This window comes from Silene latifolia, unplaced genomic scaffold, assembly GCF_048544455.1.
Source record: "Silene latifolia isolate original U9 population unplaced genomic scaffold, ASM4854445v1 scaffold_260, whole genome shotgun sequence".
NCBI classification, from domain to species: Eukaryota; Viridiplantae; Streptophyta; class Magnoliopsida; order Caryophyllales; family Caryophyllaceae; genus Silene; species Silene latifolia.
This window is the reverse complement of record NW_027413204.1, coordinates 45,627-117,715: the sequence shown is the minus strand read 5'-3', so window position 1 is coordinate 117,715 and position 72,089 is coordinate 45,627. Positions and strand designations below refer to the sequence as shown.

The 72,089-nt window shown below is 35.7% G+C and overlaps 1 protein-coding gene across 4 annotated transcripts; it reads right to left on the bottom strand.

Moving 5' to 3' along the window:
- Positions 1-25,334: 25,334 nt before the first annotated feature.
- Positions 25,335-57,607, bottom strand: LOC141639039 (alpha-mannosidase I MNS4). Of its 4 annotated transcripts, XR_012542340.1 has the most exons (20): positions 57,396-57,591; positions 57,088-57,235; positions 56,411-56,530; positions 56,171-56,263; positions 54,868-54,954; positions 49,810-49,900; positions 47,067-47,122; positions 46,720-46,792; positions 45,110-45,219; positions 41,893-41,985; positions 41,185-41,235; positions 39,230-39,318; positions 39,015-39,096; positions 38,781-38,894; positions 36,738-36,817; positions 29,762-29,897; positions 29,130-29,200; positions 27,465-27,519; positions 27,267-27,375; positions 25,335-25,980 (listed from the first exon to the last, which is right to left on the bottom strand). XR_012542340.1 is itself a non-coding variant. In XM_074448222.1 (19 exons), exons 2-19 carry the CDS (start codon positions 57,211-57,213, stop codon positions 25,765-25,767), a joined length of 1,941 nt encoding a protein of 646 aa, XP_074304323.1. In that variant the 5' UTR covers positions 57,214-57,235; positions 57,396-57,591; the 3' UTR covers positions 25,335-25,764. The 4 variants fall into 4 exon arrangements, 3 of the variants coding, with proteins under 3 accessions (XP_074304323.1, XP_074304326.1, XP_074304324.1); XM_074448222.1 differs by having other exon boundaries at positions 27,267-27,519; XM_074448225.1 differs by having other exon boundaries at positions 27,267-27,519; positions 47,067-47,135; positions 57,396-57,547.
- Between the last annotated feature and the right edge of the window lie 14,482 nt (positions 57,608-72,089).

The window sequence follows — 72,089 nt, the reverse complement described above, 5'->3', positions numbered from 1 at the left end:
GAGGACATTGTGTGATTTGGTTTGGGGAAGGGTTTTGCGTCGCATTTGCATTGTTTTTATTGCATTTCAGTTACACGTTTATTGCATTTCTGCTTGCATTGTATTTATTTCCTATATATACAAAAATCAAAATTCATTAAAATTGAAAAAATTCCAAAAATTCAAAAAAATTCACGTTTATTCTAGCATGTAGGTCGAGTCGGAACGGTAGTAGTTCAATGATGACATTGCATTTTCATCTGTTTATGCCTGAGCCTTGCTTAATTGACATGTTATTAGTGGAATCACATATGCATGTCTACGAGTTTTCGTTAATTATTCGCTGAATCTTGACACTTGACTTAGATTTTTGGCAAACTACATTATATTCTGAGTTTTAGAGCCTTTTAACGGGTGTCATCTATGACCGGTTCATTTAGGAATATGAGTAGTTACTCCCTATGAGACATGTTATATCAATATGCATAAATATGAACTTAATCTGCTTAATACCTGTATGCATTCGGTTTGTGGTTTGTTGACACATGTGGAAGAGGTTCCCCTTTATTCATTTTACCCATAAGCCCCACAAAAGCCAAATTTGCCCTTTTTTGTCCCATAAGCTACATTCCATATTTAACCTACCCTTGCTGAGCTAGTATTGGTAGTCGTTCGGGAATATTTTATTGCATTTTGGTATTTATGTCTCGTGTTGAGAATATGTTGGTGAAATGTTGAAGGGAAAGGAAAGAAAAAAAAAAAGAGAAAACAGGAATTCGAAAAAAGGATCAGTCGATCGACCGTCCCACTTGGTCGATCGACTGCTTGCTGCAGTATCGAAAGAAAATTCGAAAAATCACATGGTTTTTATTATTATTAGATGGTGATTTTGTTCCCATGTTGCGATTAATATTATTTGGGGAATTAATATATTGTGGAATTGTGAGATTAGTGCTTGATATTTAGCACCGTTTCGATTGAAATCTTGAGTATGAAGTTGGAATATTTTATAGTTTGGATTTCAGTAGTTACTAGCTTGGCTTTAACTCCTTTATCCAAATTCATTTTAGCCCCTTCTTACCCATAGCCTCACATATCCAAATTTACCTCGGCATGTGTCATGGTCTTTAATGGTTGGAATGCATATGTACGGTTGTAGAGATCATTTTCATATTAGATTGCAGGCATGTTCTTATAGGTCGTAGTTAGGTAAGAGTCATTAAAAAATTACTTCTTTCTATATTTTACATATATTCACCTGTGCTTATTTGTGATTTGAGCGACCCGTGAGAGTCCAATTTGATAAGTCTCTACGGTCAACGGTTCAGCAGCTTTTAACGACTTCATAACTCGTTTGCATGATTCATATTGCTAGTTGATTGTAAATTGTTGCATTAAATTGGTCTAGGCTTTACAGTTTGCATTTCGCTCTAAGAATGAACGCGTTTCATTAGGTTTTAAGATTGAGTCTAGTTCTTGCTTGGGAACAAGCAAGGGTTTGGTTTGGGGAATTTTGATGCGTGTCCTAAATATGATGTTTTACACCCTATTTTATACGCATTTTAGAGCTCAATTATGTAGTATATGCTGCTATTTTCCCTATTTTCGTCTACTTTCGTGTTTTTGTGTAATATTGCAGAAATGGGAAGAATGCAGCGGAAAATGAGCCGAATCTGTCCCCAGTACTAGGCATAGGTCTTGACATGAAGATTTGACTCGGGAAATGAACTCAGTGTGCGTAGCAAGGCCTGAAAGATAGATTTGCGAGAGTTTCAGAAGCGGATTACCAGCTGACTTGGTCTAAAGACTTACCTACATGGTCTATAGACTGTCAGAATGCTGAACAGTTTACTGCAGGAAGAGCAGTCAGTCTATCGACTGAGGTCCATGGTCGATCGACCACTTATGCAACCTGACGAGAATTAAAAGATTTTAACCTAAGCCCGTTTGTAATTAGGTTTGGAGAAGGGTTTTACGTGACACTTCTATATAACGTAACTCCTTCCTACTGCTTTAGATATATGGATTTTGGGAGATACCTAGTTTGTTCTACAGTTTTCATTAGTTTTCAATAAAGTTCTTCTTTTGCATCCGGATTCATTTTCTTGCTTTCTCTATTTCTGGTAATTCTTGTTCTAAATTTTAGTTTACTTTTATTCCTTCTTATTAGATTAGAATTGATTACTTAGAATCCTTAAACCCTAATTCCTTGTTTTATGCGGTTTTATTGTTCATTTAATTTAGTTATGAATTCTGTTGTTTTCATCTTAGTTTCGTTATTGTTGTCAATTCCAGTATGAGTAGCTAAATCCTCCACGCTAAGATGTGAGGGGATCTGCAGTGTAGACGGCGTAGAATAGGTAGACCTAGAGTCGGGGTATGGTCGATCGACTGACCTTGTTGGTCGATCGAATGTACCCGTTGGTCGATCGACTGGCTTAACTGGTCGATCGACTGCATCGTGTTAGCTTAGCACCGTTTCAATGTTTTAATTGCGATATTAACAACGAGACCGAGTGGAGACTTGTTAAATACTTAGGAATCGACCGACCCAAAAGATCGAGAGATAGGGAAGGGAAATAAACTAATAATTGAAATGACTAAATTACGTTAAGATCGAAAGATATGTAATTTAGGCTTTAGGAATCACTATTCAGGGCGAGAGGTAGTATTAGTGAGACCTAGGGACCAGTAGCATAGACCGAAAGGCGCTTCTAGTTAAGTTGGACCGAGAGGACTTCTTATTTGCCCATCTACATGACTTTTATCAGACTTACTTAGGATTACCGCCGTCAGAACTGCAGTGAACCGATTGTCTTAGCCTTCTTTTAATTATTGATTACATTTCTTTCATTTATTTGCTTATTTATCTTATGTTATTAGTTTAGAATCAACCTACCAAACCACCCCCCCCCATAATTGTTACTTCAATAGATTAAAAATAGCAAATAGAATTGATCTTGTCTCTCTGTGGTTCGACCCTTACTATCACTAGCTATAGTTTTAGTTTGGTTTATAAATTTTAGTTTTGATACTCTACGACGGTATCAAATTTTGGCGCCGTTGCCGAGGAGACGGTGTAATTCTGTTTGCTTCATTTTTAGTTTATTTTTCTTGTCTCAAGGAAGTTTGGTTCCTTGAGGCCGTTGCTTACCTTTTCCTTCTAGTTTTGCTTGTGCACAATTAGAAGAAGATTTCGAGAGGAAACTTGAGTACTCTCGATTTTGCTACAATCATGCCAACAATATACGATTAGTCTCAGCCAAAGGTACAAGATATTCCTCAAGGATTTAGCCTCCCTGTTTACACAGGGGACTTTTGATATCTGCCCCTCTCACATCTCTTTAGTGGAGCGGAACCTGTTTGGGGGATTACCAGATGAAGATCCTGGGAAGCATATGGAGATCTTCACAGATTATTGCTGTTCTATATCTGTACCGGCCGGAGTGACCCAAGATGAAGTAAAGGAGACATTATTTCTATACTCCTTGAAAGATTCTGCGCGTGAATGGTACCGCTACCTTGATAAGGTAGCAGATGGAGTTACAAACTGGACATCTCTAGCATTGGCTTTCTACAAAAGATATTATCCGCCTGCGAAAACCAATGCTTTGAGAAGTCAAATTACAAATTTTCAGCAAGGACCCGATGAGGAACTACATGAAGCATGGGTCCGTTTCAAGAAATTAATTCGATCTGTTCCTCACCACGGTTTTCAGCAGTGGTACCTTTGCAACCAATATTATAATGCCTTGTACGATGACTACAGAGTCATCCTTGATGCGGCTGCAAATGGTAGGTTCCAAAACAATGTGGATTCTAATAAAGGTTGGAACACTATTGAGGAGATGGCAGTTCATAGAGCTAAATATGGGAGTCCGCGTGGGAATTCGCGAAAGCCAAGTGATGAATGAGTGTCGTTGCGGCACTTGAAGCTTCTATTAATGCCCGATTCGAAAAGCTCGAGCATTCTAAGGCTTCCGAGAAGAAAATTGAAATTCCTGTTCATAACACAAATGAAACTGCGGAATTGAGAACGGTAGTCCAAACTCTTTTAGCTCAAGTGTTGAAAATTGAAGAAGCACGAATTGAATCTGCAAGGAATTTTGAAAACCAATTGGCTATTTTAGCGGCTAATCAAGTTGCTAATTCTTCAAGCAAATTTGAAGTTCCTGTTGAGACTATTAATGCGATTCTCCTCCGCAGCGGTCTTTCATATGATGGACCCGTTACTGTAGAGGATGAGCCCGAGGAAGTTTTGGTTGAAAGAGGTGGAAAAGCTGCTGGAAAAGGAAAGAAGAATAAGAGTGAGAAAAAGACGAACAGCAGTATGCACGGTCGATCGACCGCCCTACCCAGTCGATCGACCACCCCTTATTCTTCAGTGACAGTTTCTGATCCTTCTGATTATTCTGGGAAAAAGGAGATCAGTCGATCGACCGAACCCACTGGTCGATCGACTGGTCATGCTGCTGATGTTGAACCATTTCGTCCTCCAATGCCAGATAACTTGAGGGATTTCTTGTTTCGGGGTAAGACGACCCCTCGGTTTTTTAGGGAAGCTCCCAATGCTGACGGGACAATTCCGGATCCTAAATATGACCCGGCGTCAGTCAATGGTTCATTTTTGACGCGGCCTGAGGCGGGTACAAGCTACAATAAAGATAAGGTAGTGGATTTCCAATCTAAGTCCAAGGATGCCGGTACGAGAGATGTTGAGGATAGGGCAAAGCTACTTTTGACAGCCCCTTATCCAGAGAGATTAGTGCCGACCAAGGATCAGGTATCATTCAATAAATTTAAAGATGTTATTCGCAGTTTGAATGTGCAAGTACCTTTTCTTGAGTTAGTTAATCAAGTGACCGCTTATATGAAATTTATGAAGCAATTGCTGACAAAAAAGCGGTCACTTGAACCTGTGCAGTCGGTAGCTCTCACTGAAGAGTCTACTTCTTATTTGACTCACACTGCTCCTCACAAGTTAGCTGACCCTGGTAGTTTTTCTGTTCCTTGCAAAATTGGTACCTTCTCAATTGAGAAGGCATTTTGTGATTTAGGAGCTAGTATCAGTGTTATACCTTTGAGTCTAGCTAGGAAGTTGGGTCTGACCAAATTTGCGGTCACAAATATGACAATACTCCGTATTTATGAGTCTTTGGGTACTCTATCGAGTAGGCCTTACTCTGTCGAGTAAGGGTGAGTTGCGTTTTAAAATAGTTTCTGACCAGTTGGGTACTCGATCGAGTAACTAGGATACTCGATCGAGTAAGGGGCACTCGATCGAGTACCTTAGCTACTCGATCGAGTAGCTCGGTTAATGGGTGATAATTCGACGGGTTTTGTTAATAACACGGATTAATATATAAATCTTTCCGTCACTTTCACAATACACTTTTTACAAACCTAATAACATTAAAAGGGAGATTCAAGTTACGTTCTTCGCATTCATCCGTGTTGTTGACAAATCCCGGAGCTTGAGAGGTCGGATTCCATCGTTCTTTATACCTTTGTGATCCTTGCGTCGAGGGTAAGATCTACATACCAATTTTATAGTATTTCGTCAAGTTTCGTTAAACCCTAATTTTGGGATTGGGGGTTTTGTGTTAGTTTTGTGATTGTTAGTAATTATGTGATTATATGTTAGGAGGAGGATTCGTAGAAAAGGATTTGTGAGACAATTTGCTAGATCGTCCGATGATTGTGTTGCTTTCCGTGGATTTCCTACTCGCATTAGTCCCATAATGGGATGATTGTTGATGTGTTAAGATTGATTGTTTGATATAGTAATTGTATTGTGACGGCTGTGATTGTGATTGTACATTGTTGATAGATTCAGACGGTTGTTGATGTTGTGATTGTGATTGGTTGTATATGGTTCTCGAGATGCGTTCTCGGCTGAGTGGAGTCACTTGCGGGAGTGGCTTCACGCCCTAGTTTCGCCCTTCGTGGAACCCGCCACGGAAGGGGATGTGCACATTAATGGACAGGGTTATCGCTCGGTATGATGAGCGGGGCTTAGGTGGAACGGCCGCGGTCCCCCATCGGCGGTGGGTCCAGTGGACGGTCGGTGATTGAGATTGTTGGGATTGGTGTGATGGTGTGTGTGTGTGTGATGGTTAAGCTGTCTGTTTATCTTATTGTTGTTATATTAAATTGTGTGATTAGTACTGATCCCGTTTAAATGTTTTAAAAACTGTGGTGATCCATTCGGGGGTGGTGAGCAGTTGCTTGGCAGGTATATCTTGGATATGCGTGGGATCTAGCTGGGGATGGAGTCATCACACATCAGAGTCTTAGTCTTCCGCTGTGTTTATTAGGACGGTTCCTTTCAGTTGGTTTATAGTTTGAGAACAGTTGTATTTTGCTTACAGTTGGTTTTATTATGTAATCACTTAAAATTATTCAATAAAGTATGTTTCTTCATTGTCTTATGATTATCATGCCTCGGGTAACCGAGATGGTAGTATCCTTATACCTGAGTGGTCCTGGTAAGGCACTTGGAGTATGGGGGTGTTACAAATGGTATCAGAGCGACGATCCTGAAACCTGTAACCAATGAATCTAATGAATCTAGGGAGTCAATTAAAATGAACCCGGGGTAAAGGTTGTAGGAGCTAATGCAAAGACTTGGGAGACGTCCTAAAGTCGCGAACTCGCCCTACAATTTTGAACCGGTCACCATGGGATATGTGTCGGGATCGTTATGTGCTTATTGTGTGTTGTGTGTATCTATGTAGTAGTATGTTGTATGAATTGATGGATGCATGCATGTGGAGGATGGGGGATCTGAATTGAAAGATGATGATGACGTGAATTGTATGTTGGTTGATTGTAAAGCATGACAGTATAAGGATTGATACATGTAATTTGGCATGATATAATTATGTAAGGAAAAGTGTTTTGTCTATATATATATAAAGCGATGTGTAAGTATACATGTTGTTGTTGTCGTGTTGAGTAAAAGTACAGAAGGTTGGGAGTGTGAATTGAACATGTGCTGAGTGAATATGTTGAGCGAATATGGTGGATAAATATGTGGTATGATGGATGAATTAGTGGAAAAAGATGAATCATCGTGGTAGTAACATGTGAATAGGGGACTTGATGTCATGTATTTGTGATTTTGTTTACGAAAAGTGATAGAATAAAAACATGTGGATAAGTCATAATTGGCATGTTAGATAAACTATGTGCATGATGAATGTTGTTGCTTGGCTTTTGAAAATAGTAACATATGATTGTGAATACTGGTTTTATGAGTCTTGGACTGGTTTTGTTTGCTTGGTTGTTGTTTAAGCTGTTTGGAAGTAAAAATCAAATAGTTATGTCGTCTGATTACAGCAAAGTTGTCTTTAAACTGTTATAACTTGAGATTCATAAATGATTTTGATGTGATTCCAATTGGAGGTGATAGCTTGTCCTTTTACGATTCTAACGATAGGTCACACGCCCAAAACGACCAAGAAATGAGTGAGTTATGACTGTTTTACGAAAACTGGACAAAGGCTGAGAATGGGGTACTCGATCGAGTATCCTTGGTACTCGATCGAGTAAGGGGGCACTCGATCAAGTACGTTAGTTACTCGATCGAGTAGCCCTGGTGATTTGTTTTACGTGCTTCTTATCTTGACCTACTCGATCGAGTAAGTCCCTTACTCGATCGAGTGGCCTGTACTCGATCTAGTGACCCCTGTTTTAGGTCATATGCTTATCTTTTGACATTCGTTGCATATTATGTTTAATTCAAAGTTGTTATTTTGCTTCTTTATGCATTGTTTTACATGTATGTTGGTCTTGATACGTAAGTTACCCCATCCTATGGAGTGGTGAGTGGCACCTTTTGGTGAGCATGAGTTTGGTGGGAGGAGATGAGCTATATGTGGTTGTGCTGAGTAGTGGAAAAAGACAAGAAAAATCGTTGTGGCTTAATTGAGACATAGAGCATGTTTTCTGAGATGAGATGAGTGATATGAGTGTGTGTTAAATAATGTAAGAGTAAGTGAATGTGGACAAGGGATGATGTGAGTCTAAGGAACGTGAGAATAAAAAGATTGAAAGTAAGGAGGTGGATAGTGGCAGCTTGAGATGTGTAAAGAATTATGGAGAGAGATAGTTAGGAGTCGTGTGGGTTAAGGATATATGTAGTGAAAGTTCGTTTTAAAGGGGTTGAGAAGAGTGGTATACAGTGAATTTTATGGAGACATGTCGCGAGGTAGATTTGTACACAGTGAGTAAGTTTGGGAGATTTGGTTTATCAAGAGGTGAAACTACATGTGATTTCTTTGGGCATTTAACAGTATGAAATGAATTTTGATTTCTAGAGAGGTACAAAGGAGATGCAATTGTTTGAACAGTGAAAGTTGATTTTATGGATAGATTAGTGGCAAGTGTGAGGGATACCATAATAAGAGAAAATCCATGGTAAGAAAGAGTGAGAAGATATCGATATAAAATAATGAGATGTGAGTCTTGGAGCAATGAGAAAGTAACCGGAACACTAAAGAGTTAGGAAGAAGTAATAAGGAGTTTTATGGTTAATTGATTTGCCGAGAGTAAAAGAAAAGAATGAGGGGAGTAAAACTAGGAAGATGTTGACCGGAGTTATGTGACATAAAATTGAGGAATTGTCGAGATGTATGATACTATCAAGAGTAAGTTAATGGTTATACAGAAGTTCAGGACAACATGATTAATCATGAGTTTCGAGGAATTAAAGGAGTATGAAGTTGGTGGAGTATTTGCACGATACGAGATTTTTGGTGGAGAGTTAGATTATGATACAATTAAGGATAGTATTGGGAAGAATGTTGAGGTAATTTTGTTAATGGATTGGATGTTCGTTATTTGGGATGTCAACCAACGATAGGAAACAAATCGTGATGTTTAGAGATGAGTGTAAGAGGTTTGATGCCCTGGACAAATGGTAGTGTTATGGTTTGTGACTAGTGGTTAAGGGTAATGGTATATTAGAAAGGTAACAATTCTAAAGAGGTTGATTTTGCGGAGACCAGTTGATAAGTCTGATTATGAAAGAGTATAAGATGTGGTTATATGAGGCGGTTGTTAGTAGTTGAGTATTAATGGTGTGGCTACATTTGGCAGAGGGTGATGGATATGCGAAAGGGAGAATATGTTATGAGGTGTATACGAGTTAAGCTCGGGCGACAGGTAACCTATGTTGAGTGGTAACTTACGTGATCAGGATTGACTAGTTGGTTGTGATTACGGGTCTATGATATGTGTAAATGTTTATGTGAGGTTCTGACCTCACAAGAAGTGGTATGGTGTGATAATTATAAAGTTGTTTTATGAATGTTCTGTAATATATAGGTTGGACACGGTAATTTAATTGAATAATATCCAAAAAGGTAATAACTTGATTAATTTGACATGGCTAGTTATAATTTTATGTGTATTAATCACACATGTGTATTCCGTGAAATGGTAGAGATGATGTTCATGAGATGCTTATCTGTTTATCCATATAATATGTTGCGTGGTGATTTAATAAAGTGGATTTGAGTAAGTTTTCTTGTCTGAGAAGTCATGCTCAGTCAGTGTTTATGGGAATCGTATGCAGTTGTGATGTCTCTCGGTGTGGTTGTGGTGCCTCGGGTGGTGATCCGGGCATGGTACATAATGTTGTGATGCGGGTATTTTCGCACTACGGTGTGGCTGTTGATGACGGTGTTGTGATGCCGTCACCGGTTGTGGTGGAGTAGGCGGGATGATTATGATTCGAGTTTCGAAAGTTCATACCAGTCATACATAGATTGTTGTTTTGTTTGATGTTGCTTCCTGTGAGTTTCAGTTTGTACAGATAGACAGTTTTTTTGTTTATTGATGTTTCTTACCGGTTAAGTTTTGGTATGAGGGTAGAGTATGATATGAAAGAGAGTCGTATATGTTTTCGTTGTTGTCATGGTATAGTAACATTCTGTTAATGGGACGCGGTGGTGAGAGGTTGTTACAATAATTATGATCTTGTTCTAGTTAAGGTTTCAGTAGACATGGTAATGGAAAGTGAGTCGTAGAACATGTGTGGTAATGACCCGAAAGATGCAGGTGGTTCATAATCCTTTGTTGAAGACAGTGAGTGTAGGGTGTTGGGAATTAGTGTCATGTTAAGTTTGTTATGAGTTTTGCGGTAATAAAGAAAAGAACTTGAGGATCTAGTGTGAGTGTACATAACGAGTGTAGATCGCGAGTTATGCTTTTGGGGAGATAGGTGCTTTACATAGAGAGGTATGTTGTCTTGCAGTAAGAATGGAGAGTTAGTATGGTGCTTTTTGCTATGAGTCTTATGGTATAGGCTAGGTGGTGTGCCGTATGAGTTGAGGTATGAGAAATGTTTAAGTAAGAGAGCCTTGGGTATATGCATGGCGATGTTTAGAGTATAGGTGGTTATCTTTGACATGCGGTGGTGATGGGAAAATGAAAAGATATATCTAGGATTTAGTATTAGTGAGTTACGAGGACGTAACATTTATCTTAAGAGGAGTAGGATGCGATAAAAGAGATTTTGATGGTTGTACATATGGTAGTATATTTGGAAGTAGAGTGTTGGTGTAGCATAAGGTATGGATTTGTATATGTTGTGGTTGATAGTGTTAAAAGGTCATGGACGTGCTTATAGTAGTTCGATGTTAGGAATGCGAGAATACTTCGATAGTGTTGACAGTTGGATGATGAGGTTATGAGTGTGAGTAAACTTCGAGGACGAAGTTCCTTTTAAGGGTGGTAGAATGTAACATTCCGTTTGATGCTTATGTAGTTGGTTATGTATGGAGTTAGTGTCGGGAGAGTTTATGATGTAGTTGATACGACATCGTGAGCGAGGTGTGGAGGTAGGAATAGTTGGTAGAGTTGGTGTTAAGAGTTCATGGTTTCATGTTCTGTAAGTTGGGGTTTTGTTTTGAGTTCTTAGTAGCTTTGTTGCGTCTTGACCGAGTTAGTATGTTTGTTTTTATGTATGGGTTGAACTTCGGGGACGAAGTTCTTTTTAAGGAGGGAAGACTGTAATACTCCGTATTTATGAGTCTTTGGGTACTCTATCGAGTAGGCCTTACTCTGTCGAGTAAGGGTGAGTTGCGTTTTAAAATAGTTTCTGACCTGTTGGGTACTCGATCGAGTAACTAGGATACTCGATCGAGTAAGGGGGCACTCGATCGAGTACCTTAGCTACTCGATCGAGTAGCTCGGTTAGCGGGTGATAATTCGACGGGTTTTGTTAATAACACGGATTAATATATAAATCTTTCCGTCACTTTCACAATACACTTTTTACAAACCTAATAACATTAAAAGTGAGATTCAAGTTACGTTCTTCGCATTCATCCGTGTTGTTGACAAATCCCGGAGCTTGAGAGGTCGGATTCCATCGTTCTTTATACCTTTGTGATCCTTGCGTCGAGGGTAAGATCTACATACCAATTTTATAGTATTTCGTCAAGTTTCGTTAAACCCTAATTTTGGGATTGGGGGTTTTGTGTTAGTTTTGTGATTGTTAGTAATTATGTGATTATATGTTAGGAGGAGGATTCGTAGAAAAGGATTTGTGAGACAGCTGCTAGATCGTCTGATGATTGTGTTGCTTTCCAGGTAGGATTTCCTACTCAGTATTAGTCCCATAATGGGATGATTGTTGATGTGTTAAGATTGATTGTTTGATATAGTAATTGTATTGTGACGGCTGTGATTGTGATTGTACATTGTTGATAGATTCAGACGGTTGTTGATGTTGTGATTGTGATTGGTTGTATATGGTTCTCGAGATGCGTTCTCGGCTGAGTGGAGTCACTTGCGGGAGTGGCTTCACGCCCTAGTTTCGCCCTTCGTGGAACCCGCCACGGAAGGGGATGTGCATTAATGGACGGGTTATCGCTCGGTATGATGAGCGGGGCTTAGGTGGGAACGGCTGCGCGTCCCCCACTGGCGGGGTCCAAAGTGGACGATCGGTGATTGAGATTGTTGGGATTGGTGTGATGGTGTGTGTGTGTGTGTGATGGTTAAGTCATCTGTTTATCTTATTGTTGTTATATTAAATTGTGTGATTAGTCTTGACCCGTTTAAATGTTTTAAAAACTGTGGTGATCCATTCGGGGTGGTGAGCGATTGCTTAAGCGGTATATCTTGGATATGCGTGGGATCTAGGCTGGGGATGGAGTCATCACACATCGAGTCTTAGTCTTCCGCCGTGTTTATTAGGACGGTTCCTTTCATTGGTTTATAGTTTGAGAACAGTTGTATTTTGCTTACAGTTGGTTTTATTATGTAATCACTTAAAATTATTCAATAAAGTATGTTTCTTCATTGTCTTATGATTATCATGCCTCGGGTAACCGAGATGGTAGTATCCTTATACCTGAGTGGTCCTGGTAAGGCACTTGGAGTATGGGGGTGTTACAATGCAGATGGCTGATCGTTCTGCGGTCCAGCCGGTAGGAGTCTTAGAGGATATTCCTGTGCAGATTGACCGATTCTTTTTCCCGGTTGACTTTATTGTTTTGTACATACCAGAGGATGTTCAGATCCCAATTATATTGGGTAGACCATTTTTGCACACTGCTGGTGCAATAATTGATGTAGGGAATAAGAATCTCTCCTTCAAGGTGGGGAAGCAGTCAATTGGTTTTGCCCATCTACATGACTTTTATCAGACTTACTTAGGATTACCGCCGTCAGAACTGCAGTGAACCGATTGTCTTAGCCTTCTTTTAATTATTGATTACATTTCTTTCATTTATTTGCTTATTTATCTTATGTTATTAGTTTAGAATCAACCTACCAACCCCCCTCCCCCAAAAAAAAAAATTGTTACTTCAATAGATTAAAAATAGCAAATAGAATTGATCTTGTCTCTCTGTGGTTCGACCCTTACTATCACTAGCTATAGTTTTAGTTTGGTTTATAAATTTTATTTTTGATACTCTTCGACGGTATCAACTCGCACCAACTAAATTCTCCACATACGAAGATAGAGTTCCTGTTAGCATAGAATCAAAAAGGATAAAATATTTTAGAGTTTGTGTTAGCATAAACTCAGTCTGGATAGAACATCGCCTTTGTACATCAGACTTTAATTTTTCAGCAATTACTTATACCATGTGCCCTGCGTGAAACAAATAGGAAACGATGGTAGTATTTAGTTAAAGCTCAATCATTTTAGGAGTCTCAAAAATTAACAGTGGAATTAATAACTTACAAACATTTATATATATTATGAATTCAACGTTCAAATTCTAAAAAATTGCTTTGATATATGGATTTGAATTGCACTCGTTCCGTTAGAATTCACGAGTGAATCATTCCCCCCATTCAATTTACCTAACGAACTCCACGTGAGCACTAAATTGTTGTACATTGTGAGACCGTCTCAAACAATAATTACTTATTGTATATTTGTGTAGTACTCCGTATTCATTATTACTCTATAAATTTAGTACACCATCACCGCCTTCCACTTCTATATCTGGATGGGTATACCAATTACCAACATAATTACCAGTTAATATATTATACAACTGGTTGTATATACAACTTATTCAATGTAGTTGAGTTTTGTTACAAAGTTGTCGAGCTTTATTAACAAAATTATCGAGTTATGGTATTAAGTTATTGAGCTTAACAGAATAATTATTAAACTCAATAACTTCGTAAAATAGCTCAATAAGTTCTAAAATAGCTCAACAGCTTTGGGTAAGAGCTCAACAACTTTGACACGGTTGTACAATGCTATTATACAACTAGTTGTAGGATAATATTTGTGCATAATTACTTGTGAAAAAAAAAACATTAGAGTTCCAAAATACTCAAATAAAAGGGACTATCAATCAAGAATATATTCATTTCAAAGACATTAACGTACCCCAATTCATGTGGTATGAGGAGCCTTCATTCTCTTACCACAAACCCGCATACAAAAACCGAATGATGAAATACACTTTTGAATCTTAAACTGACAATAAGAAAACAAAACTCATTCTTTTTCACAAGTAAAAAAAAAAAAAAAAAAAAAAAAAAAAAAAAAAAAAAAGCCTATCAATTCCAAGATGCAGTCCATCCTCTATATAGATTGATAGTCAAATACTCCATACCGTAAATGATACTCCGTAGATAACCAAAGTAGTTAACTTAGATTAATAGTCAAATACTCCATATCGTAAATGATAGATAAGCAAAGTAGTACCAAGGCGGAACTTTAGTGAACTTGTCCCAACAGTTTAGCAAAATAGCAAAACACCCAGCCTTTTTCTTTTAGTCTACCGTTTTTTACTCTATATAAGATTAATAATGCAATCATTTCATCATAATGAATGACGGGATACATGATAAGACCTCCGTATGTAGATAATAAATAAGTCAATAAAATTGTAAAGATGTTCTTAAGAAAGTATAGTTACCGGCTTACCGTTAATAACACCAATATGATACCATGGAGTAAAATGATTCAATTCCCGGCAATTACCGCTCATAGTTTACCTGAAAAATCATAAAAACGAAAAATTAAATCTCACAATATAAAAGTATACTCGTGTGCAAAGTTAACGTGATGCATTAGAACAATAATTAAAGTCCAGCTCAATTAATTTTGGGGATGGAGGACATCGTATGGTCAATGGGCATACATTCATCGCAAGGTTTATAGCTTATATATAAAAATAATAATAATAATAATAGAATCTGAGTAGGTCTACAATTACGGTACCTCTCGAATAGATATCAATTTTAGTTGTTATTTCTAAATATATTTTCATTAAATAAATATTTTAGGTAGTTTTGAAAAGTTGGATTCTTTATAATTGCTCGAAAAAAGCTTTATTTAATAATATATACTAAATTTAATGCCCGTGCGATGCACGGACCTATTTGTAATCCTCTATCATGTACAATGTTAACTAAAAAAATGCCTTACAAATAGAGTATAGAACTAGTATTGGTGCCCGGCTTCGCCCGGGCTACCTCTACTTACCATTAATTTTTTTTCATTAAATAAAATTACTTAAAGTTGCATAACCCATAAATTTATCATTAATATATTTTTGTAACATATCCTAAAATTACGATGAAATAATTTTGATATAAATTCACTACTCCCCCTATTAATATTTTACTCTTATTAATGAAACAATAGTAATAACATTTCACTATTTGCCCGTAATCATTGTTACTTTCTCTACTCCCGCCGTAATTATTATTAATGTCACTACTGCCGCAATATTGATAATTTTACTACTCCCGCCGTAATTATTGTTACTTTCACTATTGCTGCATTAATATTGATTATTTCACTACTCCCGTTGTTGTTTCTACCACTCTCACTAATTTCGTTGATAGTATTGTTACTTTTACTATTCAAATGAGTGATTACTATCATATAACTATATCCAATGTTACTACAATCTTTTATTTACTGACGAAATTACTTTTACTACTTAGGCATGCAATTTTAAGAGGATTATATATTTATATAAATATATTACATATATGCATTAAATCAAATCAAAAGAATTATGCAATATTATATATTTTGAAATCTAACTTGAATTATTTATAACCTACTTATTATATTTTTGTATGTTAAATAATTAACATCTCTATACATCTAATAAATTATAAAGTTTAATAAAATTGCATAGATTTTAAATATAATATATAATTTTATGATGATAATAATTATAATACCATAAATGTGCATGTTTATACTAATTAATTATTTTATTTTAAAGAAATTGACCATCTTCTATTCTTCTATAAATATTTAGGAAAATTACCAGACATCTTTTTTCTTTTAGTCTCCTTGAAATTGACCATCTTAATTAATTATTTTATTTTAAGGAAATTGACCATGTTTAAGAAAATTATCAAGCGTCTATATAATTTAATTTTAACCCAAACTATATAATATTTGCATTGAGATCCCTTAATCGGGTCCATCACACGGTGCTATTGATTTAAAACTATATAGTATAATTAATTTGTATAACTTTCTTTAATTACATTGAAAGCCCTTGGTTTCTGGATTTAATATATAGTATTGATTATAGTTAAATATTAATCAGTTTGTTTTATCCATTAACAATATATTGTAACGCAACTCTTCTATGCTTAAATAAATAATCTAAATATTACTAATTTAAAAAAGTTTGGACTGATATCGCTCGAAATCTCAACTTTTGACGTGAAGTAAAAAACATAATAAAATATGTACCATATTTTCTATTTTTATCGGTTCAAGTTATTCCGACATAATTTTTATCCTATACGTGCATTATTGGACAAACTCGAATGATTCTAACTCATATTTTAGTACTTTTTATATTCCAATTAAAGGTAAACAAATAATTGAGTCAATCGAGTAATTTTTAACCTATACTTTCAATCTTGACGAATGTGAGCCAATTTCATACTTACCCATATCAATAGATCCATGATAATTGATAAAGTCTCATGTATTTTACTTTGCTTTTAACCCAATGATAGCGTTCGATTTGTCGCTATGCAATTTCATATTGTATACTTGTTTAGCTGTTTGCAGGATGAATCCAACATTCATTCTAATCATCTAATGTAACATTAATCAATAAGATCCACTATATAAACAAATTGAATATAATGACAGAAAAATATAATTAACTGATTCGCAAAAAAAAAAAAAAAAGCTCGTGGGGGTAGCATACATTAAGAGGATTTCAATCTTTATATTTATTTCATATAATATCCCTAAAAAAAAAACTATATTTCATATAATAATTGTTATACTACTAACATATTCTTCATCATAAGGTTAAAACTATATTCAATTTTTAAATCTCGTTAATCGCATGCTCGGATTCATCAAAATATTCTTTTTAGCGCTAGGCGGTTCGACCTCATGTGGATGTAATAGGCCTGAGATTATTATCTGCATGCATCCGACAACATGGAGACCAAAATTTTACCATAAACCTCGACTTTCTTTCAAATGACAAATAAGCACACTTTTAACAATGACAAATTACAAATAAATTAAATATTACGATAAATTATATTAGCATATAATAGTATCATTAGCCCCAATAAACTTCAATGATATTCAAATTTGTAGAAGCGAAAGACGTATACAATTGGTATGATAATAATAATATAGAAGTAAGTTAAAGCCAAAAAATTACTCTCTTTCTCTCAATGAAATGTTTAATTTACATGTGCTTTGTGCACAAAGATAAGGTAAAATAGGAGAATTATTACTTTTAATGTTCATTAAAAATTTATAAAGTAGAGTGTAGAACGTACTAAAACAGCAACGTAAACTGTTGAGTGAAACACCAAAAACAAAATACTCGTATATACTATTAACCTAAAAAGAGAGACAATCAATTTAGACTACGAAAATAACATGAAGAATCATATAAATGGCAGTACTTCGTATTGAATAATTGTGAGATCACTTATCTAGGATTATAAGGATAATGACTTGCAATAAATACAATACGAAGGTTTTGCCTATGAGTGACCATCCTGCAAAACCAAAGCAAAGCAAACAGGTTATTACTAATTACTTATTAGAGAGAGAAATAAAAAAATAAGAAAATTATCAATTATCAAAATATAGTCATGAAGAACTTTTGTTGGAATTATCGAATTTTTTTGGGGTTAAAGAAACATTATATACTAATGTTGCCATATAGGAGTATTGGTATAATGATAGGATTGTTGCATTGTATTATCAATTAGGATTGTTGCACTATATTCTCAATCAGATCAAATTGTTCTTATGGTAGAAGTATTCTATATGGTTACTTATAATCATGATGTGATAAAATTTGTTCTGCTTTCATATATAATATAATAATTAATTTACAACTTGATTATTATCTCAAATGAAAATATTATCTCTAAATAAAAAAATAGTTTAGGTAGTTTCGAAAACTTGGGGTCTCTGTAATCGCTCGAAAAAAACTTCCTTTAATAATATAGATAGATACTCCCTCCTATTCTAGACAAACCTCCCTATTCATGGGGGCACTAGAATTAAGGAGACGGATTAAAATAAGGTAAATTATTGTAATGGGGTTAGGTAATTGGAAAGAGGGAAGGTATTGTGGGGTATTATTGTGGGTGAGGTAATTAAAATAAGTATTGTTGTGGGGTAAGTTGATTAAAATAAGTATTGTTGTGGAGTAAGGTGATTAAAATAAGTATAGAACTTTAGTAAATAAGGAAATAGGGAAGATATTGTGAATAGATGAAAAAGGAAAGAGGAAAGGTTATGTAGAATAGGATGCCGGAAGATATTATCTGTTTTTATGCAAGAATTATTTTCCTTAAAATATCTATCATCATATATCATCATATCATCATATATTTCTTTAATGCAATAGCCAAATGTGCTGATGTGGCATCATAGTTTTTCATCTAGAGTTGATGTGGCGGTTAAATAAAGCACGACTAAATAAGGAAAAAACAAAGATTAATGGGAGCAAAAAAAGTGCGGATCCAATAGTATCCTCGTTGCGGAAGCACTTGCTTTAAAAGAAGGTATTTTAGCAGCTAAATACTTAGGAATCTCAAAGTTAATTGTGGAGGGTGATAACGTATGTGTTATTAACTCGATTCGAGATACTTGGCAAATTCCGTGGGAAATTTCTAGTATTATCAAGGATGTGAAATTAGACCTTCATTTTTTCGATGAAGTGATAATTAAACATTGCTTTCGTGAAGCCAACAAGGTTGCTGACTTCATGGCTTCTGCTGGACATTCATGTCCAACTCTTTCGAGGTGGTTTGATAGCCGGTGGCTTCAACTTACCTCTCTCATTCGAAAGGATGAGATAGGTTAGTCCTACCCTAGAGGATCAACCTAATTTTCTTACCTAATTAAAAAAAAAAAATTGAAACTTGCCTTTAATATTCAATCCTTATGTTCAATGATCTTTAATGCGTTATAAATGTCTCATTTTAAGATATATTAAAATCTATTTTGAAATACCCTTTAGCTGAATTTATAAGACTTATAATTTACGACTACATTTATAATTAAAAGAGGATTAACATGTGATTTTCAAAATATCTTTTACGAAATTATTATTTTCTTTTCCGAAAATTAGGCAAAATTATTTTGAAAAATACTAAGTAATTTTTTTTTTAAATAGGCGAAATATTAGCTAGCCGAAGCCTATTTCGAAAAGATTTCAACTACATTAAAATGTTACACTATAAGATATAAAGGAAAAACTGTAACGCATATAAATTACATGTGACGACAGTGGCGGATCCACCGTATTGCTTGGGGTGTCATGGGACACCGGAAACCGTGAAAAATTTGTAGTGAATTGTTATGTCTTTGAAGTAGGGACACCGCAGAAAAGTTAGTGGGACACCATAAAACTTGTCTCTTGTCTTTCACTTACTAAGAGTTGATGAAATAAAAAATTCAATTGTATTGCCTTGTTAGTACACAAACTCACACACATCTTTTTGTCTTGTCATTGACCTATATGAGTCACGGCTAACCCACAAATTCTCATGTTAGATTAATATCATCGATCTTAAACTTAAGACGGATCAAGCACGTGCTAAATCAAATAATAAGTTTAAAAATGCCAAAAGTTTTGCTTTAGTACATAGTGTGATAATATCTTACCTATCTTAATATTTAAGATTACTCCGTCTTAAACAAGACTCATTGCTGCCAACAAGTATCTACCTACTAATTACTTCCTCCATTCAACTCCACTCTACATAAGAGTAAATTACACGGTGAACTTTTTTTTTTAACGTTTTAATTTAGAGAACGATTTTTATGATAATCGGATCACCCATCAAAAATTTGTTATAACATTGATTTAATAATATAGGTTAAAACTTTTTGAAAACTTAAATATTTCTAATTTGTTTGGTAAATATTGGTTGAATCCTTAGAAATAAATTTTGATTAATATTTATAAAAAATAGAGTAATTATAATAGGACTATTTATTTTAACGGTAAGTCTCTCTTGTGACGGGTATATCATCACAAGCTTTTGACGGGTCAAATATCACCCACATGGTCAAATGGGTAAGATAAGACAAAAATCAGAGTACAAATGAGAATTTGTGATATTTTAATTATAAGCGAATAGACAAATGCGATTTTTGATAGCCATATCATCTCCATCAGAAGCTAAACCCGATAAGAACCCACTCTAACCGGAGGCGGATGCGGTACGGTATGTAGGTAACCAAAATCGCTTAAAGCAAAGGGACCCCGTAAAAAACAATTCCTGGATCCGCCACTGTGTGACGAAACACTTTATATTAAAAAACATAAATATCTTATTGGGTTCTTATATATTTGAGACAGATAAAGTTAATATAATAGAATATTTATAAATAGATAAAGTGAACAATCGGTAAGATGGGATAAAAGATATTAATTGGTGAATTTGGTAAGCATTCACAATAAAAGAAAAATTCTTCAGTGTACCCGGGATATGACGTTATCATACACTTAAACCAATAAGAATATTATAATTATAAACATTAACATCTATTGTCTTAATAAATGAGAGGTCTCATTGTTTAGGGCGTACAAAAACATAGTAGACTTATATACATAAGTAAAAAAATTGTGAGTTAAAAATCGAGAATATGCATAAGTGACAAATTTTTTTGATGCCATGATCACTTCACTTATACCAGATAATTTTTTTTATATGTCTATAAGAACAAATAAGAAATCGTAATAAATGTGTATAAGTTGATCGAGTACATTAAAACAATGAAAAAATATTTAAAGCCTGGCATATTGTGAGGGTCACGAACATGCTGAAAAAATAATTTCAATCTCAAAATATTAGTTTCTATGAATATTAATAATGAAATAGCAATCTTTTATATTAAGTATTTTAAAACAGGCCTGTGATTTTTCACGGGTTTAAACCTAGTATAATATAATAAAACAACCACAACGTGTTTTTTTCCCTCAAACACCTCACTTCCAGATTAAACATGATCCTTTGATAATAGGTCCACTAACTAAATAGTCCAACACATGAAATTTCATTTATGTTGCTAACATGAGATTTATACCACCATGATTTTATTGTTGTCTTTACTAACTTTTTTATATTCTAAGGTCTCCCTACTATCATAGTTGGTTTTAAAATTTTGCGGTTTCCTTAAACAATTTTTATATCTTATAGAGTATATACAATAAATTTGTTATGAGATTATTTTATAATTTATAATACCAAACAATACAACGGGTAACAAAACAGGTGTCTACACTCTAGAGTGTCAAGGGCCAATTCTCAACCCCCAAACTATACTATGAGATTGTTGTATAGACGACATAAAATTGACCATTTTCTGGTAAATATTACATTTTATATTAAAAAGTTGCCACTATTTTGTTATTAATGACCACTTTTTAACAATCAATTTTTACATAAAATGCTCACCATTTCTTATAAATTAGTCACTTTTATCAGTCTCGTCATACGACGGTCACACACAATAACTACGCAATCTGCAATTCAACTGCAATCTGAATTGGAACCACAAGCAACACTTTATGTACTCTTTTATGATTAATTTAATAAAAACTAATTCATTCTAGTAGTATGGTTAATTAGGGAATTTTCTATATATGTGGATGTTCAGTTAATCTTTGAAAAACTTGTGAATTGTGAATTATGCAAAGATTAAGTTGGTTGGTTATCTCATGTCTTCAATTCATAAAATTTGGAAGTTTCCCTAACAGATGGTAAACGGGGCATTCAGAGTGATTATGAATTTACTTATTGGAGTATATCAGGGTCGAGATATTTCAATTTAATTTTTTTTTTTTGTTAAGCTATGTCGAATTCCTATCATCAACATTTTTTTTTCCGACAATAGTAAACTTTTATAAATAAATAAAACGAGTACGCAGAATACATTTAAAGTACAAACAAAGGGGTGTTAGCGACCCCCAAACTACTCGAAACACAACTAACAGAAGAAATAGTACAAGTAGGGGCAACCGAAGAAAAAAAACGACTTTTCTTGAACGGCGGATGGTAATGAGCGTCAAACTCAATCAAGTGGACATTCTTCCACTTCATCCTCGTAACTGTAGCAGTAGTGCCAGTGTATCTGCAAAAAGAAGTGAAAACATCGACAGAAACCAAAGATCTTTTCTTCGAAGTAGCAAGAGCACGACCAGTTCGACCTTTAGCACGAATCTTGTGACCTGTAGCACAGCATTGATCCCCAACACATTCCTCTTTGATAAGCAAATAATCCCTGACTGTGACAAACTTAAACTGGACCGATGAGGTCTTACTAGCATGGGGAGTGTTAGAATTGAGACGTGTCTTCTTGTCAACCTGTAAAAAGGCCTGCTCCTGAACAAACTCAACATTTCTTGTCTCCGATGTAGGAGAGGATGTGGAAACTTCTGCTGTCCCATAAATTTCTTCATGGGGAGTTCCCGTCTGGAGGATTTTAGAGGTAAGGGTACGGACCCTTATAAACGACATGGACCTTGGGTGGTAGAATCCCAAATTTTTGCCATGTATTAAATTATCATAATCTTGAGATGAAAGATTGAGTTTATTATGAGGTCTTTTCTTATTGATGAAATTGACATGAGGAGATTTTGAGTTAATTGAGGAGGAAGAATTACGAGCATTGGTAGCATTTGAAGGCACGGCAGGTGCATTGCTACTCTCAAACTCCATAGGCGCGGGAGTTGATGAGCTAACAGAAACACAACCATCAAATGAAGCCGGATAAGACATGTGATCCTTTCCTTTCCTTGCAATGCCAGAACACAAATTCAATGAGGCACAACTTGCGGCCACATCCATCTTCTCCACCATACCAGCGTCTTGATCTTCGGGCGGAGAAACAATTTCTTGACTTCGGAGTGAAGAAATGAACATTTTCCCTGCACGAACCTCATTTGTTGCCAAAGAGTCAGCAACAACACGCTTACCATTTTTTTAGTTGCTAGAAACTGTCGAACGGCCTCCAGTTCTTGAATAATATCTCTATTATGGGGTTCAATCAACTTAGCCTCCTCCAAAGTCCTATTTGCCTCAGAAACCCTATTCAAATTTTTAAGGGCTACAAACTTACGGAAAAGAGCTTTAGCATTGTTAGGAAAGTAATTTAAAACCATAGAACAGAAGATCAAAGCTTCCTCAAAAGCTTGGAGCTTATTGGCACATGCTGCTAAATTTAAACACAAAGACACAACGAGTGATAAAGTTGAGTTTAAATCAAGCTCGGTTTTATCCTTTAGAGATGAACACAATAGACGACAGGCCGTATCGTAACAGCCGCCCGCCTCATCAAACTGTTGTTGTCGAAAAAGGTTATTACCAAAATCTTTAAGGGCTTGAATTTTAGATAAAGGTGAAAAGTGTAATTGGGTAAGAACCATTAGAAATGCATTTTCATCATCCGACAACTTCTGATTACCATAAGCAAAAACAAAGTATTCAAGAAAGTCGGATCGATTTGGAAGAAAAGATTGAAAGAGCGTCATAGCTTAACCGCTATGGGAAACTCGCATAAACGAAAAACCGTAAACTTAAAACAACCCAGGTGAAAAAGAAAAACAAAGAAAGCGGAGTAACAAACGTAAACAAAAAGGCATGATGAAATCTTAGCGAAGAAGAGATGAGTTAAAGAGACTACCACAACCAACCCAATCGCCACCACCTCTAGCCCTGCAAGTCGCCGTCTCCGATCGATGCAAGACCATGGAAGAAACAAACCACTACAAGGCCACCAGGAAACCTATTACCTCCAAACAGAGAACTCAAGAAAGACGGATACCATTAAACTCGGCTATAAAAACACCACTTTCGACCACGAGCATCAATAACCAGAAATAACAACAGAGCTGCACCAAGCAGCAAAGATAATTGAAAGACAAAGATGACATAAAACAAAGAAATGAGTAAAGCATACGGCTGAAAATCCTCTCCGTCTAGTAACCAAGATTTGTCAAACTTCCGAAAAACCCTAAGATTAAATCTGGGAAACCCATAAAAGAGACACCCCCCAAATTAAGAAAAAGATAGGGAGAGGAGCATACCATCCAAAAGAGACAAGCCGGAAGAGGTATGAGGACGCATATACTTAGTTGGAAATCAGATATAAAACGGAGAAAACAATCAAGAAAAAGGGGGCACAAAGAGAAGGGAGGATAGGTCGGTGGGAGAAATATATAGAAAAAAAAACCATGGTTAAGCATCAGTGGCCGCCAGAGATTGGCCGAGAGATGGCCACATCCCTGGCGGCGCCGGAGAAGCTACGGTGGTAGGCAGAAGAAGGATGAAAGTAGTAGAAGTTTTCCTTAGGAGGGGGGGGAAAAGGAGGTCGGTGTTTATTTCTCTAGAACTTTCTCTCTCTAGAACTCTTTTTAGCCGTCTGTTCCCTATCATCAACATGTGATAGTTTGCTTTTTTAGTAATAATGATCAGGCTATTAACATATATATTTATTCATGTTTCGGATCAACAATTTGAAGTTACTCTTCACAAATGCTTATAAATATTTTACTTATATTTAGATATTTCACATATATATACAAAATTATTTTAAAACAACTTTGAATGATGCTTAAAAAATGTTTATAAACATACCCGTGGAACTTTGCACGGGTTTTAAGCTAGTTAATGTATATGTTTGTAGAAATTGTCATTAGATATAATTAAATTCTTTATATTAAGAGTCTTTTCTATAGTATTTTCATCTTGAATAACTTCTTTTTTGTTGTTTAATTTGCTTTGTAATTAGACCTGACAAAAAGGTCGTCCAGGTTGGGTTCGAGTCAGGTCAATTTCTGGTCTCCAAGAGTTCGGGTCATTTCGAGTCATTTTAGGTTCGGGTCAACTATTATCATGTTATTTACTAATACATTTACAACAATAAACATTCTTGCCAAATTATATTGGGTCGGGGTAATTCGAATTCAGGTCAAAGTCGGGTCTTATATTCGGGTGTCGGTCAAATACAAGTCGGGTTAGGAAATTCCGAGAATTCGAAATAGAGATCACTTCCACAGAATTTAATTCAAGAACCACGTTGTTGATGTGAGATTTTTGGCGCCGTGGCCTCTTAACAAACATTAGTAGTAACCCTAATAAGTACATTTTATATGCAATTTATACCCCCTTAACATTGCATTCCATATCGCCATTTGAGCTTATTTTGGTTAAATGCAATGTATTTTGTGAAATACCCCTTCTCCCACCTTGTTTCCCCATTTTGCAGGTTTTAACTTTTAGGCTACACGCCTCCAATCATTTTTGCACCTGTATAGACACTGCAACCTTGAAGCTACACGTCATCTCCGAATAATTTTTGCACCTGTATAGACACTGCACAAATTCTCTACTCCAAGTACCAAAACTTTAAATACAGTATGTACAATTGAACTTTTACACATGACACCTCTGCGATCCAAACAAAACCCTCCCAAAAACTAAGCTAACTCACTAATGTCTACACAAAGTGATCCTGTGACCTATGTAAATTACAAGTTCTTGTTTGGTATATTCTGTGTATTGTGATAATCTGTTCTTTGGGTGAATGACCAATGTGCTAATTGATGGCTTTCTAAAGTACAGACCCGAAGTTCCACCCTGCCATTCCTCTATGTCACTGTAACCCACAACATTTGTGCTGGTATGAAATACTCGACATAAACTGAAGACAGCTCAAGATGAATGATCTCATTTAAGTTGAATCAAGCCCAAAAGCCTAGAGCCCAAACCAAATCAAGACGACTGATTACAATCTCAGTTTTGTGGTTGAGGAGGAAACTATCTGCCACTTTCACTTGATTTTTCAGCAGAACTGTCATCATTTTTTGTAAGAGGCTCTACATGTACAGGATTAACATGAGAGGAAACCATCACATCGTTACTTCCACGAGAGCCTGCTTGCTGTTTTGTAGAACCAACATCTTGAGACTTATGTTGAGGCTCGAAATAGGAAATCCCAAATTTCTGTCCATGCGCAAGTCCTGGACAAAACCCCTGTATAACACAGTATAAAGATTTGATAGCAAGTGTCAAAAGCCATACATAAAATCAACAATTAAGTTTTTGCCCCAATTGAATCAATTTGACACCATACAAGTCACAAACCATTTGAATTCTTTTTAAGGAGAGGAGTGAGGCCTTGGAAGGGCTCATTTTCAAACCCTCCATCCAGTTATGTGATTCATCGGAAAAAATAACAACTTAAACAGTCTGAGAACCACAATGCTTAATTATATATGATTAATCTAAACATAGCATACGAAATAGGCATCATAACAAACGCTTGTCAAGATTGCTTAAAGATCATTTCCACTTGATTTAAGGAAAATAAGAAGGTACTGCCTCTTCAACATCTCCGCTACCGAATGAATAAAGGGATATTGTAAAGGTAGTCTTGAGGTAATGCAAATGGCACCCATTTTTATGTTTTATTATGTTCTACCTTGAAACTGGTTTGTCGTTCATAAGGTACCCTTGAACTTAGTTATTTGTATGTATTTATACATAAATTAATGAAATGTTGCTTAAGCTAATTAAAATTAAACATAAACAAAATGTTTCCAAAATTATCCGATATATACCGAGTATGTTTTAAATGTTACAACAGCAAAAACACACTCTGTTTATCTTACGATTTTTCTTTTATTAAAATTTCCATTATAAAGCATCCCAAATTAAAACATCCTGTTATTTAAAATAATATACTTCTAATTATTTGTATTTTCCAAGGGTATATATGTGTATGTATAATAGAAGCGATAATCATAGATAATCTTGAGTCTCCTTGTGCATAGTTTCATAGAAGCAAACCCTAAGGTCTAAGGGTACAAGCAGCGTACGCCTTCAAGAATGAGCACAATAAGCAACATCCCAAACTTTAGGGATACATTGTGCATAGAAACAAACACCAGGGTACGACGTAGCAGCACAACTATAAAATAGGTACACTGAGCAATTCCCCAAACTTTAGAGATACATTGCGCATCATCCCCACTCTTATCAAGTCAAAAGACATTTCCAATTACTCCCTCCCATTCAACAGGTTCTTTACGTTTTTATTCTTTTGTGAGAAGTATTTTAATGAAACGTAAAGAATCTATTGAATGGGACTATGGGAGGGAGTACATGTTGAATGGGAGGGAGTACATGTTAAGATCTCCCCGCTCCAAAATGTGAAATTTATAACTTATCTTCCTTCAATCTTGTGTTTTTGGACAAATGAACTTTGGAAGGAAAGAAAAACAATGGACAAATAAAATAGGGGACGTATGTAAGCTCACCGTGACCAGTGCTGAACCAGAAGATGTCTTCTTATATGTCAAGGAAGATAACAACGCACTGGAGCCCAATCCTTTATGGACTCCACTGCCATTTGCTTGTTGAGACCCCCTAGAAATACCAGGAGAATATAGTTCCTCTATCAAGCTACTGTTGTAATTATGACAATATGCACCATAGTATGAACAATGTTCACGTACTAGAGACACTTGAGGAGTTGCTGGCAGTAGGTGACCTTCGGTGCTGAAAATATACCTGCTAACTTCAAATGCTTAGTAAGCATGAAAAACATGGAGTTTTGATATCGAAAAAAAAGAGAAATGATACCAAGCACCTCTCCATTTTAAAACCATCACGCATACCTCTGAACTCAGTTTCAATCCCAAATGCGACCTAGGTTATCTAATCTGTTCACACTTTGAGTCAAATGTACAAGAGATTCAAGGTCACGAGGCAGGCTTTTCAAACTCATGTTAATCGAAAAAGTAACCAAAATCTTTTAAGTTTATTGGGAGACTCAAAAATATTTTTCGATAGACACAAGTGATACAATAACTCTTTCTTTTACGGAGAGATTGTTTGTAACTATATGACAATTAGGTTTTGCTTTTGATCGGTTGGGGTGTGCAACTCTTCTGTACTCTCAAACCAACACGAGTCAACAACTCAAGTGATCACAAATGGCGACTACTTCATAAATGTGATCACATAAGTAGGGGTCACATATGACTTTCCATAGTGTCACAAAATGAATACATGTGGTCACATGTTGTAAATTTAGTGCAATAGAATAAATTTGGTTACAAACTAATGAAGTGTACATTGTGTGAGTAATAAATACATTTTTTTTTTTGTAATTTGGTCACATGTTTGGCGGAGCCAGGATTTGAACCCAGCGGGGGCGAACGGGTTATGGTATAAGGGGAACTCGAAAACTTTTTGAAAATTTCAACTAAAACTTATGCGATTTCCATCCGCCAGCGTAATTAATTTTACTCACTACCTTAGTACCTTGGTAACAAGCGTAATTAATATGCTACAGCCTACTTTAAATTAGAGAACAGTAATTAATGATCCTACAAATCTGAAAAAGACCCATCTTACTAGTAAATGGTAAGTCTTAAGCAAGACTTACTGTTGATTACAGAAAGAAAATGCCAATCACATGTTATCATTCAGAAGAAAACTCAGAAAGTACTAACAAAGTAGCGCCAAAGATAAGAGACGTGCAGTACATTAAAACTATCAGTCAACCCATAAGAAGAACGTAGAAACACTCAGAGTCTAAAACATAGAGTAATACAGGTGTGAAATTTAGGATTCTAATACGATATCTCAACTCGAAGAAACGAATAGCCAACTACAACCACTACAGCAGAGATTAAAAATCAAATGGTGCCAAAAACCGACATGAATCCCAACTTACCAGACCTGAACCTGACTCACCCAATGCATTTGACAGGTCTAAGAAGGCATTTATTTTGTGGCTACCTTTGTATTCTACAAGATTGTAGCAACAAATACTAGAACATGGGGAAAAAATTCATTCTTCAAACGAAGCCTCTATAGGCCCATGCTTCAGCTTTTAAAAGAAGGATATAAAAAATGGGCGGAATCACTAAGCAATAGAAACTAATATCGCGTCTTTTATCTGGCTGCCTACTCACCTTGTCCAAAAAATTTCAGCTCATCACTTCCATGGGACAGAAATGGAGCTCTTTCACTCTAACCAATGTAAACCTTACAATTCTTTTTAGACAACTATTTGATATCCTTAAGTGTGTAAAGCTTCCTCTAGAATCATGCTTGTTCAACTAAATTCTGATACTCATAATCATCGAGTAACCTAGAAGTAAAACACTTACTTGTATGGTCCATTTTCGACGAGATTGTCTGGACCCACAGCCAAATCAAACAGCAGCCACAAATATTTCACCTGTGCATGAACAAGATTATGTTAAAAAAAAATAATTGACGGCCATAGCATTGCTTATTACTTGGTGACAGAGGAAACAAAGACATCTCACACAACTCATGCAAGGTGTTACAACAGATGCCCAGATAGGTTTTGGGATACGGCAAATTCAAATCAACTTACATGCACCAATTTCAATTTGCAATGCAACCAAAAACTTGTCATTCTTAAGATGTAGATTATGATGCAATAAAGCAAAATGGCTTAATAAACTACCAATGTTTCTCTTCATTGTGAATTAATCGTCAATCCATGTAATTTTTAACGCCATTTTCATTACGGATCATCCAGAAACAACCACTCTCTATGTTGTTAACACAACAAACAGTCTGCCCTACACATGGGTAGGGCAATGTACATAGGACTGGCTATTTCCTGAAGCCCTATACGCATTGGAGAAATGTTCTATTGCTACACCCTTACCCTACCAACTTTTTATTAGATGAATATAGTGAAGAAGTAATTTCTTCAACACTATTACAGAGAGGGGGAAAATCCTTACGAAGTAGAAACAATCCTTACCGTTTCAGCTAAGAAAAAGCTCTCCATATGATCTTCTTGTTTGTGATTTTCAACATCTGTTATATGACAATAACCACATGGGCATCGAGCTCCATATTGCAAACTGGTAACAATGTCACGGCCTACATCCAAATACCTTCAAAACAATTAATCAGGAATAGAAAATTGTACTAATAAAACCGCAATAACAAGTCAAATGGAAAGCAAATCAGTTCTTAAGGGTAGAACGACAAAGAAATTGAATAATTTGAAACAAAAGCAAAAAAGAGATCACATCAAGAGAATCGTATGACAAAAATAAATTAATCTTGATCTGGCAACAAAACTCCTACAAGTAGTCTGCTATTAGAACCATCCATTCTTTTGAAAGATCATATACTCTTATTCTACTATGATGTCCAAGCTCAATTTACTGATCTTTAAAGTCTACACTGAGTAGCTGACAACAAATGGTACTCCCTTTTGTTTCTCTTTAATCACCCCACTTAGATTTTGGGGTCTTTCTTTTTCATATTTCTATTCATTTCATGACAAAATACCCCCCTTCAAGATTACTATAATGCTTTAGTGAAGTCAAGCAATTACAAATAATGTTCTCCTAATTTCGGCTTTCTCCCTTACATAAAATCAAGTGATAAGCCCTAACTAAAGCTAACCGAACTTAAACACGCACACACGACCTCATCTCACACCGTCACACTCTCTCCTTCCCCATACCAGCAGTGGGACTTTGTGCTTCCTTTCTGCAATATTGATATCTTCCCATTATGCTATTTTGAACCTCTTGTCCACTTTTACCCTCAAATTGGCCTCTTTCTCATGCTTTGTCCTTAACCATAGTTCTACTATTTCCATTTTGAGGGTTGTATATTGCTTTCTCCCGTTACCTCTTGTAGGGACAACGAGCTTGGAGTACTAGGTGGAAGATTGATACAGGAACCAAAGAGTGCCCAAGAACATGAAGTCAAGGCCGAGAAGAAGACCCAATGAGATATTAACTAAAGCTGAACAAGAAGTTTTGTCCTGCGGCATTTCTGGAGCAAAACTTGAAAATTTAACTTTGGTGGTCGGGCGAAATACTATCCTAGTACTCAAGAGCAAAATTTGAAAATTGGATTTTAGTTTGACAGGGTGACATGGTTGTTGGGCTTAAGCAAAGTTGGGCTCCTCTCTCTCACATTTGGGCCTTGGTGTAAATAGAAAATTTCAGATATTTTCAGGACTAGTGATCCAATCAAAAGAAAACTTATAGTTTCAAGGAGAATTCTAGGGTTTTTTTACGAAAAATTTATCTTTCAAGTTTGTAATCAAGATCTAATCTTTCAGTTAATGCAATCTCATTCCTTTGGTATTTCTCTTTGTCTCTCTTTCTTTCTTTGTTGATTTCATCTTGTTTTGTTTTTAGTTTTATAAATCTAATGTTTGTTCTCCATTCAGTAATCTAATTTAGCTTGTTGGTTTTATTTTGGTTGCATGCTTTCAATTTCTTGTTTGCTTTGCTTTCAATTTCTAGGGCATATCTACTTATTACTATGTTTTAATCATAGGTTTAATCATGACATGTGTTTCTCTAATTTATGATTAATCATTTAATCTTACCAAGTCTATTTTCAATCTTAAGTTTAATCATGATGGATTTTTCTGTAATTGTTTTGATTAATCTTACCAAGCTATTTTAGTTATGTGTGAGTAGTGGATTTGCAGGGATTGATTTGACGAATTGATATTATTGGCTTTAATGTCATTGTTTGTTTTGGGTGATTGTTGCCATTTGTATTGGGAGTTCGTCCGTGTCATCGCCATGGGAGACTTGCTTAAACCCACTGGGATTAGCGCTTTGGTAGCAACAAAAGTGTGACAATCAGTTAGTTTTGATTAATTATTACCCAAGAGGGAATTCTTCAAGTTTATTTAGCTCATCTCATCCAACAAATCTTAAACTTGAACTGTTTGTCGTCACTAACCTTCCCCTTTTCATCCTTAGGGGTCTCAACTGTTTTTCCTTGCCTTGTCTTTCTCCATCGTTTTTTCTCGGTCTTAATGCATTTCTTTGGTTATAGTATATTATATTCTAGTTTAGTTTATTTAGCTCATCCGAGTCAACAAATCTTAAACTTATTCGTTCAATTAAACTTGGGTTTAAATGATCTTTTGTAACAATCAAGTGCTCCTCGTGGTTCAACCCTCTTAAGGTGCTACGACGACCTTTTGCGCTTGCACGGTACTAAATTATAACCCATCAAATATCTTTCCCCTTCCTCACTAGCGACAACATCTCGTTTTCGAATTTACACATCTTGCCAAAGACGTCACGCTGTAAAACCTAAGTAAAGTTTCACATCTAGCGGACGAACAAACTTTTTCCATAGCAGAGAATAAATGATACTCCCTTTCTCACTAAAATACATTCCATTTTTCACTTTGTAATGCCTTTCATTTTTTGTTATTAGTTCATAAATACCACTCACTTGTCCCATTATATCATTTTGTCTTGAAACAACAGTATTTATTTTTTTACATCTTGTTTTGTCTTTAATCGTACAATCGTAATTTTGGAAAGCGCTTTAGAGACGGAGGGATGATGTGTGCATTATATATGCACTTTTCTTACTACTTTGGCATGCATTTCTATGCATATTAGATGCTATTGGGAGCTATTTTATCATTTTCCCCGCGTTTTGTACTCTTGGTATATGTTTCGACTTTTGTAGGATTTGATGCGCAAATGTGAGCCAAATTCCATTAAAGATGATAAGAGCTTCCGTCCCAAATTTAAATGCTAAGGGTGCTAGGAAACCACCTTTTGGAAGCCGTGATGAAGCGAAACTGAGGAGGAAGCAAAGAAAACGAAGATTGGAAGATGGTTGATTGACATATATGTTTGGTCGATCGACAACCCTGAAGTATTGTTCGATCGAAGCATGAAGGAAGCATCAGAAGAAGACGATGACTATGACCGAGTGTGGAAGTTGGTCGATTGACACCCTGATCTAGTCGACGATCGACACCTTTGTCTAGTTGATTGACCGAGGTCATTTTTTTGAGACAAGGTCATATTTTAGACGGGTTTATTTGTTTCGAGGCCCATTAATGAGTTTATTTTAGTTTGGACTAAGTATATAAGACTGATTTCAGAAATAATTAGGTTATGCTTTCTATTATCCTAAACACTAGTATTACGTTTACATCGCTTTACCTTGTACTTTGCATACTCTTTTGAATTTGGTAATCAATCAACTCTTGTTCTTTATCCTTTATTAATTGTTTTCATCTCTTTTTCCCTTCTTGAAGAATTATTTTAAGTTTAATTGTCTGGGTTGCTTTTTAATTATGAATTCATTCATTGTTGTTATTGTTATTATCATTAATTCCATTATGAGTAGCTAAATCATTTACTAAGGTTTAGGGGATCTATGGAATAATTAGGGGTTTTAATGGGTTATTAAATTGATTAACTTAGTTGTCTAAATCGTTAATTACAAGTAATTGACTAAAGGCCTGAATTGATTTTTTGAATTGGTAAATCTCGATCAAAAGCCTCGAAAGGATTAGACCCATTGCGAACGATAGAATTCCCTAATATGTAGCGAGAGCCCGTTAGTTGTATTCTAGGGTGACTAGCGATCCGATGGAACCTTATCACTACCCCTTAGACCAGTTAATGAAATTGACTTATGACCCTTACCTTGACCCGTACTATCCATAATGAACCGACACTAGTCCCTTCTCCTTATATCTTAACTCTTAATTTCATTCTTGCTTATTTATCCATTTGTTTTAGTTTAGTTAAACAATCAACAACCATGAATTGTCACCTGAACCACTTAGTTATTAGCAATTGAAGTACAATTGTTTCCATGTGGATTCGATCCCGACTTTTCCTATATGTATAAGTTAGATATCGTACGGTTATTTTTGAGAGATGTGTGATAGCCTGTCAAGGAAGTATGAATTAGCTAAGATAACCTCGCGAGATTCGCCAAGTAAGCCTAGAAGATACGAATTACTCAAGAAACCTCATAAGATAACTCCTGGGATAACAAAGTAGCACAAAAGATAGAGTTGTGTAATATACTACGTAAAACCTTAATAATCTTCTCACTAACACCGAAACCAATCTCTATAATTGAATAATGAAGAGTAGAGAAAAAAGGGACTAAGTTCACACGGAAATCAATAGCTTTTAGTATTGAAAAGGGAAAGTGGGAAAATTATTTTAAGATGACTCGAAAAGAAAAGCGACAAGATAGTTTTGAGATAGGAGTACTAATAGTAGAAGGATACAGCCAGTATGTTGCTTGCTCGCCAAGCATGATGACACACACCTAAATTAGCTCCGAAAAAGCAAAGCATGCTCGACAGAACAGTGTCAGCGAATGGTCTAATCAGCCTGGCTCAATGCTCCGTCATCAAATTCACTCTCCTGTAACTCCATAGGAAACATGAAGCTCATCTTCTCCCCACTGGCAATGTCCAGGCTCCTTTAAACCCCCACCCCCAGAACAAATAAAAAAAATAACACTGATAGTGATACGATTCTGGATACGATTTAGTTGGAGACAGATTCGAGATATGCTGAGTCGGATAGCAGTAGTTAGGAAGAAATAAAACTAGTAAAAAGGAGATTTTCTTAGTTGTTAGATTAATAATTAAGTTTATGGGTGGTTTTTTTGTCAAAAGCTACCTAAGATTTGTCTCACTTACAAATACACTACCTATGATTTTATTTTTTGCAATTCAATACCTTTAATTTTTTAAGTTTTGTTGAAAACTACCAAAACCTATTTTCCCCCCAAATTTTGGTCAAACTTCGGCATTGACCTTATTTACTCCAATTCTCACGTGGGAACTCTCTTATTTCCTTTTTTTTTTTTCCCTCATTCCTCTTTTACCATAGTCCCCATACATATTTCCCTTTCTCCTTGATCTATTTAGGATTGGTAAATTGTATTGTAATCCCACATCCACTATTTTGTAATGACAAAATGTACACAATGCAATTATGCAATTAAAAAGAACCGGTATTTGAATACATTACATTGCATTTCATGTCAAAATAACCTAATATAACATCTATTTGAAGTCTACATTAGCCAGCCTTGAAATACATAGCAAACAATATTGAAAACATCAATTCTATGAATATCTTAGCTTTCTTCTTCTACGACCTCAACATCTCCAACGCAAATCTTCATCTCATCACATTTGACTTCAAACTCCTTCAAATGCATCTTCTCCTTAACTCCAATGGAAACATCTTGATCTTGATCTTAAGTTGATTAACTTTATCAAAGGATCATCACTTGAAACTTCAAGATGTTTTAGGTACAACCTATAAAGTATATTTTTGTTTATTTCAAATATAATAAAAATACATATATAAAACGAATGTCAAGATACTCCTTTGACCGTTTCCCGTATACCTTTCTTCTAGTCCAGGTTTTCGTGGATCTTATTGAGATACTTGATATTGGGCAAAACCAGAAATAGAGATGAAGGAGATAAGAAGAAAGATAATTAGGGGGGTAGGAGAAGAAGATGATTGTGAATGAGAAAGGGTTAAATCAGGACAAGAATGAGGAGGGAAGAGAGCGTGTTGAATTTTTTCAAGGGAAAATAGAATTAAAGGGTAAAAAAAAGACAGTTCCCACGTGATAAAAGGAGTAAACAAAGTCAATGTCGGAGTTTGACCAAAATTTGGCCGGAAAATGGATTTTGGTAGTTTTCAAGAGAATTTAAAAAAATTTAAGGTAGTGTCTTGCAAAAAATAAAATGATAGGTAGTGTATTTGCAAGTGAGACAAATCTTAGGTAGCTTTTGACAAAAAACCCTAAGTTTATTATTATTAATTGTTTTCTAGTTAGTAGAGAAGTCTCGTTGGTTAAGGAGACAGAAGTTATTTATAGGGAGGTTTGTATATTATTTGAAGGAGATTATGATATTGAAATTTGAAATAAACAAAAACTGTTGCAAGCTTTTGATCATTACAGATCAGTTTGTATGAAATTCGAGAGTGTACTTCGAGTTGGAGATTGAGGATTGGGCTCCAATCTAATCGTTATTAGCACCGGGTTCGAGGTAGACCTACGGACTAAATATCCCCTTTCAATTCGTTATTAGCTTTTGATCATGACAGAAGCTCACGCTTATCACGTGACAAATTTCAAGTTCGTTAGACGCTTCCATATTTCGTATCAGATAGACCACCTAATACGAGTGCGGAAGCGAATAAGACGCAAAAAATAACGAACACAAAAAGGGATATTTGCTCGGATTAGACTTATAATCCGAACAATGGTGATTGATATCCAAGACCTATTGAATAACAATCTAGTTAATGTCTGAAAATGCGTCAAACAAAAACCAAGTTGGGAACAAGACTCGTCGATCCGAATTTAGCAGTTGCAACACTTCTGTTTTTCCTATTAAACTTGACTGAATAAAAATAACATACAATTCCTACTTAAATAGCTATCGTCTTCTTAACTAACAAGACTCCTATATAATATTAAATATAAAATAAATAAAATACTAAAAGTTAATCAATAATCTAACAACCAACTAAATCTAATCTTTTGATTAGTTTTATTCCGTCCTAACTACTGCTAATTGCATCAGCTACTCCTAATTCAAACCCGACTCTGTCAGCTCACCCGTGTTCGATCCCTATCCTAATTAATACGCCATCAGAATCGTATCACCACCTCCATAGACCTATTTACCCCTCTTGAGGCCAGATTTGAGACCATGATACGGAATGATTCAGATCAGTTAGGGACAAGCGAAAATGTCTGGTAAGATCCAATGGTGGTTGATTCGTCGTAATATAGATCTGAGGTGGTGTTAGTGGTCTGGAGCGAGAGAGAAATGAAGGTGGAGTTGGCTAAAATGGTTCGGTGGTGGTTGGCTGTTGCATGTTAGGAGATAAAAACCACTGGGAAGATATACGTTCAACAAAGAGAGTAAATAGACAAACCTGGGATCTCTGGTTGCTTTATAGAGCCAATAAGTACTCTCAGCTAACTCTGGACGCAGGGGATAACTTTTCTGGCCATGCTGAAATTAAGATTCAAATGAAGCTACTTTGATTATATACTTCAATACTTAACTTAGAACAAGCCTTCCATGTGACTGAAATCAGAGCATACAGTCCCTACAATAGGTATATGAAGGGTTGTATCCAGGACAAGCACGCTAGGAAGATTTATGGTCATCCAGTGCTTTGATGATCATTGACATAACATAAGCGCAGTATATTCTGCATATATAATTAAGTTATGTAACTATGGGATATGAGTAGACCTGTCAAACGGGTCGGGCGGGCGGGTTACGGGTTCGGTCATTTCGGGTTCGGGTAAAATGCGGGTCGGGTCAGTTTCGGGTTTGTAAAATACGGGTTTATACGGGTCGGGTTTATACGGGTTTCGGATAGAGTTAGGGTTAATTTCGGGTTTGTAAAATACAGGTTCGGGGGGGTCGGGTTTCGGGTCGGGTTAGGGTCAAAACGGGTCTTAGTCACTCCTTTTTAAATAATTGTATAAATTATTATTCTTCCATCTCTTTTTTCGAGATTTTTTTTGTATCCTTTTATTTAATCTTAAATTCATGATCAATTTATCTTTTATTTTTCTATCTAGTAGTCTCCCTTTTTTACATAACATATATAATATATTAATTAGTTTCACACTCGTGCGTTGCAACGGGGTAATTAACTTAATTATAACTAGCATAGATTCCGCGCGAATGCGCGGTATTTTAGATAGAAACATTAAAGAAAATAATAATGAAACTAATATTTAACTCAATTCGAAATTTAATTGTAAATTTATTATTATTATTATTATTATTATTATTATTTTGTATTAACGGTACGGTGGAAAAAAGGAAAGTTCAGTACAATCCAGATGTAAATATAATATAATGAAAGCCCAATAACATATATGATATAATAAAAGCCCAATTACAGATATGATATAATAAAAGCCAAATTACATATATGATATAATAAAAGCCCAATTACATATATATGATATAATGAAAGCCCAATTATAACCAAATTGATTTAGGCGGGAAAATTTTGGAGAAGTCTTATTCTTTTAATATAAGGGAGATGTAAAACTTGTGCGTTGCAACTTGCAACTGGTACAATAATTGGAAGATTCAAAATATTTTTGTCTGATACCTAAATTCAATTTCGGTTTTGTGAAATACGGGTTTGAACAAGTAGGGTTTATACGGGTTTCAGGCCGGGTTAGGGACAAAAACGGGTTAAATTTAACGCCTTTTTAAAGATGCTTATTTTTTTTAATTTTAGTTCTAACGACATGGTTTTTGTTAATTTTTTCAATTATATATTTTGATACATGGTATAGTAAGAATATTTTTTTGTCTAATATATGTAATATCTCAACTTTATGTTGAACTAACTTTACGTTGAACTGATAAGTTGTTATACGGTACGTGACAAATAGTGAGTAGCGACTATATATCTGCTAATCATTTGATTAATTAATCATGTGCTAAAACTATGCTTTAAAACATATATCAGCATGCTTTATTTAATATTTTGAAAGTTGGAATATTTTTAATCATTTTATATTAAATTTTAATAAAATTTCCCATCAACGGGTTGGGTTACGGGTCGGGACTTGATCCTAAATGTGCGGATCGAGTCATTCAAGGGTTTACAATTTTTCGGGTCGGGTTCGGGCGGGTTATTTTTGGGCGGGTTTCGGTCGGTTTTTCGGGTCGGGTCATCTTTTGACAGGTCTAGATATGAGCCATCATATATTGCTTTGTTGGTTGCTTCAAAGTTTATTTACAGCAAGACTGGTGGAATCAATAAATTTCATATGCAACGACTACAGCTTCATAGGTCAAAGCAAAGATATCAAATACTCTTAACAATATCAACAACAAAACTCTGGCTCCTTAAATGGTGATATGGCCACATGGCCCACATAAAGCAATTAAAAGGTGTTTAATCACAAACTAGGGCAACCAAAAGTTAAAAGCATACCTGAACACTAAGAGTGGCCAGATTAAAGCCCTCTGGGGTAAAGCCATATCTTCTCCAAACACCATAGAAGGCAGCATGCGTCCGGATAGCTGGCTCAATGTCCCCAGCCAATACCTTTTCAATATAAACCAGGTCAGCTAGTTGTTGCCATCTGACAAATACAACCTCCAGTTGGAAAAGGATACCAACACTTTTTGACAACTAGTTGAGTATCAAGTCAGTCATAATTTTCACCTGTAGCCCCGGCCAGAATGCTTGCAAACTATTGAATAACGGCCACACAATAGCAGCAGAGTCCATATTTACTTCCACATACCTAGGAGTATATACATTTCACCTCAGCATATCTAGGAAGGTGCTCAGCCAAAACAAGAAACTGGAAGAGGCAAAATGTTGAAATAATATATTTATAATATGCCACGAATGGGTAGTACTAACTAGTAACATACCAAGGGTCGCTGAATAGATAGTGCATTGCAGCTCGGTAAGCTTCTTGGAACATGAAAAGATACTCTTCATCTCCAAACAGTAAGAAAGCCTAAGAAACACAACTCATGATTAGTAGTATATTGTTCACGACAATTCAGGCTCCAAAGGATCCAGCACTTCTAGTGTAGCATATCTCGAGTAATAGGAGCAACATTTTGCAATTGTATTTAAGTCATGTCAATAACGAACTGAAATCGGTATCCACTATCATTATATACTTAAGCACATTGAACAAGAAAAGAAAACAAACTGATTTATCTAAAGTAAACTACAAGCACAGACCACAGGATAAAACGTATAGAGATGACGATTGTAAAACAATATACAATTTAAAACAGCATAATTACATTTGAAGATAGCGCCTTGCAGTGAGGACTTGTTGTAATGAATGAGTAGATATATGTACTTAGAATTAGTTATGATATCTGCCAATCTCACTCCAATGATGGAATAAATAAAAATGGCTCACTCACGTGGCTGAGTTTCTTTCTCTTGTGAAATAGTGGTCCTTCGATGCAGTTCTCAATGCAATTTTCATCTTGGGTCATTCGAAGCAGCCTCTTTGTGTTGCTAACACAAGGGTAAGGCTGCATACAAAAGCACCCCCTTACCCCACAATTGACTGGAGCCATTGAGGCGCTGGGATAATGTTGTTGTTGTTGTTGGGAATGGGAAGAAACCTATAAGAGTTTTTTGTCACACAAACCTGAAGTTCACATCATTTTACAAAGCACTACCTAAAGTTTTATTTTTTGCAAAACACTACCCAAAATGTAACTTCTTTTGCCAACAATTACATAAATCATTATTCGGACAAAAACATCAAGTTTCCAATATTGATTTATCCTTTTTTTCTGAAAGAAATTACCTAGCTTCCTTCCTATTTTGCAGACTACAAGCTAATTTTCTTCTCATTTTTCCCAAATGTACCTTATCGTCGATCTTTGTCATTCATCTTTATCATCCACCTAGTTTTATGATCCTCTACTTCTGGATATGGAGTTAAGGCGTTAGGCATTAGTGTACTAGGGTAAATATAATCCCCAAGGTTATGATCTCAGTATGTCACACCAGTTTTTTTTTTTTACTTTTTCTAACCGGAATCGTGATTTGGGTAGTGTTTGAGAAAAAGGGTTAAACTTAAGGTAGTATTTAACAACACATCAAACTTAAGGTAGTTCTTCGCAAAATTACCTAAATTATAGGTAGTTTCTAACAAAAAAAATCCGGAAACAAACAATAAAAAAGTAGTCTTGATAGCAACACTTAACCAAACCAATTTGTATGGTTAGTATTCATCGTTTCAGCTCACATTCCTAAACCCATTGCCATGTCTCCTTGAGGGTAAAAAGTGGGAAAAAAACACTTTTACTCACTTTTTAAATAAGTCGCAACAGTTTTTCTGAGCGAATATGTGGAGTCATGGAAACATGACTCCATCAACAGGGCACCCCATCATTGAAAAAGGTTTAGTTAGATCCCTTTAACTTTTTACAGAACCATGAAATCTTAGGTCTTAATCTGCTTATCAACATACATATTCTTCTTGAATATCTGATAATCTGACCCAGGTCCAATATGACAGAAATACAACGAGTCTTTATTTCAAAACTTTCAAAAGGATATCTTTCATAACTTGGCCTATGTATGAAAGAATAGAGAAAGAAACCTAATTCATAATGTGACAGCAGAGGATGGTCAGTAAATCACTGCTAGCAGTTACAGTGAACAAATTTAAGAGCAAATAGAACAAAGGTAAATTTCCACAGAACATTACTGGTTAAAATTTATATGCAGTTGTGGCCAGCTATTCAGAGAAAAAATTAAAAAGTAAAGTCACAAAATGAAAGAGTAGAGCTGAGAAAAGGGTAAGTATTAACATCAGTTTTATAATTTTATCCCTTGCAAGACCAACCTTCAGAAGATACTCGTAGAATGAGTCGATGCTCGTCCCAATTCCAGCATCCTGTACACAAAGGACATAAAGAAGACCCCTATGATCACATCTACATAGGTTATGCTGATAATGAAGAGTCTTAAAGCACATAATAGGGTGCGGGGAGAAGCGCCCAGTTTTGTCCTTATCTAGTAACACAGGTCAGCATATGATAACTTTCATGATTAAAATGTCATGCTTAAATGGAAGCAACCAAATATTTCAGTTCTTCGTTTCATATCAGAAACAACTGATCCAACAAGAAATCACACTTTATGCATCAGCTTTGCTTAGAAGATGCTTATCCTCATTCTTCGCATTTTGGATACCATAAATACGACTATACGAGTACAATATTTCCAATATTGAAAAACAATCATCTGCCACTGCTAACCTTAAGGATTTATAAAATCTTCCTTTGCAACTCTATTGAGAATCTAAACATAAGGGATAGAAGTACCTTTGTACAAGGAATAGAAAATGTAATCATTAATGTTAGTTAACTGGAACTTGGAGCTTTCAGAGTACCAACTTCCTAGATGTTTCAAATGTGTATAACCTTCTCAGTTTCTACTAGAGATTATTTAAGGGCAGGTTTAGCTGAAGCTTCTAAAACAGTTCTGCGGACATGAGAGGATTTTGCTTCCTTAAGCTGGCTGGTGAAGTGAATGTAATCAAGCCAACTACTTGGAATATGCTTGTCCTTGGTTTGTGTTCTTGCTCGATGATGCTCACTTGGGTAGGAGGATCTGATAAGGGTACGGATCGGAGTGTCGGACCCTGGAAAATTTCAAAATCAAGGACTCGGGGACATGTTTTAGAAGAACCCAAACTCTGAACTTGCAGTCTGCTATCTTTATGGTCGGACTTCTTTTTACTGCAGTAGTGTAGTACTATAATAAGCGCAAGTCTATGGAGCACTAGAGAATAAAGAAAGAAAAAAATGTGTGCCACGTACCATTTATTGTAGAAAACAGAGATTAAATACGACTTCCCATGTGCACACTATCAGCAAGCCACAAGGCCACACTACATTAATACACCTATTCCCATAATCTGTCTTGTGGCCCAACTTTCATTATGGAAAGAGAATATATCACCAATTCCATAAAAGAACTTCGTATAAAACACTCACCCTTCCCCTTCTCCTTCCCCACGCTCTCTTTCATCTTTCATGGCTTCCAAAATATTTATTTCATCTTCCGAAGACTAACGAGTCCTTTTCCACTCCCCCATATCCTGTGTCACACCCGGGTCGGGTCGGGAACGGCAGGGTCTATGACTATGGGTGAGTCCGAGCATCGCAGTTCTTGCTTAACCCAAGGCACACATTTAAAAACTAATTCCTTATTTCCTTATTATCATAGTCGAATCTCTCGCAAATTACCAACCATCCTCCCCTTATATCCTTAAAATTAAGAAAAAAAATGTTGCCAAGATTCGTGAAATAAATTTCCACATGGAAGCAAAAGTTGCAAAAACCATAAATTCCAGTTACAGCAAAAAGCGGCTAGATATAATTCAATACCATAACAAATCGTTTTAAGAGAAAGTGCAATGAACACTTACCCATCCAACACATCAATCGACTGAAACCCACAACCCCTACACATAGGATCCAATCTAAAGTTTCCCACTCTTGTTTGACATATCTCAACTTTCTCCTCGCCCCGTGCTTGATCTTCCTCTCAGGCTCCCAGTTTCCACTTCTTTCTTCTACTCAATTCCTCCTCACTGTAAATATGAACTCTCTTTCTCCTAAGGTCTTAAATTACAGAACAGAACTTCCACAAAGCACAAGTGGTATATAACGGTAAGCTAATAAGCTGCTCTCACTTTTCAAGTAAACTAAAATACTACATACGCTTAACACATACTAGTTCACATCAAAGAAGTTCAAGCTATAATCATCACAAAAGCTTTTCTCGCAGAAAAGTGACCAACCATGCCTGTGAAAAACAGAAAAGGTAGAAACATAGGAAAGCTGTACAAAATCTACAAATGAACAGCAGTGTAGGAGCTGGCAACTTGACCCGACCCGTTAAACCCGACCCGACCGAAACCTGTTTACGACCGGATAATCAGTGAGCCGAACCCGAACCCGAACCCGATATGACCTATATTGACCCCATTAACTTGATGATCCGACAATTATTAAGCTTAATATCGATCAAACTGAAAGAAATTTAGTGTTTAGTTTGATATGTTTGACTTAATAATGAAGTAACTAAAGCAAATAATGGTCAAAAACTAAACTTATTGGTAAGAAATTGAAGTAATGTGAATATGTGAAGTAACTAGACCAGATAATGACCAAACCCAAACCAGGCCCGGCCAGCTACATGAAATGACCCGATTTAATTACTAGGTTTGTTCATTAATCGGACCGACTAGACGAACAGGACCAGACCAGACCGGTTCATTAACGGGTCGGTCTTCGGTCTCTGGTGTTAGGCACTTCCGGTCCTCTGGTCTGGAACTGGGAAAACCTGGTCCAAGTTTCCCAGGTCCAGACGGGAGACCAGCTTACTATGTGAGATTGCGAATAATGCTATGTATTGCCTACTGGGTATTAAAGAGGCAAATTAATAAAAACGTAAATTACTGCATGCTTGCCAACAGTTTCACACATATTCCTATAATGAATTAATAAAAGCAGACTTGAAACCCATTCATTACTCTGGGCGATTGATATCTTTCATGGAGTAGGGTTTCAGTTTTTCCTTTTCCATATCTTTTTGTTCGCTCTTTTTTTTACCTACTCTTTCTTTGTGAACTGTGCATCTCACAAACAAAATACGGCACAATCTTCACCAATCACCACAATTTAACAGGTATTCTTCTTTGAATTTTACTGGTATTATCGAATTATACGGATTACTATTGTGGAATTTTAGTTGTACAATAGTTCTTAATTTGGATAATTAAATCTCTTTTCTTTGTTTAGATGTCAAGATCCACATTTAAAAAGTCTCATCAGAGAATTCAAGATTGGAGAGAAGCTAGAAAAAAATGCACAAATAGTATTATACCTCTAATTTAACTGAGCTAACTAACAAGTATTTTTTTCTGAGTTGTTTAAAATTTTTGTTACATATTAATTTTTTGACGTCAAAACTCATTTAATTGAGCTTATATGTATTGTTTTTGTGTTATATTGTAATTTTTTAAGCTCAATGTTTATGTGAACGAGCTCATAAACTTTATAATAAAGCTCATAATCTTTAAAACAAAACTCGAAAACTTTATTGTAAAGCTCAGAAACTACACCACCACCACCACCAGTTGTAGGGTGATATAGTCTATGAACTGGAAAAATTGTATTAGTTTGACATGAAGTTAACTTAATTTAGAATACATGAAGTTGTATTTTACTTATATGGTTTGGATTTATCCGTGTTTCCAATTTTATTAATTACAGAAGGTTCTATTTGGAAAGACAATGAAATATAGCAGGTCCATCCGGTCCGGTCCGGGTTTTGGACCATAAATCCGGGTAGGTCCGGGTTTGGTTTTAACAAGGCAAGTCCGGTCTCTGGTGTCTCCGGTTCAGTCCGGTCAGATCCGGTTTTGGACCGGTGAACACCCCTACTGATAACGATTTGACCAAACGTGACTCGACCCGAAAGGGTAAGCTGACCCAATATGACCCGACCCAACCCGGCTTCACCCAACCCGACTCGACTGATCGGATTGCCACCTCTAAATGTACCCAAGAAACGGTAACAACTCCAACTACTTCACATTTTGCAGAACAGAACTAAATATTGGAGAGAGCTAAACAGTGTTAACTCCCCATTTTCTCATGAAGTACCGAGTTGTCCAAGTAAACTCCCTAAGATCGCCATTCACATGACCATAGCCAGAGCAAATTAAAACTTATGTCTCAAGCAAAAATGGGTACCTTCTGCGTCCATTCACCTGTGAATACATTAATATGAGCGCCAACTAAATTGAGCTTAGAACGATAAGCCCATAAGCCACGAACAGCATTCTTCGTTACTTGTTCGAACACTGCAATTTGTATAATATAACCGTTCAGAAAATACTATAAGCTACCTGAAGAGAGTAACAGAATATATCTCTTCAGATATTAAACTTTTAGCAGCTAATAAAAGAAAGATAAACAATAAAACAATTATAGCCTAACTTGTTTCTTATACAACAACAACAACAACATCAGAGCCTTAATCCCAAAATGATTTGGGGTCGGCTGACATGAATCATCCTTTAGAACCTTCCAGGGGTGAACGCACACCTCAAAATGCGAATAAAAAAGGGAAAATGAAAAACAAAGGGAGAGCGAAAATGTAATGCAAAGTCAAGTTAAACTTACAAGTTTAAAAATCGAATTCCGGATTTCTTTTATAAAAACTTAAAGTTTAAATCGAGAGAAAAGATTAAAACGATTTTGAAAACCGAAATAGAATTAAGAATCCGGAATGCCTTAAAAGTAAACCAAGTAAAATATATAAGAAAGTGGTTGGTAAAAAAGTGTAATAAAAGAGAGAAGAACAAATAATTTAATTTTCTTAAATTAAATAAAAACACTAAATATGTCAGAAAAACATCAAATACTAAAAATCCACATGTATCCTTTCCCTCCATTGTGCCCTCTCTGTCACCATACTCTCCTCAAGCCCCGGAAATCTCCTCAAGCCTAACTTGTTTCTTATAGGCAAATATTTTTGTCTTCTCAATTTGTTGAGTTTTTGAGGGTAAGGGGGAAGTAGACATAGCCAAACACAACTATTTTATTAAAAAGGTCAGCATTCTTTGTCACTTGTTTAGTAATAGGAATATTTATAATAGTTGGGCCTTAACCATCACCTTAAGGTTTTGGTTGAGATGGTTCATCTATCATGGTATCAGAGCCACTGTGACCGGAGGTCACGGATTCAAATCCTGGCAACCTCAAAACTCCTCAAAAACTCGAAGTGGAAACCCAGCACACGGTATGGGGGAGCCGGTGCACAACTAACCACTCTTTAAGCCCAACGGGCATTTGAGTGAGGGAGCGTAATAGGAATATTTATAATAGTTGGGCCTTAACCATCACCTTAAGGTTTTGGTTGAGATGGTTCATCTATCAAATACTAGGAATTATTATCACGTGTGGCCACTTGTATAGCAAGCCTCTTGAGGATACTCAAGTAATGATAGTTTGGGAGTTGGGGGTGGGGGTGGTTCAGAAAATTAAAATTCTAACTGGACTAAACAATGTTATTGTTGGACCATATAGTCATATGCTATTTTGATAATGACAAGTGTGCTTAATTATATGTATACTTGTTGCTCGTAATCGTTTGTTTAGTTGTATTAGATTAAACATGGTTATACTTTGGCAAGACGATTTGTGAAGTCCCTTGTACTCTTTATTTCGTTTTTTGCTCTTATTTTACAAGTAATTTAATAGTTGAATTTAATCAATAAATTCACACTATCAAATTACACATATACACGCTTATACGGACAAAATTATCACATTTGATGTTTGAATGAAATACATCGTACCAGGGTTTTTTGTCAAGCGGCTTAGGATTCCAAATTCCAAAGTCAAAGTCCCACCACCAGCAGTTGATGTTATCTGAAGAAGAAACTGAGTGTAATTAGGCATTGCAAAAGTGAAAAAAACATGGTGAATGCACAATGGATCGATGCAGAATAAAGGGTCGTAAGGTAGTCACACACAGAGCAACAAAAAATACAGTAGTTTTGACAGCAGAATCAACTTTCAAAGATAATCTCAACAGGAATAGTAAGCTGCTAGATATGCAGCTTTCATTATTCCTGGAAATAGCTCCCCTCTCTCCGACAATTATAATACCCCTAACAAATGAAAAAACTGAAAAAGACTTTACCTTACTTTCATTTTCATCTACTCCATACAATAGGTTCACTGATCCAAACGGAATCCCTGAGAAAGCAGTCTAAGAAATCATAATTTGAAGTAAGCAATTCCTTAGCATTGGTAGAGAAGCAAAATCAATAATCATGGGCAAAAAAAACATAGATTAGAAGCTGGCAACACCTAAATGTATTACATAAAATGGCTTCTGTGCGTTTTTATTTTCCCTAGTCGGGAACAAGTTATTGAAGATATACGGTAAAGCACAAGAAAACAGTTTGAACTCAAAAAGGCAGTAGTCAAGCGAAAGCAATCTTACACAAAAGAAAATATACTAGAAAATTTCCGATATTTGTAGAATTTGATTCGAGTAATATCAATCAGAAGTCAAAATAATACATAATTTAAACAAGGAAATTATCCACCACATGTCCCAAAATGATTACAAAGACGGTATATGGCATATATTAGTTATTATGTTACGAATGTTAAGAAGAAAACCATGTTTCTCCAAATGATCACACCATATATACCAAGGGATATAGATATTCAAACATAAATGCTTTTTAGTCAGACACACACACAAGTCCGTGATAAAAAAAAAATTGTGGTATTGGTCACTGATACGGCAACGGTCTGTCGGTCACAGAATCCCAATATCGAGACTTTGTGGATGTAACGTAACGGATCACGGCTAATGTATGCAGGTTCTCGACATCTTCCCCTGTTCTTCAATATGAAATTTGAGTTGATTTTACATGTTTGTAATTTATATATCATTCTGTGTTTAGTTAACAAAATTACGATTTTTCAAGTGCCTACCTCAAATCCACAAGTTAGGGGATACCAAAAAGGGAAAAAAGGGAAAGACTTAAACAATCAAGTGTCGACATGTGGTCCACCTTATAAACTATTAATCCCTCCATTTCTTCATGTTCTTCCCAATTCACATGGCATGACATTTGAGAAATACAATATAAAATGCATAATCTCTTGCAACAGACGAAAAGACTTCTAGAAAAAACAATCATGAGTGAACATGTGGTACACCTTAAAGATCATCATTCCCTCCATTATTTTCATGTTATTCCTATTCATATACGACACCCCCACCCACCCACCACATGTTCTCCTGCCAGTATACCACCCTGCACCAAAGCCACCAATCACATTGACCCACAAATAAACTAGTGAAGAGTAATTTGTAAGTTTAACCTCAATTCGTTGTACATTGAGAAAAAAATTCACATTTTATTAGCTTTCAAAATCTGAGGTTCATGTTCGAGAATTGATGAAATTCAACAGCAGATGTTGGAGGATGGTCAGCGCGGAAGAAATAAGGCCATGGAAAAGGGCTCTGCAACAAGTGTGCGTTGAAGAAGCGACACGGCTATAATGGGCATTGGAGGCTGGTCGGGATGGTATGGTGTCGTGGTCACGACTGTAATCAAGGACTAGGTTGCAGAGCTAGTAACGTGTGAGTTAATGCAGTGGTGGGATGGGGCGTGTTGATTTATGAGAGAGAAGGGAGGTGACACAAGGTGTTTGTCCAAAGGAAATGGTGAAGGGTGGGGGAGGAGGGTTGTTCGGGTTTTTATTTGGAGGTTAGGTTATACACTAAATTATAAAATTTTAAATTGGTTTTTAAGTGGCAAAGTTGCAAAGCCATTTGTTAAGAAAAATATTTTTAGTAAATTGACCCCATAAAGCTTGCCATATACGAAAATTTTGAAAATGGGAAGATAACAATGAAATTCCATTGTAAAGATAGTAGGAAGAACATGAAGAAATTGAGGGAGGATATACTCCCTCCATTCAACTCCAAATACAACATGGTCCCATTACACACTTGCCAATGCAAGATTTGTAATGTAAATATCTTCAATTTTACGTTATAAAAAAATATAAAAGTTTGATATTTTAATTGCATTTACAAAGACGAATTAAACAAGATTCCACATGAATATATTTTCTCTTATATATTGCATGGAATATCGAATATTCTCTTCGAACATGAATAGTGTCAAAATATGAGATGTTGTATTTGGAGTTGAATGGAGGGGGTAAAAATTATGTTTTCCTTCAATATAAACTAATTTAAATAGTTTGTGTTCGGAGTAATGGTTAACATGATTTTTATTTCCAATAATATTCATTTTACTTGGTGTAAGCACGAATATTTAACAGAGTAGTACTTCAATATCAATTTGCTGAGAAGTCTACTAGATCTTCCAAGATTAACAGGCAGTAAATCTCTATCCTGGTGCTGGTGTTACTAGACCTCGTGTTGTCGCTCTACTTCACATAGCATGAAGGCCCTAAAACTTGCCAATGAGGCATGTGTCCTGCAATTCTGTTTGCAGCTTTATTGCTGATCCATCTGTGTTTATTCTTGCTTATCCTTTATTCGAAGGTGAAAAAAAAAAAAAAAAAAAAAAAAAGTTCTCACATTTAAAGGGAAAGCAAATAAAAATCAGGAAAGCACGATGCCACGATATTGACAAAGGGACCATATCTGAACTTTTAATTCCTCTATATAAAGCAAGTAAATATTCTACTGACAAATCAAGTAAGTACAATGATTCGGTTATCTTATTTCACCCTTCAAAAAGTACAATTCAGTAGATCATCCCTTCAAGAAGCACAAATCTTCAGAAGAAAGCGTATAACATGATGACCATGCTTGAAACTTGCAATTAAGGAAAACATGCCTTGCTAAGAATGCAATTCACAAAATCAAGGGAAAAGATACCTACCTGTAGGAGTGTCAAAGGCAGGTAGCATTCTATACGCAAGATCCTCAGATAAACGAAGCAATTGATTATCATATGATGGAATTCTCATGCCCTGCAACCGACAGACACGTCAAAACCACAGCACACATATAGCACATTCAGCACATCAAACATATTTATAGGACATATATTCAGATCAATCTATTTTTCTTATAACATATACTAAAATCTTTTTCTAAGGGGAAACAGTAAGGATGAGATGGACGCCTACGGAACTACAGATAGGTGAGCCTGCTACTAAAGCATTAAGAATAAACATTTCCTTGGATGTCTTTAGAAAAAAAAAAAACAAATGTTTTGAAATGTGAACGCAGTTGCAGGAAAAGACAAGTCACCTCTTCGTATTAAAGGAAATTAACCACATACTAAACAGGACCACAATGTGAATTTTTCATCGATGTTAACACTTTTCACAAATGTCCAAACTAATTTATCAACAAGACTAGCCCAGAAGCACTTCCTTCTACCATCAGGGTCTGAATTCTGAAAAATCAACGACGACCCTGAAATACGCCCAAGTTATCCGTTTGAAGTTTACCACATCTGCATATTGAGCCAATGTTTGCCACATTTATAGCGAACTGAGATCAGGCTATGACGGCCGTTTCCAAGATCAGGTCTTAAACCAAAATTTATATCGTAGCACCATGTCATGCATCTTCATTATAAAAAGAAGATAACTAGATTAAAAGACAAAAAGATAGTGTCTATAAAAGGACAAAGATTACTGAACCAATCAATCCCCCAGGCTATACAGAATGACGCATCTTAGCTGCAAGTCAAAGCAAAGATATCACTCTAAACATTGGAGATTGGAGATTGGAGTATGAATACATCAATTGACAAATTCCTCCTCTTGAAATCTTCTCATGGACATATCTTCACAAGGGAATTTATCTTCCATAGCCTTGAAGCAGATGTTCAAAAAAAAAAAGGCTTGTGCAGTCCCTTAGAACCCCAAATAGCCTTGAAGCAAATGTTCAAAATTATCTCCCTTTGTTCCTAGGAAAAAAACTGATAAACCTATAACTGAGCAACAAATCCAAATTTTGTTTAATCTCTTACTAAGAACGATAGAAATCCTTAAAGAGAGAAGGACCAGTTTTCTCCTCTAACTAGAACATAATACTTCATCACCTTGCTCTCAGTCTCAACCTACATATTAGAAACTATACCAGGGTTACCGGATTCACTTGGTAGCCTACGAATCGCGAATCATTAAGAGCGAATTCTATTCTGGCCCTTAATAAAAGCGTATTCATAGCGAATCTGGTAACCATGAACTATACCTTCAACAACCTAAAAATGCATCTCTGTCTAAATCACAAAGAAGATCTTGATAAAGGAACAAGGGAGTGTTTCTGTTGAAACCCAAGAGGTCAATCCTGACCATGGCAAAGAATGATTTACAGGGTTGTCTGAAGCAAATGTCATTCTGAAACAACAGATATTGATCATTTCTCACCTTGAAGCCAATCGACTCAAATCTGATTCTAGCCCACTGAAATCCACTTCCAAGACATAAAGCCCGTGAGAAGGTACCAAATTCTTACACAGCCAACCCGTTCAAGTCATGATTACATCCTTCCACAGCCCATCTTTATCAACAAAACACCAAAGCTGCTAGCTAGAATTGTCTACGGATGTCCGTGGCAAATGACATTCTGAAACAATACATATTGACCATTTTCTCAGCTTGAAGCTAATCGACTAAAATCTGATTCTAACCAACTGAAATGCACTTCAAAGACATAAACCCTATGAGGGGGTACCACATTCGTACTCAAACAGCCCAATGTTCGAACCCAATATGTATGTTTGATTACATACTTCAACGGGGCGTCTTTGTTGGTAAATCACCAAAGCCACTAGGTTCAATTGCTGCGCAAAGCATCCTAATCCAACAGCCCACTGTATGTTTCAGGTGAGAAACCTATAGCTCTCTTTTAAAAACCCAGTGGAAGTCATTTAACTTTTCACCTTAGTTTAAAAAAGCGCGGCTTGAGTGCGCCTACAGCGCGCCTTGGATGAGGCACTAGCCAAAACGCCTCGGTGCATTTTAGGTGCGCCTTTTAGACATGGCTCACCTAACAAGGCTAACTAATACGCACTTTCCATATCTTTTAGACAAGGCTCGCCATTTATTTTCCCCATTATTCTTAACTTTACTCCTTGACATGTTAGTCAACTTGAAAACTCCTACAAAGGCTATTGTTGCCCAAAATTTCATTTGGAAATTACAAATTAGTTATAAAAAATAGGGCACCTCATGTCCAAAATGCGCGCGCCTTCGCCTTTCGCTTTGCGCCTCGGCCCCTTAGCGCCTCAAACTAAGCTTTTCACAAGTCTACATGCTCCACAAAAACAAGGGTAAGAGAATGGACAAAGTTTTCACAACAAGCTCAGTCCACCACATTAAACATAAGCGTAATTTTCATCCTGAAAGCCTCTTTTGGTACCTCTCAAAACTTGACCCCCTCACGAAGTTGCACTGATAGTATCAAGCCCCCAAAATTTTGGGACAGATTGTGTGCATACAGAACATCACCCAGGCAACCACTGCAACCAAAATACCATTTCTAATCTTGCACTTCAACTGTAAACAAGTTCTTTGAAATCAGCAAAGAAAGACTTGGAAACTAACACCGCCCATCTAGTTTCACTTATGGCTCAGCCTTTAGTAACACGGATACCTCTTATCCCAGCTCACAATTATAGCCAATAAAAAGCTCTATTTATAGTTAATAGGCATGCTTTTTGCCTAGGAAAAATATGGTTTCCAAGTTTAGTTCTAAAATCAAAAGTAAGTCGAATATTGTGCGAAGATAAATTCCATATCCGATCTCTCCTTTCCACAAATGGGGAATGCTGCGTTTCATCAACATCAAAATTGCCATGCAATAATCCGTTTAAAGCATTTTATAGGGATAAAATATTTCACTTGGAGAATTTTATTTTCTAGCCAAAAATCAGATGTAGTGAAAAAACAGTCAACTCCACACAATAATTTGTTCGTCCAACTCTCAACAAATTTCGTGCAGTGCCTTGCCAAAGTTCTCTGATTGACATGTCCCCTTTGTGACAAGCCCATGTCACATCCCATTGGATATGCTTACTTTGAATATGCTTACTATAATCTACATCAAGCACATCAATAACGATTATTTTTTTTTTTGTCCAGATTTCCTTCATATTCTACATTTAATGTCATCGCCTATCGATCAGGCGATTCTAGGATTGTATGTACGGGGGTGCGTAAAATTTTCTAACAAAGAAAATATCAATTTTTATGAATAAAATTTTGTTTAGTTGGACAAAATGTATGGTGATATGGTAAATTGTTAAATACAAGAATTAAACTCATAACCTCTAACAAAAAAATAGTCTTAACAACCATTAGACCCACATAATTTATATGCTCCTATACTAAGCAAAATTGTAATTATTTTCGGGAAAAGGGGGTGCAGATGAACCCCCTGCACCCCCATGAGAAACGCCCCTGATCGGTATCAAATTCTATCTTCTTCTGAACTCTCCCTGCTCTGGTGGTGAAAGAGATTATATAAATATTTATTTAAGGGGAAAAGGGTTTGTTTTGTCAGTTGCCGCTCAAATTGAGAAAAGAAGATTAAAAAAAAGAAAAAAAAAAAAGGATTGTTGGACAGTAAAAGCATACCTTGACTGTTTAACATGTAGCCTAGATAGCAAGGTTAAACAGTGGAGGTTAACCAAAGTAACCTGTACAAGGTATGGGAAAGGTGAGAATTTCAAAATTCTAAACAATTTTCTCTCAAATAACTCAGCTATGTGAATATTTGATCAATGTTGCTCTGTTTGTAGGTCAACTCCACAGAATTTATTGGCAATGGCCCAATTCTCCAAAAATTCTTCACTATATTATCAGTTATAAATTAGAAATACCCTATGGTATCTAACGAAGTGCATTGAATAACCACACTGCATGCAAGAGTCAGATTATTGCGATTGTCAAACCCTTCATTTTAAGTGGTTAGTGGCGGCACTGTACAACAAGAATTATACCGACTGCGAGAGTATGAAACACAGTTATAAGCCACCTTTAACATTTTGTAAACATTATTAATAGCCAAGGGCCAACAAAGGGGAGGACGAGAAATAATACTCGTGAGAAAAGCTTCCAACTAGCTCTAGTTCAGCGACTAAAGAGGGGAGATTAGAAACTTTACAAAATACTCTAGGATAAAAGAAGCATCGGACATCAAAAGTCAATCAACTCCTACCAAGTAGATCACGAAACAAGCCCTATTATGTTGAGTGAGGGTAATCAGGGTTCGGAGACCCATACAGGACATGCAACCTAACCCATAGAAACACAAGTCCAAATAATGAAAAATTGATTTGAAAAGAAAAGCAAGTGACGTGTGACATAAGCAAATGTTAATCGAAAGCTTTTTTTTTAAGCTTAACAAGAGAAAGGGAAAAGTTCTCCCATTTAAATTATTCGGCAAGTCTTGGGCAACAACCAAGACGACCTATGATAGGGTAAGACGATCATTAATAGAAAATTCTAAATGCTCACTCCATCCTTTTAATGGACACAAGTTTTTCCTAACAATTTAACTACTTTTACAGAGGGCCACCTAGCTAAGCAAAATACTGCCTTGGGCTGGTTGGGTTGATCAAAGTCTTCACCTAAGGGGAAGAACAATGCACAACCTTCAATGACTGCATCAAAGATATTCATCCTTGCTAGAAATATGTGATGGTGACATCAAGTGTACCCTGAATTGTTCTCAACTTTGATTCTATCAAGGTTTACATTTTATGAACAAGTAAAATGCCATTACATTGAAGCACTAACCCAACAACGAATAATGGTCTTGCCACCATGGCATTATCATTATCAAAACTCAAAAGCATCTACAGCTTAGACAAACAACTCTGGTGATGGGCTAACATAGACAATGGTGCAAATCCAAATCACTGATCAATACGTATAAATAATACTAGCCAAGCAACCAACTTAAGAGAAAGCAATACCGTGGCATAATCACTTGCAAGAAAGTGTGCAGACAACAAACCTCCAAGAACTCGGATAGTTGTTTCAAAGACTGATACAGTTTTGTTCTGTAAAAATGACAAAAATGCCCAAATTTTAGGATCCATGAACATAATACATGCTCAAACCAGAAAAAAAAAATGCACATTAGTTCAACCAAAACAATTATATGAACTTTCCACGTGATTGGCACAATTTCAAAGGTAAAAGTTCTAAATCCATGTCCGACTACCCTCATTTTACATCTCAACCTTATTTTGATTGATAAAATAACTTTGTAAAATATCACAATCTCCAACGGATGACAAGACATCCACCAAAGAAGTCTCCCAGTTTATTTGGCAATGGAACACCTTTAAAATCTCTTGATGCCTTAACCTGCAAAGAAGTGAACCACTCTTGCTCAAACATTGGGTTAGATACTTCACTTTAGGAACTTTACCGGTGTACCACATGTCACTCAAGGATATGGGTATGGAATCCATACCCGACACTCCCACATTTCTCCTAAAAAAGATATAAGGGAGGCAAAGTAAAGGAACAAACTCTTATATGACGAATAGAATAAGTTTTTTTTTTACAATTTTAAGCCTTATCGTGAGGATCTTGCTATTTCAATATAAATACTCTAGAGGATTCAATATTTTCAAATAAATTTTTCTTTTTGAAGATGTGCTCCATACTCATATCCTCAATTTAGTGCAGGGTATGCGGGTTTGGCGATTTCAAGTCATGACGGAGGCTAACACTTGGATATGTACCCTTGGCCGACACCCATACCCACCCAAGTCAGAGTACCATGGCTCATACATAGTTCGTAGGATGACAAATCCTCAAAATTCAGCTCTATTTGAAGTAGACAAGAGAAAGACAATCTTTTAGATAAACTACCACATGGTGGCATTGAAGTAATTCATTGATATAATACTTTAGAAGATATCATGATAAATAACAGAATATGACAACCAAAGTAAAACCCTACTCAATCTGATAATTTTTAATGTCCACAAGTCAAAATCCAACTACAAGTCAGCCACAGAATCACTGAAAGGGGGTCAAACATTACATTAAAAGAGCAGAAGTTGTCCTCCAACTCTCCAAGACCATCAATTAAGGCAAACAGTTTGCTCCAAAAGACAAATATAGAAGTATATATCTGCGTCGTGAATTCACTACTACAAAATTACTTTCTAGCCTATAGTCGTTCTACTTGATTTTGCATTAGCAGGAATGACAAACAGAACTCAACAGATCACATAACTAGAAGAAACAAAAGCAACCAACAATGTCAAAGCGAAGATTTGCCCCAATCCATTCAACGGAAGCCGTGAACCGCTCCTTATCACCAAGTAAAGCCAATGTGTCAAGGGAATCAACCTGCGGCAATTTTTTTTTTTTTAAAAAAAAAAAAAAAACTCTATCAATAGGAAATAGGAATCTCAAAATGAGAAAGTTCAATAACTTCCCGATGAGATAAACATTAGTTTAGTGCAGAGATAGAAAATCATGGTTCATGACTCTTACTAAAGTTAGGGCATAGCCACCAAGAGAATCCTCTCCATCACAAGATAAAGGTTTTAACTCATCTCGTGGAAAAGCGTGCTGCATGTATCCATTAAAAGCATGATAAAACATTTCCTGAACCTGAAATGGACATCAATTTTGTTGTCTTATATTTGTACTTAACGAAAATTGGCTAAAGATCTACTAAATCTGAGAATCAAAATCTGGAGGCCTTGCAGAATGAAAATGTAAATTATAGCATGGTTTTATGAGGAGTGAAATGTGATATTTATGCACCCTAAACTCTAGCTACTCGAGACTATCACAGTAGTTATCAGATAAACTGTAAAAGTCTTCAAATAGCAGGCAGCATAAAAGAAGTAACAATGAGAGAGAAGTGATTTTTCATTTGGAACAAAATTTTGTGATCCACTAAAGAGTGGAAGTGTCCCTTTTTAAGTGTGCAAGTGGTCGTATCAGCTTAAACGAAAACTCATCATCCAATATTGCATCAATACAGATCCCATAAACATAATAAGGTAGCAAACCATCACTTATTCTTGTGAGAATGGAAGTTTCCTGGCGATCATTTATTCTACAGTAGAAGTTTTGTTGTTTTCAGTGTTTCAAAATGACATAAAAAATGCTGAAATAAATAATGTAAATGGGTATCAAGTTTAAAATTCCGGGGAGAATACCTCGTCTCTGAGTAACCTAGCTTCATCTGGGCTAACAATTTCGGCAAGTGATCTGCCAACGAAAATGGCAGCAGCTGATATTAAAAATATAAGACACAAGCGGAACCATGAACATGATTCCTGCATGACGACGTTGGATATATCTCTCCTGTAGGGTAAAATACCAAAATCAGCCACTATAAATGGCACAATACAGCATTGACTAGCATAATTTGAATTCTAACAATTCCGACACAAAGATCCCATATTTATCACCAATTACATTGATTCACAGTTATTCATCGAAGGGAGAAAGAGAGGGGACATACCAACTCGAAACGCCCTGCTTCTTTCGATCAATTCTTCAATTAATGTATCTGGTTTTCTAGGGTTTTTAGATTTCTCTGTGGGTGGGACTTCGAGAGTTTGAATGTAGTTTTACACTTTTACCTCAAATCCATCTACGCCCTATTTTACCACATTGGGTGAAATCCGTGCTAGGATGCGCACTACTACAAAATCTCCACCATAAAATGTTTCTAGTGTACCTATTCTTTAGAACTTAGGGCTTGTTTGACACGATATTTTAGGTAGCTTATTTGACTAAAATAGCTTAGTAACTTGATTTTTTTGCAAGTGTTTGGTAAGTAGCTTATTTGGTCAAATAAGGTACTTGAAATGGCTACTCAGGTAGCATTTGAGAAATTAGGTAACTGAAATTACTTATTTTCCATTTTGTACCCCTTTTATTCTATAATATTAAATCATTTTCACATCATTTTACTAAAATCAGCTACCTTTTCAGCTAGTTTGTCAAACATATTTTTATATAATCAGTTAGCTTATCAATTCTTAATTTTCAAATTTCCTTATCGATTACCTTTTCGTGTTTGATTTAGCTTTTTCGCTTTTAAATACCTTTTTTGTTTCAAATTAACTTTTCAGGTAGTTTTGCCAAACAGGGCCTAAACATGTTATTTCTGGTTTAATTTTACACTAGGTTTGTGATCCGTGAAATTCTCGGGTTTATCTGTTTTAATTTTGATATTTTTATCGTATTGTTAATATTTGTTCGAGCAATTAGTTGTTGATCCATTTAAAAATATACAATCTTGAAATATATAGAAATTAGTTAGTTAATACCTTATTTCTTTGACAACTTTGGTTAATTTTTTTAAATCGAATCCTGCAAGTGACAATGTGGTAACTACTAATTTTGAGAAACTTGACAACGGAGCAATGACAAAAACGACTCATTATATATACGTGTGTTTTACTCCGCAATATAATAAAGTGAGGTTTTAAATATTAAAAGTTGAAACCATCCGTATATAATACATTTCGTATGGAAAAATATTCAATGACGCCTTATAAGGTTGTAAACCGATCTGCCAAACGGGTCAACGAGTCGGGTTCGGTCGGATCAATTCGGGTCTCTCATTGATTTCGGGTTAATTCGGGTCAGGACGGGTCTTTTCGGGTTTCGGGTCTGTTTCGGGTTTGTTGTCGGGTCTGTTTTGGGTTAAGCGGGTCGGGTTGTTTCGGGTCCGCTCATTTTCGGGTCAATGAATAATAGAGAAATAGTCATTTCAAGTCTTCTCGGTTCAATTAGAGTTATATTTTGTCAAGCCATTTTCGGGTTTGGTGGTTTCGGATCGGGTCATTTTCGGGTTGGGTCAGTTAGGGTCAAGAAAACTCGGGTCATGTTCGGGTCGGGTCGGCTCAATTCGGATTTTCGGGTCACATTCGGGTGATGTAGTTCGGGTCACTTCGGGTCTCGGGTCAGTCTTTTCGGGTCAGATCAATCGGGTCGGGTTACTTTTGCCAGGTCTAGTTGTAAACTCAATACCTCAGTATAGTCATCTCCAAATTATTTCCAAACCTCTCCATCAACCCTCTCATAAAAATATTTTTGAAATCTTATCACCACGTGCATGTTTCAAATATTATTTACATCCGAAAAACATTTATTATATCGATAGAAAAATATTAGATATGATTCAACGGTATGGTCGGTATTTATTCTATGTATTACGAATTAAATTTTCATTTCAATTGCTCAATAATCTGAAAAACATTATTCCCTAAATCCGAATTCCAAAAGGTTCACAAAACTTTTTAAGTTCCTTATTACTATTTCAAGAATTTGATCCATCTCTTGTTATATTTATGTCCACGATCCTATATACAAATAAAAATAGTATTAAAGACTATAAAAGAATCTATTCCGATTTTGAAAAAAAAAACACATAAACTTAAAAATATATGGATTAGAATTTAGAAACCATATTATTTAATATTTATCTGAAGGTTCACTTTCGCTTCCTTTTAGAACATACCTTGATAATAGTTCATATGAAATGAAAAAAAAAAAATATATGTTATAGATGATTATACTCATGAATACAAAAATACAAATTCAAATAGGTTGATCGGGAAAGAATAATAGTAAAATTACACAACAATATACGCTTAATAACAAATTTAAAGAAATATTATAAGATCTTCATTTTGAGATCAACGATCATCTTATAATGGTTAAAAAAGTATAAACCACTTAAAAAGGTAAAGTAAATTTTATTGAAAAACAATCAAAAGGTGGGAGTTGGAGAAAACTTAAATTGGAAGAGAAAATGACATAATTAAAATATTAATTATTGTCATGATGGTTCAAAAAGTAAATTGTGAAATTTAAAGATTTTTCATTCAATTATTTATACTTATTTATTTACCATTAATTATGAGAGTAGTTATTTTTTTTTTTAGGAAATTATGAGAGTAAGTTTTATGTGTTATTACTTTTTTGACAAAAAAAACACATAAACTTAAAAACATACGAAGTAGAATTTAGAATTCATAATATACTATTTAATATTTGCTCGAAGATTCACTTTCGCTTCCTTTTATTACATGTGTTAGAGATGATTATACTCGTGAATACAAAAATACAAATTCAAATAGGTTGATCGAGAAAGTATAATAGTAAAATTACACCACAATATACGTTTAATAACAAATTAAAAGAAATATTATAAGACTTCTATTTTGAGATCAACAATCATCCATTACTTATCAGTTTCTACCTTACGTTTTTTTACCTTTAATTTTACCTCGATTTCGTGCCTTTTGTATTTCTTCCCTCTTCAGATTACTCATGAGATGGTTTGGCTTATCTGCATTCACATGCATTTCATGGTACTTTAAAGTTATATAAAAAATACATTGACCAAAAGATTAAACATCGACCGGCAAAAACTTGACAAACGAATCAAAACATTGTCACATGTAAGTCACTTAAATTAAACCAACTGGAAAACATGAATTCAAATATAAAGCAAACGATTCATAAAACCAACAACATAACAAATTAAAATATACTTTATTAGACACAACCACAACAACAACAACAACAACAACAACAACAACAACAACAACAACAACAACAACAACAACAACAACAACTGTTGGAGTATGTGTCATCGACAATAATGCGATCACATGTTTAAATCTCATATTAAGAATACACAAGGGATTGTAACATTTTATTGTCAACTGATCCACATTAATCGGTAATGATTGGCTGACTAGAGTTTGACATTACTGTCGTGTGACGGTGGTGATCAGTTGATCCCTTAAGGTCATACCTCTAGGAAAACATTCTTAATTGATTATTTAATTAATCGTATACTGATACGAGTTAATTAATTCCTTAAATTTGACAAATGATTTTGTGAGTAAAGTTACGCATCTTATTGTAATTCGATTAAATAAGATTCGGTCTAAGTAATTGAATTATTTTATTACTTAGATTTGTTTATTGTTTATGAAACAAGTGAAATAAGAATGAATGGTTTATTATAAGTACAAGTTGTTGTGACTTATAATTCCTTGATTCATTTTAAGTACTTGTAATTGTGAATTACTAGTTATTTTTGTATGTGATTTATATTTGTTTATATATAATGATTTTTAATAAGTTAAAAATGCATTATTAAACTACATGCCTAGTAACATGTTAAATATGTCACATTACACATTTTAACAAGTGACAAACTTAAAATGAACCCTTATTTTAAGAGGGTGCCGTGAATATAAGGGGAAAAGGGGAGATGGTGGGTGAGTTGCTCTTATTAAGAGTAAAAACATTATGATTATGTTTGTATAGACCTAGCCTACTCTAGGGTTCTTGTGAAGACCAATTTGAGATATTTCATGTGCCACAATTGGGCACTCTTCCCTTGATTCTACCCGGCCCCCTATGTCCCATTAGAAGAGTTTTTATTTTTTATCTCTTCTAATTCATTCATTCATTCATTCATAAAAGAAGTAACACATGGTGTATTTCTCTTACTACTTTTGTTTAGAACAAATATTCTCACAATATCACTAATATTAAGTTTATATTACTAGTAGTAGTAATAACATCATATTAGAAATTTAAGGATACTTATACTAATTTCTAGTAACAAGATTAGTATAAGTTTTAAGGGTGATTTCCTTGGTACAATCCTTGAAGAGAGATTCTATAATTGAATCTTGTTCATCCATTAGGAAAGCTCAAGAACTAAGTAAGGTAGGAGACCTTACTAGTGCCCTAATAGCCGAAAATACATATGTAAGGATCCGATTTTCTTCACTCTTGTATTTTGTTTTGCATGCATAAGATCTAGAATTAATTTTATGACTAAATTAATCACATATTCAATATGTAAACTTTTGAGATTAATGAATCTAACAACAACAACAATACTCAACAATAATACTCGACAATAATACTCAATATACTCAATATAATCAAATAAATAAATTAACGGTTTTTTTCCCATGGTACCATCGAACTTTGGCAGATTACACATGGTACCCCTCCTTTTAACTTTCTACATATGGTACCCCTGTATTTACGTTTTTCTTTCCCAGAATACCCCTAGCCAAACTTCCGCCATCACTTCGTTAGTTTTTTTTACTAATGACCACTTTTTTTTTGGTTATTTAATACACTAATAATACATAACTCCTTTTTTTATACAATAAACTAATTTTAATAACTAAATCCCCAAACCACCCTTATCATCATCATCTTCAAAATCACCCCAAACATCCTCCTCTTTCACCCACCACCATACCAATCACCACCATAATCTTCATAGCTCCCACCACTTGTCATGCCTTCGACGAGCACCATGCCGACGCCACCACACAGCCACCACCTTGCCGATGTCGGCAAACCAGTCTACAACGACCACTGCCGCCTCTCTCCTCTTTCCCTCCTTTCTCATTCTGCACTCCTTCCACACGACAACACCGTGACTACCATGCCGTCACCACCAAAATCAACATCCACCGCACCACCACACAACCTTCACCAGTCACCACCGCACACCCTTTTCGCGTTTCTTCTTCCTTTTATCCTTTCTTCTTCCACCTGCCGCACAACCCTCTGAATATCGCCACCACTCACGCACCCCATCATCGACTGCGGCCGACATTCCTTTATTAAAAAAATAGATCTGACGATTGTTGGTGGTTGGGGGGGGAAGGTGGTTGACGGTGGGGCTTGTGGAGAAAGGGGGGGTTGGTGATGTCGTCGTCTCTCTATTTTTTTTTTGGTGAATTTTTTTTTCGATTTGATTTTTTTTTTTGTGGTTGTGGTTGTTTGTGTTGTCATTGTTGGCGCTTGTTGTTGGTGTGGCCGGTGGTGATCAAGATGATGATGGTGGTTGATATGGTGGTGGGTGAAAGTGGAGGCTTTTTGGGTGATTTTGAATAAGATGATGATTATGGGTGGTTTGGGGATTTAGATATTAAAGTTAGTATATTGTATAAAATAAAGATTTATGTATAATTAGTGAATTAAATAACAAAAAAAAAGGTCATTAGTCAAAAAACTAATGGAGTGATGACGGAAGTTTGACTAGGGGCATTCTGGGAAAGAAAAACGTAAATACAGGGGTACCATATGTAGAAAGTTAAAAGAAGGGGTACCATGTGTAATCTGCCAAAGTTCGAGGGTACCATGGGAAAAAACCGATAAATTAAATTATAAACTACAATCCACAACTTTGAAACTCATGACAAATGGGAATATTTTAAATAAATAAAGTGAATAGAAACTATTATAGGTATTATAGGTTTTATAGTCATTACACAACCATAAATTCCCATATTTTAATTTAATTTTTATTTTATTTTGTGGTATTATTAAATTAGATAATTGATTGCCGAGGACCTCAAGAGATAAATTAAATAGGACAAAATATTAATGAAGTTTATGGGTGTTGAGTAATATAAGGAGTTTTAATAAAATTATTAACATATTATATTACAAAAATTAATTAAATAGGAAAATTTTTAATTAATTTGGTGTGTGTTAAGTATTATGAAGAGTTTTAATCAATTTATTATCATGTTTAATTAAAAAAAATTAAATAGGAAAATGTTAATAATGGTGGGTGTTCAGTAATATGAAGAGGTTTAATTAATTTAATAACAAGTTTTATTAAAAAAATTTTAAAAACAATGAACTAAATAGGAAAATGTTAATAATGGTGAGTGTTTAGTAATATGAAGAGGTTTAATTAATTCCTTAACATGTTTTATTACAAAAATTTCAATTAAAATTTCAATTTTAATTATAAATTATGAAATTTATTAACATGTTTTATTACAAAAATTTCAATTAAAATATCAATTTTAATTATAAATTATGAAATTTGATGTAAATTTGTAAGGGTTATATAAATTTTGGAAGACAATATATTTAATATACAAAATTAATTTAAGAACAATGATAATATCCTTTAATATTATAGATATAAGTGAATTAAATTAATTTATAGATAAATGATTGAAATTAATGTCATGTAATAATAAATTGATAATTCACGTCATATTAATTCGCCATGTGGTCGGACTATCGTTTTCGGTTACTTGTCGTTAGGAGCACCTAGACCAAAACAATATTTATAACTTCACAAACTACTCTACTATTAGTAAAGGGGTAAGTAAAGGTCGGATCCCAAGGGACGGGTATTGATGTAGGATTTTCGATTGCAAGTAGTGGTGTCTAAGGGTGTCACAATTTGGGTTGAAATAAGAAGATCACTAAACTAAATAACAATGTAAATAAACAAGCAAGATGACTAAAATGAGATGTGAACAATTGATTAAAAGCACTAGGGTGTCATGGGTTCATAGGGGATTCATGGGAATTGATCATACAAACATATTCTCAAATTATAAGCAATCAATTATTGTTGTGATAGGATCGAGTTGGTTTATATCTTACAATCCTAGGAAGGTTCGGGTCCCGGAGCTGAATCGATTAGATTGTACAACACCTACAAGTCGACTTAATCCTCCCTACTCAACTATATGCATGGTCTAATGAGACTCGAGTTGGTTTATGTCTTACAAGTCTCATTGAAAATGTAAGTGATGGGTAAAAAATGCAAGGATTCATAGGCTCGCATTTAATCAAACATAACATGTGCATAAGTTGAGATCACAACAAGCAAGCAAATAAATTATGTGAACATATTACATTAAGCATGAATCATCCCCCATGTTGGTTTCCCCTAATTCCCCATTAACCCTAGCTAAGGAAACCACTCACTCATTATCAAGTTTAACATGCTAATAAGGTTGTCAAACATATTAACAAAGCAAAACATGATGAATGAATGGAAAATGATTAACAATAATTAAAACAAGGGTTAAGAGAATTATATCTAATGATGATTCCAAAATAATAAGCAAAGAATAATAGAAGTACTTGATGATTGATGGAAGGTTGTCAATCTCCCAATAATACCCAAATAATCTTCAATTACCCAAGATAAAATGATGAACAATAGAGAAATTAAGGAAATGATATTTGTATTAATGCTTAATTAAAAGTTTATTACAAGATTAAAATGAGATTAGGAAGAACATAAATAATACTAAGGATTGATGATAATCTAATTAGTACAATGGGGTATTTATAGTGAGGATTAGGTACATAAATTAGGGTTATTAAGGGCTTAAATAACGATTAAGACCCTTAAGAAAAGTTGAGGAAATGCTCCTCTCGAAGGAGGATGCTAGTCTCCTTTTTGCTAGTCTTTCAGAAATATGCGCATCCCGAGTGGAACAAGGAAGAGACGTGCTGTACTGGGCTGGAATCCGAGCGGTCAAGGGGTCGGGACGCTCGAATTGTGGAGGTCTTGGACGGGCGGATTGTGTTGTGGGATGCTCGGATTGTGTGGGTCTGGGACGAGCGGACAGGGTGGTGGGACGCTCGGATTGTGGAGGTGGGACAAGCGTCCCGAGGCTGCAACGGACGGATTGTAGTCCAGCAAGCTTCTTCCTCTTTTCTTCTTCCAACAATCCTCAAGGATCTTGTCGGAGATGCAACGATCTTCTTCATCATTGCCCATCTACTACATTATTTACATAGGCCTTCTAGTCTTGTCTTCACTTTGATGCTTGGTCATTAGATTCGATCAATTTAGCTCCATTTTGCCATGAAAATGCAAGGTTTGCACTCCTCTCCTACCAAGGGAACAAAACCTCAAAGAATACGTAAAACAAAGGACTAAAGATAGTAAATGACCCAATTATGCACTAAAAAGTATAGGAACGAGGCTAATTCGGGGACTAAATATGCTCAAATATTGGTCACATCACCATGTCACATTAAAAATATGCAACATCACATTTAAATATGCCACGTTATTAAATTTTAATCTAGGTGGCTTTTTGAATCCTACGTGGCTTTGTCTATGTGACGTTTATTTGTCATTTTAGGGTAGCCTTTTAATTATATTTTATAGATCAGTGTTACACCCGTGCATTTAAAAATGCACGGATCTAATATTTAAAAATCTATAAAATATTATTAAAAGTTATCCTAAAAAATGATAACTAAACAAAGCCATGTAAGATGTGGAAAAGCCACATAAACATTCACATTGCCACCTTGGTTAAGATTGACACACGCCTACTCAGCCATTCTCCACGCAGACATCTATACTATATAGTTAAAAGGTGTAGATACCCAGTATCTGCCGAGTCTCCAACAAACACCCAATGATTATCGGACTACAACGTGCTTAGGAATCGCAGCGTTTGATCGACAATTTGTGTACAACTATACGTCGGAAAACTTTAAACGATTTCGAAAACAAAACATTTCAAAACTTTTCAAAAGTACCTGGAGTGTTTAATACATGACGACAGGGTCACAATGACACTAACCAGAGTCCAAACCGACACCGGACCAAAAATCGACTCAAAATTCAAATCCCGACTCCAACAACGAGTCAAACCGAGTCAAACAAAAAAAACAAAACTTTTCGAGACTTCCATGTTAAGTATTCCCGGAATACTTCATGGTTAAGTACAAATCATGTCATCCAAAACATAGGATTGAACAAATCATGATTACAATTACGTGATAGTGACAAGACACCTCGAAGACCCGCGAAATGGCTCGCGCCTTTTCGAGCAGCCCATGCAGCCACATCGCTCAAAACGCACACAACCACCCATTTCTCTATAAATACCCACCTTCACACACTATAACACCTTACGCGAGTGTCCGCCCCCTCATTTCTGCCTTAAAATTCTAGACTCGACTTCTCAAGTCACAAACCGACACGTGTTTCCGACCTACCGATCGAAAACACAAGCCTTACACATTTTTTGGTACCGTCATCGTGCATTAAATCACTTGACCGACCATCTCGACCAACTACATCATCACTAAACTTAAAACACTCTTTTACATTGCTAAAACGGTTTTCAAACCGAGTTTTCCGACCAAACAAGTTGATACACTGTTGGACCATATAGATATATATATGTTTATGTTTTGATGATGTCAAGAGTGCTTTATATTCTATATACTCGTTGCGCGTAATTGTTTGTTTAGTCTTTTAGATTGGACTTACTAATCGCAAGCATTAAGGAATTGTGATGGAAGTATGATGAGTTTATATCATGATCAAGCCCTCAATTAAGGATCAAGATATTACAAGCTATTAAAGTATTATTCAAGCATTCATGAGAAGATGAAGCTCATTTCAAGATTAATCAAGCTTGAATAATGAAGAAGCCCACATTCGAAGATCTCCTAAGAAAATTAGAATAGTGTAGGTGGTTATCTCATAATGGTAACGTAAGAATGTACTTCTTAGATTGGTAACGTTATAACCTCACAGCTATAACATTACTTATATAAGAGCTCAATGTTATAGCTCTTCTACTATAACATTGAGATGTCAAGTTTATATAATAAACGACTAAAATGTTTTCAAATTGTTTTTGAAAAATGTTTTTGTTTCTTTTAAATGTTTTAGCAAAAAGTATTTATTTTACAAGGAAGACTATATTCATATTAAGCGTGATTTTATTTTAAGCTTATAATTAGTAATTATGTTGAATCACCTTACGAGTTGAGTCATATTACTAATTAGGGTTTCTAATACTACACACGCTTAAACCCTAAATCTAACCTAATGTCAAGCTAGGATTTTTACGAAAAACGAGGCCTATGAGCTGTGTTGTTCTCGTGTAAATAATAATATAAGTTGATTATTGTTAAGATTTTATTCTCTAGGATTATCTTAACATATCTTTTATATTTAGCATGATATGGTTATATATGATAAAGATATTTTTGTTAGGGAAAATCTTATCATATCTTAAGATTTAAGGAAAAGATAATAGATGAATAATTGATAAAATTATCTTTTAGTTATTCTCTATCATTTCCTAAGATCTTAAGGATAGAAATAATAAGATATGATTTGTTTACATATCTTATATTTCGGCAATCTAGGGTTTCGTAAAAAAAAACCGTGAGCCTTGCTTCATCTTGTTCTATAAATACTCTACACTTTGCATAATTTAAAAGTGAGACCTTTGAGCATAACTTTGATTTATTTTCAAAAAGCAAAAACCGTGTTTTACAGCAAAAACCGTTTTGTTATTTTCGAAAAGGTCATGTGTTTTATATACTTGTGCATTCGTTCTTTCGTTATCGTTATAAGATAATAGTACTTAATTGATTTCTTACTCGTTCATTAACGTGAACTTTTAGTAGAATCGTTAGTGCTTTCTTATTAATGTAAGTTAGTCACTCGAGTATTTAACGATACTCACTTGAGTTACAACTAGGGTTAGTTGTACGAGTTGGGTTAGTAAATTTGTAATATGTAGAAAGGTACTAAATTTATTAATTGAGAATAGTGGACGTAGGTTTCCATTTGTGAAACTGAACCACTTCAAAAATCGTGTGTGTCTCTTTCTTCTCTCTCGTTTGTTTCGTTTTTCTTTACGCTTTGTTTTAGTTCGTTAATTAGTTGATTAGTTAAAGTTTAATCAATAAATTTTAAATAATTAATTATATTCTTACAGTCGAAAAAGTAGGCTAAATTTTTAATCCTCAATTCACCCCTCCCCCCTTGAATATTTCGGCTATTGATAGACTCTTAAATTAGTATCAAAGCCTCGTGCTCTTAATTGCCTAACCGCAAAGAGGCTGATCTGTCTATCTTTATTTATCTTATCGTTTTATATTCCGCTGCCTATCACGTGATAAATGGATTCCAAATACCTCAAGTGTCCCGTCTTTGATGGGAAGAATTATGGGTTATGGAAGAACATGATGACTCACTATGTGAAGGGTCATGATTGGGAGTGCTGGAGGATTATCCAAAATAGACCACATAAAATTTTGGTTGCATCCACTGAAGGCACTACCTACGAGAAAAAGGAAGAGGATTATGTCGAGGCTGACTACAAGAAGGCCGAAAAGAATTCTAAAGCAATAAGCCTATTGCAGAATGGCATGACTACTGCAGAATTCGATCGCTTCTCTTCTTGCTCAACGGCCAAGGAAATATAGGATGGCCTTGAACTAGCTTAGGAAGGTACTTCCATTGTTAGGAAGCACCGCATAGATCTGTTAATACAGAAATATGAGCTATTCAGTATGGAGCCAAATGAGTCCTTGGATAGTATGTCCGCACATTTTTCAAGCATCATAAACGAATTGAAAAACCTAGGAAGAAAATTCGATACCGAGGACATTGCAAGAAAGGTTCTTAGGAGCCTAACTAAAAAGTGGCGCCCCAAGGTCACTGCAATGGAGGAATCGAGAGATCTTGCGAGCCTATCCTATCAAGAACTCATTGGTGCCCTTATGGCCCACATCTCCCGCAGTAAATCACCTGCTGCGCCATATAATGGAACATAGGTGATGGATCAAAGGTACTCAAGCCTTCCCTTTGACGATCTTTTACCTAGAACTGTCTAGGTAGGACCTGTAGGGCCTATCAAAACAACACTTAAGGAAAAAGATAAGAACTGCCTCAAGGAATAAATCCCTTGAGGCTAAAGACAGACAAAAAGAAACAAGTAAATAAATAGTTGCCTCCCCGGCAACGGCGCCAAAATTTGATACCGTCGTCAGGTACCAAAAATAAAATACCTAGTTACACTAACAGAAGCTAGCAGTAAGTAGGGTCGATCTCCACAGAGGCGGTCACTATCTACTTGTCTATTCGGTCTGTCTACGGTCACTAATGGGGTTTTGAATTGTTTAACTAAACTAATGAGATTAAAAAGGAATAAGAGAAACTAAATAGAGAGAGAGAGAGAGAGAAAACTAGGATGTCGAGTCATCAATAAACGTCAGTCAATCGCAGTTAAGGTTACTGATTAATTGATGTGTCGGTCTAAGGGGCAGTGAATATCTCCTTCCGGTCTCAATTCGCCCTAAAATACTATTAGCTTGGCTTCCGCCCGTACTAAAGCATTCTATTGTTCACTGCAGGTCTCATCCCTTCCAACCTTCCGGTCTAGGTCAAGGCTTACCAAGGTTAAAAAGGCTAAGGGCATCGATTCAATTAGCACGATACAGTTTAAGACAATGATTAACAACATAGACTTAACAACAACGAAAAATCCGTAAACTAATTAGCAATTAACATCGGTCCATCGAATCCTCTAATCCTAGCAGGGAGGATTAGCTAGACATAATAAAGGAAAGAGCGAAAACAAAGGAAAGAGAAATAATAAGCATTAAGTAAAAAGAGAGAAAAGGGAAAGAGGGAATTACAGAGGAAAGATCCGGGAAAAGAGAGAGGAAATAATGGTATCCAGCAGTAAAACAGAAGAAAAGTCAGGTGTATGAGATATGATGGGGGAGAGAGGTACAAATGACGTCTCTCGTTCCTATTTATAAGAAATAGGATTTTTATTTGACCTAATAGCGAAATAAGATTAAGAAAAGCTCGAGCCCATAGCAAACCACTCGATCGAGTCATTTGAAACTACTCGATCGAGTCGAATTAAGATCAAACCACTCGATCGAGTGAAATAACCACTCGATCGAGCAAATCCTAAAATAACACAATTCGATCGAGCATAAATTGTACTCGATCGAGGTCTTCTACACTCCAAAAGCATTCGATCAACCAAAAAACCACTCGATCGATTCACTTTGAGTTCAGCAGCCACTTGTTTCGTTAGTTTCAGCTTCGACTTGTCTTTTTAGCTCCCAAAGTGGCTTCACGCATCCCAAGACAGCTACATTTCCGCTCCAAAATCACTCTTCCTCTAAATGAATGCAGAACGGACGGTAAAAGGCTTGATTTCACTACTTTCTGGTCCATTCCTGCAATTAGAACAAAACAAACCAAAGTAGTATATTCGGCGCATTTCGTAGCATAACACTACGATAATAGCATAGAAATACGTGCATAAAGAGGCTTAAAAGGACTATATAAAATGCACGTATCATAGGTCGTCCTTGTAACACCCCCATATGCCAATGAGCCTTAACAAGACCTTCCCTAGCATATAAGGGCGTTACCATCTCGGTTACCCGAGGTCAGTAATAATCAAATGTCGATAAAAGAACAATTAAATTATATTACAAGTGATTACAAATCTACTGATATATAAAGATACAACTCCAAAACCACTATCAGCTATGTGAACTACTACTGTCGTGACTCGTGGAAGACTCATCCCGCCAAGCACCCAGCTAACATCCAGATCACAACCTGCTAAGACCGACTGCTCACCATAAGGGATCGCGGCAGACACAACAGAAACAAACAACAAGACAAAACCACACAAGGTCAGTAACTGAGGAAATACGCCAACAACCACATACGCAACGAAAGTACACAAAACATACACACACCACATCTCCAATCAATCACCGTCACCGACTGTCCACTGGACCAGCCCTGCCAGTGGGGGACCGTAGCCGTTCCCACCTAAGCCCCGCTCATCAAACTGAGTGATAAACCCATGTCCATTAATGTGCACATCCCCTCCCGTGGCGGGTTCCACGGAGGGCGAACTACGGGCGTGAAGCCACTCCCGCAAGTGACTCCACTCAGCCGAGGACGCACCTCGAGAACCATAAACAAACAATCACACTCAGCTGTACTGCAACAACGATGATCAAAACAACACAACACCAACCAATTACCTCAATCAATCAACCAGACCGACACTACATCAACCAAACCACATCAAAAGACACTCTAGACAACCAACAGTACTGAGTAGGCGAACCTACCTTTAGCAAACCGCATCGATTCCACGTCCAACCATATTATATCAATCAACCAAGAAACACACCTATAAAAACAGTACAAACACCTATTACTATTACTACAACCCTAACTGAAACAACAACGACAATGATGATGACGATGACATACCTATGCATAGCAATCCGGCGTCAAGACCGCTACCCGACTCAAGCAACCCATCCCCAAGGTGTAAGCATCCTCAAGAACCTCAAAGGAAGGGACTATGGTGAAGGGAATAAGAAGAGACGACATCTAGGTTTAGGGAAGAGAAGCGGAAATGATTTGAGATTTCACGAAACACGATTTATAATTCTCCGCTGCAAACCCGTTACTCGATCGAGTGACCCCTACTCGATCGAGCTCCCAAGCTACTCGATCGAGTAGCCTCCACTAGATCGAGCAACACACAAACTAAAGCTCATACCG

Coding starts and splice junctions, on each gene's coding strand:
- LOC141639039 (XM_074448222.1), bottom strand. CDS start 57,213: ATGCAGGAATCATGTTCATGGTTCCGCTTGTGTCTTATATTTTTAATA. Junction 45,220..46,719: donor CCGCTTGACAAAAAACCCTG/GTACGATGTATT, acceptor TACAAATTGCAG/TGTTCGAACAAGTAACGAAG. Junction 25,981..27,266: donor CTGGTTCAGCACTGGTCACG/GTGAGCTTACAT, acceptor TGTGTTATACAG/GGGTTTTGTCCAGGACTTGC.